At 36.0% G+C, this 72089-nt stretch overlaps 2 protein-coding genes across 6 annotated transcripts; one reads left to right on the top strand and one right to left on the bottom strand.

The window, feature by feature from the left end:
* The first annotated feature begins 4728 nt into the window (after positions 1 to 4728).
* On the top strand, positions 4729 to 12060 carry LOC115975748. Of its 2 annotated transcripts, none has more exons than XM_031096666.1 (7): positions 4729 to 4893; positions 5719 to 5907; positions 6368 to 6418; positions 9769 to 10016; positions 11239 to 11364; positions 11464 to 11520; positions 11608 to 12060. In XM_031096666.1, exons 2-7 carry the CDS (start codon positions 5742 to 5744, stop codon positions 11689 to 11691), a joined length of 732 nt encoding a protein of 243 aa, XP_030952526.1. In that variant the 5' UTR covers positions 4729 to 4893; positions 5719 to 5741; the 3' UTR covers positions 11692 to 12060. The 2 variants fall into 2 exon arrangements, with proteins under 2 accessions (XP_030952526.1, XP_030952525.1); XM_031096665.1 differs by having other exon boundaries at positions 11602 to 12060.
* A 15067-nt stretch (positions 12061 to 27127) lies between these two features.
* On the bottom strand, positions 27128 to 64236 carry LOC115975747 (DNA ligase 6). Of its 4 annotated transcripts, XM_031096661.1 has the most exons (19): positions 61687 to 64236; positions 61454 to 61571; positions 61239 to 61320; positions 52217 to 52319; positions 52016 to 52112; positions 49754 to 49856; positions 47253 to 47381; positions 41100 to 41147; positions 39220 to 39317; positions 39040 to 39105; positions 38242 to 38401; positions 36992 to 37099; positions 31435 to 31484; positions 30359 to 30393; positions 30180 to 30241; positions 29666 to 29827; positions 29481 to 29569; positions 28671 to 28770; positions 27128 to 27658 (listed from the first exon to the last, which is right to left on the bottom strand). In XM_031096661.1, the coding sequence occupies exons 1-19, from the start codon at positions 64067 to 64069 to the stop codon at positions 27350 to 27352; spliced, it is 4302 nt and encodes a 1433-aa protein (XP_030952521.1). In that variant the 5' UTR covers positions 64070 to 64236; the 3' UTR covers positions 27128 to 27349. The 4 variants fall into 4 exon arrangements, 3 of the variants coding, with proteins under 3 accessions (XP_030952521.1, XP_030952522.1, XP_030952523.1); XR_004088187.1 differs by lacking the exons at positions 27128 to 27658; positions 28671 to 28770; positions 29481 to 29569 and adding an exon at positions 31180 to 31247 and having other exon boundaries at positions 29797 to 29827; XM_031096662.1 differs by lacking the exons at positions 27128 to 27658; positions 28671 to 28770; positions 29481 to 29569; positions 29666 to 29827 and adding exons at positions 30977 to 31007; positions 31180 to 31247 and having other exon boundaries at positions 30189 to 30241.
* Between the last annotated feature and the right edge of the window lie 7853 nt (positions 64237 to 72089).

Genomic DNA, 72089 nt, shown 5'->3' with positions numbered 1-72089 from the left:
ATTTAAGGCATGAAAGCAAGAAAACAACCAAATTTGGAATTCGAGGATAAGCTTGCGTGCGCAACCCAATCCAGAACCTAGGCATAGAATATGCAACCTAACTACATCTAAACTAACCCCTAGCATGCTACTGAACTACTAAAAGCATTAGCATTGGTGGTACCAAATTGCTACTTTTAGCAACCAATATAACATAAATTTAACAAAAATAAGATTGCAATAATGGAACTATTGCTAAAAAATATACCACTTGAGTTACAGTGAACTGCCATCAATGGCAGTGCACTATAGCTCAAAGCTATAACCAAATATTATTATTATTTTATTTCATCATATAATTAAATAATATTTTCATTTAACCCCAAATATCTTTTCCTATATCCTCTTCACCTTTTCTATCTGTATGTTCATTTCAGGTCTTCTCTTCTTTCTCCCTTTCATTTTTTTTTTCTCTCTTCCTTCAGCTCTTAGCCGACTCATCTCCCCTTGCCCAGTCACTGCTGACCCAAGCCCCAAGCTACCACCGACCCAAGCCCTAAGTTGCCGCTAACACTATTCTCATCACACCTTTTGCTCCTTGTTGTTGCCCTTGAGTCCATCTTTCTTCTCTCTTTGCTACGAAGATCGGGATTTGAGTTCAAAAATTGGGTGTGTTGTTTGTGATTTGTTTTGTTTTTTGTTTTTTATTTATTTATTTATTTATTTATTTTTGTTCATATAGGTTTGGTGGTGGTGGTGGTGGTTGATTTTGGCTATGGTAGTGGTGGTGGATGATTTTGATAGTGGATTTCTTAGATTTTGGTTGTGGTGGTGGTGTATGATTTTGGCTTTGGCAATGGGTTTTGTGGATTTTGGCTATGAGTTTCGTGGTTTGTGGTTGTGATTGTGGGTTGTCATGTCTGGTAGTGACAGTAGGTTTTGTGGATTTTGGTTATGGCAATGGGTTGTGGTTGTGATGGTAGATTGTCATGGCTAGTGGTGATGGATTGTGGTTGTGGTTGTGGTTTTGTTTTGTTTTGTTTTTTTTTTTTTTTGTGGTGCTTTTTATTATTATTTTATTGTGTTGTTTATCTATACTACTGTTTAAGGGGCTTCCTCTATTTGGGACCCTCAATTTTAATGCCCAAAATACCCTCAATCTATTCTGTTACAAGTTTTTCAACTAACAAGATAAATACGTTTAAAAAAAATTAAAAAAGAAGGAGACTGCCAGTTGAATTACACTTTCTATGTTTTACTCCTAAAAAAGTGCTTCTAATATGCCAATAACCTTTTCCACTTTTTCAATTACCAAATTCTCTCTTTTTTTTCTTTTTTTCTTTTTTCCTTTTAGAACCAATTATTTTAATTTTTTTTTCCTTTTAAAACCGATTACATTTAATTATTAAAAAACTACATTTTAGGATTAAACAAAAATTTATAACTGCCATAAATAAAATTTAAAAAAAAAACACCAAAAAATAAAGAAACATGGATGTTGGAGCCTTTCCTTTAACAAAAATAAATAAATAAATAAACCTAACACAAAAAAATGTGAGCCTTTTACCGCAACAAAAATAAATAAAAACTATTAAAATTTTGTACTTTGTTTTGTTATGGATCTGTACTAAGTGGCTACATTTTAGGACTATCATAAACACATAACACAGCCATGTCCATTTTTCTTTTTAAAAAAAACCCACATCCATTTTTACTTCCATAAAAAATGTTCTTCCATCAAAAATGTTACGTAGAATGTCTTAGTTTTAAAGGTAATTGTTAAATCTTGACTTTAAGCTCTTTTTGACTATTGTAATGGATGTGTAGTAAGTGGCTAATTTTGAGAATTGAAGATAAGTAGATAACTCCCATCAATAAATCAGAATTTTTTGTTAAAAAAATATAAGAAACAATTGAGGAAAGATGTGTAAATAAAAGTTTGGATAAATGAATCATTTAAAAATGAAGTATTCTTTTTCTATACTTCACTAAAACCAAAAAAAAGTTTAGATATGCCCACAAATATGGGACTGAATTCAGTACTAATAATATATAATAAAAAAATATATATGGATTTTAACTCAATACTGATGAAAAATTATTTTTCCTGCAAACGCATAATACTCATTACACCCCTAGGATTTTTTATTTATTAGAAATGTAGTAATCTCAAATTATAATGAATGCAAATTATTTACCTTTACCAAACAAAGTGAGATGGTAAAAAATTCTCAAAAAAAAAAAAAAAAAAAAAGTGAAATGGTAAAATAAATAAAATAGTTTTTTGTGTTGCCTAAAGTTAAAATTTTTGGCACCACCAATGTTGATGCTCTAAAACAATAAACCTAAACTAAAAGGTAATATATTAAAGTAGTAAAACAAAATAAAAACTAAGGAAAAGAAAAGGAAAAAAGAAGAACAATATCTCAAATAAAGAAGCTCTTAGAGCTTGATTTTGACCGCTCTTGTCGATTAATCTATAAGACTAAAGTTAGGAGATTAGTAAGCTTTTACTAGATAGCTTAGACCAGAAATGGTCATAGCCAAGAAAACCATGAGTTGAAGGTATTTTAAAAGAAAAAATCTATCTTGAATCACTATTTTTCTAGTGATTTTGGTGTGTTTTGGGAAAAGTGTCTATGAGGACTTTTATAGTATCAAGATAAGGGTGCAGGGTTCTTCCCAGATGATGTGGGATTAGCTTTACACACATTTCTATCAAAAACTTTCCTTACATAATTTTTCAACCCCTACTCGCATACACACGACTAGGGTTCTGCAAGGTTTTTAAACCACCAAAATGTCCTTCAATTTAAAGGTTTTTAAACCACCAAAATGTCTCTACATCAAACTCAATACTCTAATATTAAAATATTATTCTTTTATTTTTTTTATAACTCAAAACTATATCATAGAGAAGAGAAGAGAAGAATAGAGGGCCACACCACCATCACACCAACAGCAACAACACACCACCACTATTGTCATTGCAGCAACACCACACCACACCACAAACCCACTCACACTGCCGCTGAAACCCTTCTCTCTCTCCATTTGCCACTGTGATTTCCCATTCTCTTTCACCGCAAATCCGTTCACACCATTGAACAAAATCTCCATAAAACACAATAAATCACTCCGCCAAAACCCCTCTTCCTCTACATTTTTTGATGCAATATGGTGTAGCGTGGTCCTGCTACTCAAAAATTAATTTTTTAATATTGGCGAGATTAGTCACATGCTACTTGTAGCGTGGGCCTGCTCCTCGTTAAATTGTTAGCTTGTGTTTGAGGAAGCTGATGCGTGCAGGTTTTGTGTGCTTTTCGCTATATGTTTAGTATTAGGCTAGTTTGACTAGCATAATGCGAATGCTCTAATGGTGCAAAATGAGGTGTTTATAATGGGACCAATGTTGCAAATTTGAATCATATTGTAAGGTTGAATTTATTCAACCATCTAATTGGCTTTATTCCATGCCAAATTTGCTTGTAATTCAGCATTTAGTAACCCTATATTTAAGTGGGTTTGATGTAAGGGTAATGAGTGAGATAGAGTGAAGATTGCTCAAAAGTGTGCAAGAAAACAGAGACTCGCGGCTGGGCCTCGCGGGTGACTCGCGGCTTCAAGCCGCCAGACGCAACACACGTGCCAAGCATGCTGGAAGGTGAACAGTCATGCAAGCTGGAGCACTACAAAACAAAACAGGACAACTGGCCATACGGTTATCTCGCGACTGGATCTCGCGACTTAGTCAAGCCGCGAGGTCAAGCCGCGAGCCACCCCTATTTTGTAAAACCTGACGTTTCACATTCCTCTCCTACTCCAGTATAAATACCCCTTTTACCCACGATTGTGAGAGAGTTTCCAGAGAGAATTTTGAGAGAGAAACCCTAAAGAAAAACAAGATTGATTCACCCACAATCTATACATTAGAGTCTCTTCAAATTTCTCAACTCTCTTCCTCTCCATTGTCAAATCCTTGAGAGGCATTATACCAAACCTGGTTCTCACCATCATCATCACTGTGAGACAGCTGTTTGAATTTCTAGGAAGCAGTTAGGAAGAAACCAATCTTCATTGGTTGATGCTACGGTCTAGTAGCGGAATCCGGGAAGTTAGAAAAGAAAAAGGTTCGGCGCAACCTCGTTGGAGCAAGAAGCTTGGAGGGCTTAGGTGCACTGGGTAAATTAGGCTTAGAGGGTCTATTGCTGTCCATGTATCCCAACTGTATTTTCTAGTGGATTGTTTACCGCTTGGAGGGCGGCGGAGAGGTTTTACGCTGAGGGCTTCGGTTTCCTCTTCGATAACACATCGCGTGTTGTCTTTGTGTTTGCATCTTCCTTCCTCTCTATCTGTGCCTTTTTATTATCTGCTGTGGATTGTGTTTTGTTTCGGCTTAGATAGTTTTTACCAATTTCATATTATAGCATATGTTAAGTTTCCGCACACTAGTTGTTTGACATATTGCTTGAATTGTTTAAGTTGGAATTTGGGGGTCTAAACGTTCAAAGGGGTTTATACACGTTTTTGAACTTCCACATATCTTTAAAAAAGAAAAAGAAAAAAGGTATCTTCTAAATATGGGCTTAAAAATAGTTGGACCATAGAACTAAGGTCATAAAGGTTGAAACTATTTCTGATAAAGTAAAATAATAATAAGAAAATAAATTAATATGTTATATCTTTTTCTAAAAAAAAAAAAATATGGGCTTCAAAATGGGCGGGTCTTGTTCCCTTACTGGACCGGCCCTCATTCCCAAAATTGCCCCCTCCCCCCTCTTCGGCTCTCTCTATCTCTCTCTCTGTCTCTCTGTGCGCAGCCGAACCCAAAACCTGTCTCTGTTCTGTAGCTGTCTCTCTCTCTCTCTCTCACTCTCTCCGTGCGCGGCCATCACCATCTTCGTTCAGTTCAGTGTAAGTGCCTCTCTCTCTCTCTCTCTATATATATATATATATATTCTGCATGTATTGTATGTACATGCATATTTTTATCATGTATGTATGTATGTATGTATGATAGCTAAAATGTCGATGTTGGGGCAACCAACTTGCAAATTTTCAAAGGAAAAAGATGAATATTGAGAAGTAAATTTTGTACCTGTGAAAGGTAAAGTAGCAACACTAGTCGGTGAATGAAATGACAGTAATTTTTTTAGTATCATTTGGAAAACCTGGTCATATTATAGCGTTTTACACTTGTTCATTTGATACTGGGATTCATTTAATTTTGAGTTTATGTAAGTTTCTAAAGTTAAATTACATTACATGGGGTCTCAATTATTTCACAAATAAAGTTGAGGTTTTTGTTGATTTGTATATTCAGTTTACACAAGTTTGAACTCACGATTATGCCTCACGTTTCTTATGGGGTGAGGCAGTGCGGTTTGAGCTAGAGCTCATTGGCCTGGAATATGATGTTTTAGTTAAATCAAAGCACAAAACCAATACAGTAGAAGAAGAAGATATAATGTCTGACTGTGTCAGAAGGGTGTAGTATTTTGACTTTCTCACTCTATCATTTGGCACTGTAAGATATTGTAAAAATAATCCCTCTAATTCAGTGCTAAGGCTGCTGCTGCTGCTGCAGTCTTCATTCTTGCACACAATGTATAATATGTAATCCCTATTCAAAAATTCTGGAGTCTTTTGTTCTTCACATGGTTTATGTTATGTAATCCCTAAAATTGCAGACTTATTCACTTTAATGTTCTGAATGTATTCTTGTGTTGGTTCTTGCAGTTGAATTCCAAGAGGAAAAAAAAATGATAAAGAGGCAGTTCTACCATATAGAACATGCCAATAAAGATGATGCCTCAGATTCATCTTCGTCTTCTGACTCCGAAGTAGAAGCAGAAGAAATAGAAGAATCAGAAGATGATGCAGTTCCAGAAGTGCAAGAGAATAATGAATGTTGCTCTACCTCATCTGGTTTGTTCATTCTTATTTCATTCTCTCTCTCTCTCTCTCTTGACATCAACTGGTTCTTGGTATCTGCTAGAGTGCTCACAAGTAAGCTTACAAGAACAGGATTGCATTCACAGTAAAATTTATGCACATACTTCTTCTTTAGTTGATTATATCATACATGAATATTTGTGATGATGGAAAATTTGTGGTAGGTTAGCAGCAATACCTACTGATGCTGCTGCTTTTGTTATTTCATATGATTTGATTTTTTCTTATGCTTATCAGAGGGGAGGGAGGGGGGGGGGGGGGGGGTGTGGGGGGGGGGTGGGGGAACCTTCTGTGTAAACTTCCTGTGATGTTTTTTGTGAACATCTTGTTGCTTCAACTACTAGTAGCAAAATGTTACTGAAAGAATCTTTTACCAACAACAACCTCATTGTTTCCAATTTACATTTATGCTTCTATTTTTTCCTGGTTTCAGGTTATGAGAGTGAGGATAGCTCGGCAAATGAGGTTGATCTTGAATCATCAGGTAGGATTTCTTCATATTGTCTGCAATAATTGAACTATGTGACCATGTTGTTGAGATAAAATGACATGCATTTATGATATAACCACTATGATAATATTGCCACTATGCCTCTTGCCTGGCCAAGCAACAGAAGCTATGTTTGATATCACCCCCTCAAAGTATTGGACTGTCGTCTTTGACATTTTTTGTATTATATTGGATTTTACAAGTTGTTTTAATGATGCATAATGGTAATTAGAACTTTGGAAACTCAGCTGACAAAAACGCAAATATGTTATACCTATTTAAGGACTTTCTCATTGTCAATATTTGATTTTGTTTCGACTTTCTCAAAGTATTTGAAAGTACAACTTGAAGTTAGGCAGTTTCACATCTCATGAACCAGGCTCTAAAATTTTAGTTAAAAAAATTTATAAGGCTTACATGGACTTCTTTTTTCCACCAAATATTAGTCCCAATGATGTTGGTGTGATTGTAAACGCAATGATATGTAGGATTCTTATGCACTGTGTAGTATATGGATGAGAAGTAACATGATGGGTGAATATTTTGGCCTTCTATGGAAATTAGTGTTTGTGCTTTGATTGGAGACTATTTGTTCTATCTAGTGATTGCCCAGAACCTTTAAAAAAGAATGCAAAAAGAAAAAAGAAAAAAATGTAGGATTGGGATCCTCTGAAGTTCTCATGGTAATTCTACCATAGAGCTTTTAAAATCATGTCCATTCATTGTGAAATGAGTGGATTGGATTTAGCCACTTCAACAGGATTTAAACATGGGCTAGCACTATTTGGTATTATTTAGAAGCATTAAACCGGTCAAAACGGGTTAAAGTGATTCCTAGTTTTGGCGGTTGGACAGTTGGACTGCTGGTTTACTTGGTTTTTTAATATTTGCAAGTATGGTTGTGAACTGGATTGGTATAGGTGTTAATTCTTTTTGTGTAAGTAAATATTTTATTAGAAAAGGAAAAGAGAGAGACACATATTAAGATGTGTACTGTCCCTTTTAAAGAATACAATCACAAAAAAGAGAGTCAATAAATTCAACCAAAGATATCAAGTGGAGGCTGCTTAGAGTGTGCGTCCAGTGACAGAGTTCGCAAGATATGATCTGTGATAAAAGGGGGGCCGTTCTAGTCCATTAAAGTCTTGCTTGTTTCTTTCTTTCTAACCACAAAATCCGCATGACACATAAAGGCAAAGCTCTCCATACCTTCAATGCTTTGTGACACTGAAACTGTCCCTGCAAACACTCTAACAACCCAACCACAGAATTGGGAATCATCCAACTCAGTCCCAACAAGGAGAAAATAAAGGACCAAATATCTAAAGCCAAGTGACAATGAAGTAGCAGGTGATCAATAGACTTCCCACTACTTTTGCGCGTGAAACATCAATCAACCATCAAAATGTGCCCTGCCTGAGAAGGTTATGTCAGGATTTTCCCAAGAGCAGCAGTCCACACAAAGAATTCCACTTTTGTGGGACCTTGGCAAACCAGATGCTCTTCCAAGGAAAAGACCTAGATAGAGAACCCCTAAGTGCATTATAGCATGAAGACACCTCAAACACACGTTTCTTAGAAGGCTTCCATAAGGCTTTGTCATGACCTTGGTATAAGTATTATTAGTTACAATTGAACCAATCAGACCAGTTGACCTGTTCCAGTTTTTAAAACTATGGTTTGAGGTCCGTATGGGGTTTGTATATGGAATTTTGTCTGATGGTTTTTTTTTTTTTTTTAAATTAGTAAGAAAAGAACATTATTGAAGTAAAGAAGAAAAAGATAGGCCAAGGCACTCAAGATACCATAGATACTCAAGATTAAAAAAAAAAAAAATCAAAATCAGTCAGCACAATGAGTCAAGCAAAAGACAAACTGTCCAAAAAGGCCAGAAAGTCTGAACCTGAAGTGACAGCAGAGCAATACACCTGCTGCCACTCAAACAGAGACCCAAAAATCTGAGATTTAAGTTGAATAGGTTAGCATTCTGTCCCTTCAAAAGCTCGAAGATTCTTTTCCCTCCAAATAGTCCATAGTAAACATGCAGGAACAGCCCCCAGATAGTTGAATATGTCTTCATACCACACAGACCAGACCAATTATTGAGCAGATCTGATACCCTCTTCGGCCTCTCCCAATTGAGACCTGAAAGAGACAAAATGAAAGCCCATAGCTCACTCACAACACCAAAAATGCACTGAATGCAGAAATTAATGATCAATGTCCTCCGTCAGATTTACACAACACACACCAATCTGTAATGACACTAATCTGTAATTTTGTCAGAACGTTATAATGCCCATAAGAGGTTTTAGACATTTAAGATAGGGGATGGAATTTTGGCATGATTTGTGGTGTGGGGTGGATTCAGGATTGTCCTTTGAAAGTTAATTTTCCTGTTTTACTTGCTACATTCATGAGTAGTATATATCAATTGTTTGGAAGCAGATATGCATTGTTGTTTCATATTTAATTAGTCATCAGGGTTGAGTTAGAGAGGGTGGTATTTTGTTTTCCATTCTTGTGTGATGCATGCTACTGCTGCAAGAGCCCAGGGTGGAGATGCATGATAGTATAGGGTTCATAACCTGTAGCTGCAAGAAAACCTTAGGCTTCACCATGTGAGGGTTTATCACCATCAAGCATAGAGAATTTTCTCCCAAGAAGAAAGCTTTTATTGAATAATAGTTTGATTAAAAACACAGTACCTAGAGCCTTTTTTTTTATAAAGTTTCTAGGATTACAAAACATTACATCCCATAAAATCCTCAACTAACAATAATTTGAAATCTTATCTCTATCTAAAAAACATGAATCCAATCCATCTCAATAAATAAAAAAATGAAAAATTTGAAATAATCCAATCCCACAAGAAAAGTAAAGTTGTTTTCTATTCCTACTAGGATAATAAGTTTGGAACTTATAATTTTGGCCTAAAGACCGATCCTTTATTTTTCTCTGATTAATAATGATATTTTATTAAGAGAATAGATTACTTCATGCTCACGTTGATGAGCACAATCTAACCTAAAATAATTAAAAAATTATGTGCAAAATTTAAGTGAATTTGGGAATTCTAAAAGATAGTGACAACTAGTAAGACCACACGCACTAGCTGTGTCCTTTTATTTTATTTTATGTTCTTTAATTTCTGTGATGCATTGTTTTGGTTTTGTCCTGCATCAGAAGGTTGTCCCCCTTTCGCGATTTTTTAATAGAATCAAAATTTATTCTTTTTGATGTGCTAGAGTACATTGTATATCATAACATTCTTCTTCAAAATGTGGGCTTCTCTTCATTCTGGAAGAATGTATTTATCATGGATGCATATTTTTGCGTGGTAGGTCTACCAATAAGTGATGATGATGCTGAAACTGGAAATGAAAAACAAATCCATACTGACAGTCAGTTGTCTGGTAAACATGATTATGAAGAACTGAAGATACAGTCTAATATCATGGCTCAAAAGGAATCAATACCGGAAGATATTCCAGACTGTATATTAAAATGCAAATCGGTTTTTAAGTGCAGGATATGCCCTAGAATTATCTGTTTGAATGAGGAGACACTGAGGGCTCATCTCGAGTCCAAGGTAAGATGTCTCTCCCTTTAATTGAATCAGCATTTGCAATTCTTAACCCAACAATGGCTTAACAACTTTACTCCTAGACATATGTGAAAATTAAATCTTCAATTGTGAATATCCTTCTTTTCCTTCCCTCAGATCTTTAAAAATATAGTTGTTTTTATATGCAGCTACATCATCCCTACAAACCATATATTAATCTATAGATTTTAGTTATAACTGCTGAATGTTTCCTATCGATTTAATGAGGGTATAGTAGATCATTCTCATCTGCTTTGGCAAGGGTGTCTGTTGATTTAAATGCTTAATGATGAGTTCAGACACTAACACTCCTTCCTTAAACCTTTTATTTATAGGAGAAAGTGCAATAGAATAACCTTTTTTATTCCAAGAGTTTGTCTTTATTCCCCTCTATTATATTGAGGGCAATAATTGATCTTTCTCATCGTGATCTGGCAACATGACGATTCGAATGCTTAATGATGAGCTTAGGCATTTACACTCTTCCTTTACACCTTTTATTTCTAAGAATAAGTGCATTTGATCAATTGTGTAGCCTTTGGTTTAGTAAATGGAGAATTCAAATTGGTGTGATGAAGCTAGAAAAAAATTTATGTTTTAGCATGAGCTCACCTCAGCCATCACCATGCTGGATTTGGCTTCACATGGATCTGCTTTGGATCACAATGATAATACCACATGGACTTGTCATCTCCAGTACTGGGTGTTGTAGCAATCTGACCTGGTTATATCCAGGTTGGCCCAATAGGACCTCCAAACAAGCAATTAAACCTTTATTAGATGGCCAAACCCAAATGAGTTGTAGGCCTGCCTATTTTTGTTCTTCCTCGAAACTGAGCATTGGACCAAACTGGCATGGTTATATCCAGGTTGGCCCAAATAGGACCTCCAAACAAGAAATTAAACTTTTATCAGATGGCCAAACCCAAATGAGTTGTAGGCTTGCCTATTTTTTGAGCTTCCTCAATACTGATTTTTTCCAATTCAACACAAAAGTAATATCGGTTGATTTTTTTCTGATAAAACTGGAAAGGCAGTTTTTAGCACAGATTGTGGACAACCTATATGTGTAAGAATATCACACTGGTTGTCTGTATGTTGTGCCATAAGCCCTCAAGTTAATTCACATTGGGAGACTTGTCACCATTTGCATTGGGTTATAAGCCTTCTTATTGTTGACCTAATTATAACGTTTTTGATTTTTTAGAGACATGCTCGATCTGAGAAATTATTAAATGAAGGTAGGCTGAAGGCCATGCTCAACAGTGATGGGGAGATTGAGAACCAAGAGACTGCTGCAGAGATGAATGCTCGAATTTTAGCTATTCCATTGGTTTGTTATTTTAATTTCAGAGTTCCGGAACAATGATTAACAGATCAAAGATTAGATGTTCAAACAAGTAACTAATACATCCATGCTAATCTGTCTCAGGGTAGTAAAAAAAGGAAAAACAGAAGAAGGCATGGTGAGAAAAAGAAAAAAACAAAGGTAATAAACATTGTACCTTGATGATTGCATGTAATCTTAGATTTGAGCTTATAAATGGCTTATCAAATTGCTTTCTGTAAGTTACAGAAAACCGGAGATGAAGAGAAAATCAGCAGAGCAAAGCAATCGGCAAAAAGCCCAGCCAAGAAAAGGCGTAAAAATGAGAACTGAAGAATGTTACGTTTTTTTTTTCCTTTGCTTTACTGCTAGTGAATATACGGCAGCAAGAATTGAATCAAAGGATTTGACCATTTCTGCAGAGCTACTAACATTTGGCATCCTGTGTAAGGCATTGCTTGGTTTGATAAATTCCAAAATGATCACTTAACACTAGTTGCTTCCTTTTCTTTTCTTTTTTCCTTTCCATTCACTCTCCTTCCAGGTTGGGGTGTGTTTCATCTGGAACTGTATGCTGCTCTCTACTTTGTAGAAGGCAATGCATTGGATTTTTGGTTTTTAGCACCCTGTGTAAGACATTGGTTGGTTTGATAAATTCCAAAATTCTGTTATTCCTGAAAATCAAGATCATAGGATGCTGTGCATCTGAGCATTTGCTTTTAGCACTCACCATATTCACTTGACATATATGTTCATCATGCGTATAAATTTGATACTGTTTGGGAAATCTGTGTTATTATACTGTTTGTACTCTATTTTTTTCTTAAGCAATTGATATGTATATTGCATATTTTCTAATCTGCCCAAGAAAGGTTGCTTCAGGCACCCCTTGTAATTACAAGAAGCTTGGCATTGATAAGGTTCTTTATAGCGTTTCTTACAAAAAATTAGTAAGATGTCCTCAAGCATGTCAAATATAACAGTGAAAATGGAGTACGGACCTTTCAAGTCTTTACCATGCCCACCAAGGCATAGGATCCTCTCTATTTGGAATGAAATGAAAGGGACTCATTTCACGGTTCAGATTTATTCCTGGATGCTAGATCTAACAATGTGCACCACGCTTCTATTCATGATGATCTCTTAGTAATTCAAGCCTACATATACTAATACATAGGCATGAGGACTTACCCTTTTATCCTACCCGGCAAAGTTCTATGCTCCATTAATTGAATTTTTCAAAAATAGAGCTAAAATGAAAAAAGTTCATAAGCTGGGTCCGAACTAATGTTACAGCATCATATTGAGACTAAATACGACAATATTGGTAATGTCAAAGGTCATTAGTACTCTTGCAAGGGTGAAAGGTCTTCGTCTTTATGTTGTTTTCCCATGAAATGGCCACTTCCAAGTCTCAAATTAGGCATTTGAGACTTTATTTATTTATTTATTTCCAAGATAGTTACAATATGCTGCTAACCCACAAGTCATACATTTTCCCCTACTAGACCTCCAAGCACTTTGTGTATAAGAATGTGCCAACTAAACTATAAGGCTCTTGGCAAATATCTGAGACAATTTAACACTTATCATTGCAACAAATATTAAGTCTTATGCCAGAATAATTGTATTCTAGGACGGAGCAATGAACCTATTTGAAGTGGCTCATTTCATACTAGAAAAGTTCATGTATGAACAAGGATTAATTTTACTTCCTCACTTAGCTACTCTAGGTCTTAGTGAAGAAGTTATTGATTCCTTTCCATCCTTGATCCAATTGATAGAAAGTGGGACCAAATAATTCAATGGGGGTAGTTATTTATTATTTTTATTTTAGAAGAATGGGGGTAGTAACAACATTCTATCCTTTCTAGTTTCAGAGCTTTTTCAAACTTGATGACTAAGGAACCATGACCTCTTAACATTACATCACTAAATCCCCTATCTCTTGCTTCTTGTATAATGAGCAAAAAATTTCTTTCATTGAAAAAGCCATATATAGTCAAGGAAACACCCTGTCTCCTCTTATTAAGACCATATGTGAGAATGTATAATGTTGATTGTCAACCAAATTTGGCTATCTTAGGTGGAGCTAAATTAGGGTTTTTCAATGTTCTCATCAAAACCCGAATGAATCCCTATTCAAGCCTATCATAGACTGTCTAAATCAAATTTTAAGACCATGCATTCTGACAGAAGACCCACACCCAATTTCCATAGCTTTAGGTCTAATATCCTAATCATGATCTTCCTACCCTAGGGTTAAAGGCAGTTGGTTGTGGGCAAGGATGATCATCTAAAATCACTCTTCAACAAGAATAGGCATCCCGAAGGAACGCTAGAATATAGTCTTCCAAATTTGTTGCATATCATGTAGAATACTTTTTACTTCTAATCTTTGCCGTGATGTGCCACTATTGCTGACATTCTAGTCACGCATTTAACAAATATCAAAATTCATGACGCAACCAGAATTTACTTCTTTAACCTATTTGAACTCTAACAGTGCTTGTTGGGATCATTAAAGCTTGCTTAGGCATTCAAAATATTTTTTTGGAATAGATAATATATCTACGACTCGAGTCCAAGGAACAATACCAATAAGCTTACCATTAAGTTGATTTGTAAATAAGGTGAATTGCAACAAATTACCATTGAGTTAAATTGTAAAAAAGGTGAATTGCAACAAATTAGGGATAGCAAAATGATGGAAGGTGTAAATAAGATGATAGCATATCCAATGAGTCTAGACTCAAGAATAGCAAGATATTGGATTGGAAGGATAAATTGTTGGTAGAAGATCCTTGCTGATACCCGATATAGTATGCACCCTGCTGTTGCCAAAATTAGCAACTAGGCTTTACTATTTAAGTCTCCCTAAGAGCACTCGCATTAGTGGGTGCATAATAGAAAAGGATGTAAAGTTTACACAATTTTACCAAAAAATGACCAACATCAAGTAGTGTATAATTGTGTAAATTTACAAGTTAACAGTGTGTGTGTGTATATATATATTTTTAATTCATTCCCCCCCCCCCCCCTCCCTCCCTCCCTCCCTCTTGAATCCCAACAATGCTGCCACTTGAGATCCGATCATCAGCAAAACTCAAATCTTAAACTTAGATCCCAAATTCATCAAACTCATAATAATCAACCCCAGCCTTGGTTCAAGATCAAGCCTTGCTCTACAAATCAAAATGTGATGTCCATTGTTCTTCTTGCATAGTCATGCTCGCTCTGCAAATCTAATCGTGTTTGATTTACCAATCGTCGTTCTCACGCTCATCTTGCTGTGGGTGATAATTTTTTATATGCTGCAAATCTTGTGATGACTAGAGATAGGAGCAAGTTAAGGTGCTGAGTTATAATTTTGATACGGTAATGGAGGTGATTGTTGAGATTACTGCATTGGAGGCATATTATGCTTATGTGTGGATTCTTGAATAAGTACATATGTTGAATAGTGGGAATCAGGCTGAAGAAGAGAGGGGATTGGGTTTTGCAATGGGGAAAAAAGGATTTGGGTGTTTGTTTGCTTAAAGAACAAAGGATGTGGATTTAGGTTGAGTTGACGTTTGTTTGCTTAGAAAACAAAGGATCATGAAAAAAAAAAAAAAAAAAAAAAAAAAAAAAAAAAAAAACAAATAATTATAAGAAACTAATGAAAAATTATTGTTTAAATAAAATAGAATGTATAATAAATAATCTGATGTAGGGTATTTTGAAAAGTGGTTAAGAAAAATAGAAAAAGTAAGTTCTTATGTTAAAATAGACAAAAAATTTTATACAAGCAAATGCAAATACTCTAAAGGCCCCAAGGTCGATTTACACAACATTGACAACAAAGTCAAGATTGCCTAATCGTTGGAGAAAGAGAAGGAAATGCTTTGAAAAATGTATGTATTCTGAAGCATCTAATCATAATTAGTAGAGGAAATGTGGATTCCAACTTGCTCCCGAATAAATTGGGTTCAACTTACACTGATCATTCTCTTAGTTGCAAACAATCATTCAAATTATGAGCACTACTAGAGATGCAAAATTATCACTATCATTTCACCTTTTTAAGGTAACCATTGTGGTTGGAATATTACTTTCACGTAACTCCACCACTATAATGCATTAGTTAAAATAAACCACATGAACAACTCTGAAAAATTTTGTATCATTAGATTTATGGTTCAATTATTGATCTTAGATGTTCATCTAATTGAATTTTTTAACCAGTAAAAAAGACCAAGCTCTCTCATTTGGATGTATTATAACTTCTGTCAAAGCAATAAAATTTTTTCATAATAGCAACATTACTATCAAACACATTACAAAACTGGTTTGGCCCCCAAATAGTTATTGTTAATCAATGCAGAGTAATTCAAAACTTGAGTATCAGCTAAATAGGGAAATCAATTTTATCTCAGCTGCACCCTTGACAAAACCCCTTTGATAAATAATCTCCTTTCACAAATTGTCCTTTAAACAATAGTAAGCAGGCATTAGTCACCAATATATCATCCAGCAAAAATTGGCAGCTAAACACCGAAACTAGTAACACCCAAATTGATGAAAGCTAATGAAAATAAGATTTGCCTCTTTGGTACCAACACATCCAAAAAATCAATTTGGAAGACAGTAATCAACTATATGAAATAGGATTTTTACAACTCAAAGCCAAACTAATCCCAGAAATTCAACCACCACTTACTCAACGATCTCCTTCACATTTTCATAAAATATAAATTCACTCAAAATTTTGACCACCAAAATGATTTCATGGTACATACCTAGAAGTAGAAATTCAAAAGGTCAAGGATTGGAAGTAGTTTATGATTGCAAATCTAAGGTCCCTTCTCATCTGAAGGATGATGATTAGATTAAGCAGGATGTTCTTCTCCATTTCCGTCAACCTCAGAAGGGTGATCAGGTGGAGGTGGTTGTTCACCCTTTTCACTGTCCTCTAGATGGAAATTGATGGGGAACTTTGTGACCCTTGGTTTGTCAGATAATATGTTCCTCTGAACCCTATCTATTAAGAAATTTGATGGAGTTTCTTCTCTCAGCTGCCCATCTTCATAATCGTTGTTCACATAGTAGCCCACTCGGACAAATTCTTGACCCAGATAAGAGCATGTCAACAGAGGCACTGTCACACTAATAATATCTTCTTCATGAATTTTTGATAGGTCTAGCGAGTCTGCCTGCAGGTCCAACAAAAGAATAGGTCAAGCTTGATTCCATACACAAATCCAAAAGAAACAGATGGTACGAGGAGCCACTGAAGATTGCCAGTAAAATGAAACGATAGTTCCCCACATTGATTGGCCCAACAAGCACACTCTCTAGTAGTTGGTCATAAGTCTCCTCCTTAGCAGATCCCACATAGATTAGTTTCCATTCCAAATCTGTACCAAAATAACAAAATGATGGTTGTTACCCACGGATAAGGCAGCATATAAGTCAGTCAACAAAGAATAATAAAATAACTCATATAATGGGAAAGAAAATTGAACAGATCACACTTCCCAAAAAGCACAATCTAGTGCCCACTTTGTTAATATCAAAGTGTGATATTATGCAAAAGTAAAACAGAAATCCTTTTTTTTGAGAAACAGAAATCCTATAACACATAGAATCCTTAGTAACATCTTATAGCTATCATCCATTATTGGCACTCAGTCCAAAAATTACAGTTGTAGGAATAGAGTTTCAACCATCCTACACAACTATGAGGTTACTAAATCCTCCATCTTCCAATTTTCCATGTCATAAAAACTCACCATCTTCGAGCTTGTGTTGTTTAATTAATAAGAAAGCTTGATGAACATTTTATCGAACCAAATTCCAGCTGTCATGGGCAGCCTGGTTCGCTTTATAGCCCGTCTCTATTAGTGATTTGCAATCTAATTGCCCCCATCCTATACTTTTACTTCCTCTATCCTACTTGCTAGATTTTTATCAGCATATGCTAAACCCTTAAGCAACCATCAAGTACACCGAAAATTCCTCTTGACATCAAAATATGCAATCCAAAACAATATAGATAATAGATTCATCGCTGAAGTGTTATTACCGAACACCATCTATTTACAATTAATAACAAATGCTAATCCACCAAGATACAAAATCTTCCTTTTTCACACGCTAGCTTGGGCTCAAAGTATTTAATGCAAAGCTTTTTAGTTTCACAATTTACTAGAAGGGGGTGTTTAGTTTGCCGTAATGTGCTCTTGATATGCTCTTGATGTGATACACATTACCTTAACGTGACATTAAGGTATTTGGTTCATTTGATTTTTTCTAATATTATCGTAATCTAAGATTACAAAATATATCACATCACCTTTTTAAATGGGTGTGATCTTACACTAGCCGCAAACCCACGCAATGCGTGGGAATATATAAATATTTTGTAATGGGGTGTAATATATAAAACGTAACAATTACTTTAAGTTTTTTTTTTTTTTTTTTTTAAGATTTCTACAAGTATTTTTTTATCTTTTCATCTATACAAAGTACAAATATATTTTGTATGTTTGATTAATAATTTTTTTTAAGGTGAACTATATTTTTCTCACTTCTGTTGTAGTGTGTTATATTTGATATACAACTAAATTTTATAAGTTTCAAGTTTATTGTTCAAATTTCTCATCTCTTAAGGAATAATGAGATTATCATAATAATAAAAACTTATCACAAAATTACAATGTTATTTTAACCAAAATTAAAATAAAACAAAAGGAATAAAATATAGACTTTATGATAATTTATTACTCAAAAAATTGGTAGGCATATTCAAATTCATAGCCATGTAGATTGTGTTTTGATATAAATTCAAATTCATATTTCCAAAAAAACAAGTATTAACTCATATCAAAATTCTACCAAAGCTATAAAAGGGAGAGAGAAAACACATTACCAAAGCACATATTTTAAAAAAAAAAAAAAAAAAAATCATCAACCTTAATCAAAATTATAAGAAAGAACAAAAATCCACAGGAGAGAGAGAGAGAGAGAGAGAGTACTCATAGTTTTTTGTGGGGAAAATATGGAGGAAGTGTAATAGTAAAGAGTAGTGGGGAAATAAATATATAAAGGGAGTGTAACAGTAAATGTAGACAAATAAGGAAAAGAATAGTTTTTATTATTATTATTATTATTATTATTATTTTATTTTTTTTATTTTTTATTTTTAGAATAGGGAGAATAAAAGTTTAGAAAGAGAAAATAAGATATAGAAAATAAGTAGATGATGTAGCCGTTGATGTGGTTCGACAGGAGCTTAGCAATAATAAATACTACGCTTCAACTTTTAGATATATATAGATATAGATTACTTATTTGTTGGAGGGGTTTTTTTTTTTTTTTCAAAATAACACTAGTTTTCAAACAATTTCGTTAGTTAGCACATTTTTAAAACTATTTAGGAAACTAACATCTCAAATGTAATTAACTCAATTTTGGTATGCTAAATCGAGTACAAAGAGCTCGATTTCAACGCATCAAACTCGAGTCCAACAGACTCGTTTTCTGTAATATTGAAATTCAAATTCCCAACTCTCTTTCTCTCACTCAATGCTCCATCACAGAGCCTCTTCACTCACTCTACGTCTCTCAATCGAAACATCAACAAACCCAAAGACCTAGAGAAGAAAATGAAGAAACAAACCCGCTGCCTGGAGGAAAACCTTCACTTGGAGCCTTCGCCGCTACCTCTTGGAGCCTTTTGCCATCACCGCTGGGTTTTTGTCTTCGATTTCTTCGTGATTTGGGTTTATTATCTTTGTGGGTTTCTATCTTCGTGGGTTACACTCGAGTTGTTAGTTTTCTAAATAGTTTTGAAAACATGCTAACTAACAAAATTGTTTGAAAATTATGTTATCCGGCAATTTTGGCCTTTGTTGGAGTGTTTTAATGTATCAAATTTACAAAATTACCCATGCTAATAAATTTTAATTACAAAATTTTCCCATATATATTATTTTCACAAACTAAAATTAAACCTAGTCATTTCTTTCTCTTCTCTGTCTCTCTAGAGTGTTTCAATGTATCAAATTGACAAAATTACCCATGCTAATAAATTTTAATTACAAAATTTTCCCATATATATTATTTTCACAAACTGAAATTAAACCTAGCAGTCTCTTTCTCTTCTCTGTCTCTCTCCCCTAAATCAAACCCTAGCCTAGCTCAAATCTCAAGGCACCAATGGTATCCTCAAACCCTATGGTTTTCATTGTCCTCTTCTTGTGGCCATCTCACCTAGTTCTTTAGACACAAAACAAATGGTACCGGCAGCAGAGAACTCAAAATCTCTACTCTAATGACATTCTCAAACCCTAGGGTTTTCACCAGCAAGCCTCGAAGCCACTAGTCGTGGTAGTTTTGCGTGACGTTGTCCGGTTCAAAGGTATTGGTGGTAGAAAAGTTGGGCAAGGTTGGGCTCAAGCTTGGCCACAACATTGGAAGCTATGGAACTCGAGACTTCATTTTTGTGTTCTTTATTTGTAGGTTTTGGAATTGATTTGGTTTGTGTAGAGTTTGGGGTTGTATGGGTCTTTGGCTCACTTTTTATCTTTCTCATGAGTCTGTTTGTTTCCTAGGAAAATAGAAATTCCTTCTTATTTGAATATTCAGTTCTCCAATTTTTTATCTTTCAATTCGAAAGATAGATTTTTTTTTTTTAAATAACTATAAAATCCAAACTATTTTATTAATTAGCCAAGGTTTAAAACTATTTTGGTATCTAACAAATCGAGTCTAAAGGACTCGATTTTGGTGTATAAATCGAGTATATTGCACTCGATTTCCCATTGCACCAACAGCTGAGCTAGACAAACTGTCCACGTAGGCCTCGAAATCAAGCCCAAAGGACTCGGTTTAGTTTAAATGGAAACTGAGCCCTCTAAACTCGATTTCAATTTAGCCCAGAGCACTTAAAACATCACTCAAACTTACACGGATTTTTTTCTTGTTCCTCCTTTCCTTTTTTCTCCAAATGCTGTCCCACTCTCCACTTCCAAGCCCCAAAAACCAATGAATAAATCAAATCCAAAACAAATCAAACCCACTCTCCAACGTGTTCTTCTCCTCCACTAGAGTGGCAACGAGAAACCACACGTCCGATCCGATTTCCATCGCCTGAAGCTTTCGTCGCCTGGGTTTGGTTAGAATCAGTGCCTGGGTTGCTGGGTTTTTGCATCGTTGCTTCTTTCTTCCACTGGAGCGGTGACTAGAAACCACACGTCCGATCCGATTTCCATCGCCTGAAGCTTTCGCTGCCTGGGTTTGGTCAGAATCGGCGCCTAGGTTGCTGGGTTTTGCATCCTTGCTTCTTTCTTCTTTGTTGTTCATCTCTGCATTTTGATCTCTGGCATCTCTCTGTCTCTGCGTTACTAAATCGAGTCCATAGGGCTCGATTTCCATGAACGAAAACCAAGTCCAGCAAACTCGATTTCCAAGCCTACGTGGATGGATCCTCCAGCTCAGTTGCTGGCACAACTAGGAAATCGAGTATGATGTACTCGATTTATAACCCAAAATCGATGGTAACACACTCGATTTGTTAGATTCCAAAATAGTTTCAAACCTTGGCCATCTAACAAAATAGTTTGCCTTATATAGTTATTTTTGAAAAAATGCCCAAAAGATACATGGTTGCTTGTGATGTACAAAATTTGAAATTGGATTGGAAATTTTGTTGGATCGGTTTGGTTGGTGAGAAAGTGCAAGATTGTTTAGTTATTTTGTGAATTTTTTATTAAAATTATAATTTTTCTGGGTTATTTCAAAAGGACATTTGTGGAAATTCATTCTAAAATTTTTAATGCATTTTTGGAATATCATGGGAATGTAACTAGTGAACCAAACAAAGTAATGTTAGATTAATGTGATTTGACATCAAGCGAACCAAGAGTGATGATGGTAAACATTATAAACAAGAAGATGTGAAAAATACCATTGTCTTATGCAACCAAAGAATAGAACGTGGATGAATGGATCCCAATACAAATTGGCGTCTTAGGGAGCAATCAGTGATAAATACCATATTCTTATGAAACCAATGGTTAGTGTATTTATATAATAGTATTCGAATAAATAGATATGTGAGCCCTACCCTCCAAAAAAAATATATATATATATATATATATATATATCTCAACTAAAGAATTCTTTGCCTTGGTATTGAACCCAACTTATGTTAAATTACCAATTTAAATGCATCCTAAGGATAGAAAAGAAACCCTGCTTCTAGTAGCAACATTCATTGCATCAATCTTAAAGTAACTTTGGGTTTCAACTTTCAACACGCCAATGAGTTCAAACTCATATCGCATCTCTCCCTCTTACAATAGAGCTGGGTGGGGGGTAAGGGTGTGGGTTCGACACCCATTTGGTGCATTTGTAATTTAACAACAACAAAAAAAAAAAAGAGTTTCAAAATAAATGTTCTCTACCTTAAGAATCTCATAAAGTGGTTTACTTAGGGCCCAAAAAAAGACTCAAGTTCCCCCAAGATACACAAAACTCCTTCCTTCTTTTCTGGTTTCTCTTGGATGTATAATCAACTTAGCCATATGAATATACAATTCACATTATGTAAATATGGAGTATGTCCTAAGTTGCTTGGCTAAGTTTGGAATTCACATTTGGAATTCACATCACCATGCATTCTTGTAGTCTTTTAACGATGCTTATTGCCACAACAAATTTGAACATCTCATCAAGAACCATGAGTTGGGATTCACTTTCACCCAAATATCAAATACAACATTACAAACCCTAGTTAAAAATCCCAACCATAATGCAAATGGTGACAATTTTTTAAATAAATACAGAAAGAAACGTAAATGGTAAATGAAATTGCAAACCCTAACCTCTTGTTTGGTTCTGATAAATCACATTAAACCACACAATCACCCAAATAGCTAGAATCAAACAAAGCTCTCATTTTTCTCATATAAAATACAGTTAAGTTAATTCAAAAAGAAATTCCATTATAGTTTCACTTATTTTCTCACAAACCAATCACACACAACACAAACCCTAAAGAAACAATAATAATAATAATAATTGAGAGAGAGAGAGAGAGAGAGTACCATCTTAGGGAGGGGTTAAGCACTCCTAAGAAATCTCAAACTAAAAGGGGGCCTAAAACGCCGCCAGATTTTCAAGTACGGTAATGTTGGTGAGATTCACAACACTCATTACTCTTGTTTCAGTTTTAGTTACAGTTGCGATTTGATGGGAACCCTATAAGAATCTTCCAGAACCTTCATCCAAACTCACTCAACCCACACAACCCAACACAAAACCTAAACACCTCAAAGTGAAAAGTTAAAAAAAGTGGTTTAATTTTGTAGGGGCCTTTTTTGTGTATTGCGTTGGGCTGGGCTGCCTCCTGCGGTAATGGGCCCGAATGTTTCTGAGTAAGGGAGTTGAGACCGGTCCAACTGTAACTCAACTTGGGCCGGTTTGTGCACAAACTATGCCTTGTCTGCCAGGAGTATGCTTACGGCAAGCAGAACTGTTTCAAATGAGTTACGGCAGGCAGATATAATAATAATAACAAAACAAAGTACTCTGACTATTTAATGAAAAATGGCCAAGTAATCCTTACTTATAAAACATAATTACAGTCGTAACAATGTCATTTACAAAGAAAGTAAAGGAGAAAGAAAGTAATATGAACTAATCAAGAATAGGCATAAAGTCAAGTTTAAGTTTGGTCCGCAGAAACAAAACCAAAGAGGGGAGAACGCCTCCTCTCAATGCAAATAATCTCCCAGAAAAAGATCCTGCCGTAGGGATTAATGGCTTTGAGGGAGTCGGACCTGAATGGTTAATGCCCAAAAGGAATCCTTGTTATGTTTTTGGAAGAGAGCAGGATTTGAAGGGGGAGAGAGGGAAATTGACCTACTGGTGCATGCCCATTGTATTATCTTTCTTTTTTCCTCTGTTTTCTCTCTTATCTTTTCTTTCTCTTGTTTTCTTTTACTCCGTGAATACCCTCTATTTTTTCCTCTCTTTCAGGGCACGGCAAGGGTCCTTTTATAGTGCCTGCCGTGACCAGATTTTACCACTTTGCCCCTTAACCGCCTTTGTCTGGTCTGGGCATACTTGTCGACCACCAAAGGGTTCGTCTGTGTGCCACTCACCCTTGCCAGACAAAGGCAGGTTTGTTTCATTTGTCAGTCCACCGTAGCACTCTTACCTGCCACGGCGTAAATGCTTTCTCTCTCTTTCCCTCAAGACATGCACCTAACGGTTCCCCCCTCAACCTTGCCTCTTTTGAGTGGTCTGTCATCCCAGCAGGACGTACCTCCCAAAAGGGCTTGGGCAGGAGCCACAAAATAGGTCTTTTCCCCTCTCCTCACCACTAAACCATACCCCCTTTACCTCTTACCTCTGGCCCATGACCCCACCACGTCCCATATTGGCTGGGTACTGGTGGTGCCTGGGCCTTGTGCGTGCTTTCCTTTCAGATATGTCCAAAAATCTGCTCGCTGCTTATGCGTTTGTCGTGATCTAGAGACTCGCCGTCCGTGTTTTTTGACCTCTTATGTGGGCTTTTCTTTGTTTTCCCACTCCATTCAAGAACTGGACTTTGTGTGATGATGGGTCTTACATTTCTTTGGCCCACTCCTTGGTTTTCTTTATTTCTTACAATGTTGTACTGTTATTCTTGCCGTAATAACTTAATCCTACTGGGTCTCTATTGGGCCAGCCGTTTATTCCTTATCTCAGTACCTTGACATGGCCACTGTTTTGCTTTTACTTATGGGTTCCTATGTCCCTTTAGGCTTTCCTTTGGGCATCCACAGCCCGTTTGCTTTCTTTGAGCTTCCTCGGCCCATTTGCTAATTCCACACTCCTATGGGCTTTTTACTAACTTCATTGGGCTTCCCTGGCCCAATAACCTTATTCTCATCCTTAGGGTTTATGGGTCTGCCATAAACCCCTTACTTTTTTAATTTACATTACATTGGACCTACGGTGGCCCTTTCTCGCTTTTCTACCTCATACACTGCCCATGGGATGCTATTTCTTTCTTTCCAGGCTTCTTTGAGCCCACTTGCCTCTTCAAGACCCACTTGTTTATTTCTTGAACTTGTGATCCATTATTCCTGCCGCTTAGGCCTAATGGTTTTGCTGCCTACTTTGTCAATTCTTCATTGCCCTTGTTATTGGGCTTTCTTTCTCACAAATGGCCCTCAACAAATTTTTTTATTGTTTTGGGTGATTAGTGAATAAAAAGGAGGGAGAAGTTATTGTATTCCTAAATAGTACTATAGTAGGTTTAAACTTTCAAAATGTTTATAGTATTTGGATTAGGATTGTACTGGAGATAGCTGGTTGTGAGATTTGGCGGGAGTGTGAACACTAAGAAAGAAGACTTATCTCTTTGTCGGCCTTTTGTTTATTTTCTTGCAGACTAGACTAGACTAGGGCTCCGTTTGAGAGTTCATAAGGGAAGAGAATGGAATGGAATGGAATGATCATTTGGGAAAGGAAATGAATGGAATGTATTTAAGTAAGGGAAAAGAATGGAAAAAAATAGAATGGAATGGAATGGAATTAAGTAACCTTGATTGGATGTTTTAAAATAAAGAAATGGAAATGAATGAAAATGAATAGAATGTAAGTAATCTTATTTGGGAGCAACATGGAAGGAATGAAATTGAATCATTTTATGACAATATTACTATTAGACCCCTATTTTAAAATAAATAGTTGAATATATAGGGGTATTTTGGGAGTTTTAGTAAAAAAATCATTAAATCTAATTTCATTCCCTCTCATTCCTCCCAATTTCAGGAAGAATGAAAATTTGAGGTTTTAAGAGAATAGAGAGGAATGAGTATTCCCTCCTACTCATTTCATTCCCTCCTACTTAAATTCTCAAACAAGGGAATGAGTTTTCCATTCCTTCCATTAAAACTCTCAAACAAGAGAATATTCTAAGATGATTTTTTTCATTCCTTGCCATTCCATTTCATTCCCTCCTCCCAAACAAACCCTAGTAGTATCTATTTATCTAATAGAGCTTGATTTGAAAGTGGAAAAAATTCAAGGTCCAATATACATGGAGAACACATGTCATGTATGTGCCAAGAGCCAGATCTTTTTTTTTTTTTTTTTTTTTTTTTTGCCCTTTCTCTTGAAAAGATAATATGAAGAAAAATATTTAAAGGTTTTTAATTTTTTTTTTTTAAACACCAGGGAGAGATTAGGTCTACTATCCGTTTAAGAATAACTTATTTAGTTGAAATTGAAAACTTTTTGCTGAAAGTACTGTAAAAGCTAAAAGCTAGCTAAATAGCACAGCAAGACCCGTGAATAATAGTAAAAAGTGAAATGAGACCCATAAATAGTAGCAAAATAAAGCTAAAAACTCTAATGAGTTTGAGTTTCATCACTTTCCAAACACACTCTACTTGGTAATTCATGAACATATGACTATGCACAAGACACTAGGCCCAATCAAACCCCTCATAAAGTATATACCATCTTCTAAAATATATTTTTAAGTGATTCTTATCTTATAAATATTGAGAAAAATTGACCCAAAAGAAAACTCTCCGAGTTTATACCCCATTTCAAGCAAAATTTGCCAAACAGTACAATTTCAGAAATTTTTTAGCTAGGTAGCACGCGTTCAAACTTATTTGGTAAGTTAGACTCTTTTTGGAAGTCGATTTTAATAAACTCGACTTCTAGGCAAATTCGGAGCTCAGTATTGGTGACTTTCAAGGGAAGTCGAGTTCAGTAAACTCGACTTCCACTTCAAACTTATTTACTTGCTGGAATTTGCCTGGAAGTCGAGTTTCTTAAAATCGACTTCCAAAAAAGAGTCTAACTTACAATATAAGTTTGAACGTGTGCTACCCAGCTAAAAAATTTCTGAAATTATAGTGTTTGGCAAATTTTGCCCCCATTTCACATTAAATTTTATATTTTTAATTTTATCAATTAAAAAACTAAATTCATGAAACCATTGCAATTTAAAACTCATGTTCATCTAGTTATTGTTTAATTTATTTTAAGAAGTAATGGAGTACCGAAAAAAGAGTAGTACTTTTATTCACTTAATTTTATTTTTTTTTAAATACTCATCAAATAACAAGATATATACTTATCAACCAAAACAACAAGATCTAGAGTAACGAGCAAAGCTTCAATGTGTTGATGTTACTGGTGGAGGAGATCGTTATCAATGAACGAGAAGCCGTGAGTATGGAAATGGAAATATTAGCTTGAGTTTCTAAAACTGATTGAGAACGATGTACTACACTACTGCTCCTAGTTGTTGGGCAACGTACTTTTACCGCTGATTAAAGGCTTCCAGGGGATTGTTTTGTCTCTTGGTCCGACGATGGTTTATAATATTTTAGAGTTTGCTCAACGAGCGGTATGAGTAACTTAACTTGAGACTGCAATTGAGTTAACTCCTATTCTTCATCTTTTTCCCAAATAAACAGTGTAATGGTTTAACAGTGAGAAAAACTTCCCTCCACTATTTCTTCCCAAGTTAGCATATATTGCAATCCCCATTCCCCTGAGGTAGGTCAACATGATTAACATGACGGACTTGGAGTGTCTCTCGCGTGGTAGAATGGGAATTGTAAATGTTATTTTGGCTTGTAGACTCTTTAAAGTGTTAGCCGGTTAAAGAATAATATGCAATTTCACAGAGTAACATAAAACAGGGAAGAAGTTTTTTGTTTTGTTTTGTTTGTGAATGTGTGTTGGGGGATGGGAAGTTGGAACAAAGTTATTTGAAACGAGATGAAACCCTTAATCTACAAGTTTACAAGGCTACAACATTACTACCAAATTTTCTCAGACTGTACATACAAAATTTGGAACTGCATCATCTTTTGTACACTTTTCTCAGGCTGTACATACAAAATTTGGAACTGCATCATCCTCTGTACACTGTACATTCAATTGTTTGAACTAGAAAAGCAGCTAATGTACCTGAAAACCAAAATAATCAAGCTTCAGATGTCACATCCATCTTTCGAGTCTGAGATTGAAACATTTCGGCTATATCTGCAGCTGTGCTGGATTCTTCTGGATTTCTATCAGACACAGGATTGATGAATCTGGGGAATCGTATTGAAATACCACGAGATGGATGAACTAAACCAATGGCAGCCTGATGAACTGGTGAAAGTGTGAAGTCTGCACCTCTTATTTGCCAAACAAGTTCTGGCAAAAACCACTTATCAGGCACCTCAGCTGTTCGATAATAAGGAGGCTTTTTGGACAGAATCTTGTCCCCAGAAAAGAAATCTTTCATCTGCATTTCAATGTAGAGATCCCAGTTATTATGTTGAAGGGATGTCCCAGCATCATTTATGAACTAAAACCAGGAAATAAAAGCCCACAAAAGGCTAGAAATTATGTGTAATAGTCAGAAATCAGAATCCTTGGCCAAGACACCGATTAGTTGTGGGCATAAGATCCCAAAACAGTTCTAGTAAAGGAGGGTGTAGCCCAGTCAAACAAGACTTGGTCATCTGTATGATAATGTCAGCATTATTTGCACTGAATATGGTGCTGATGGAAGAGGAATTTAATATTGCCTCCAAAGAATTGGAAAGTGCCTTACATGCTTAGAGAAGAAATATGATGAAAAAAACCCATCCCAGATTTATTTTTTTCATGACCTAAAAATAAATACATCACATCTGCATCAGAACACACATTGCAGGTTCTGACCCTTTAAATACTATCACATTGCAGGTTATGGAACTCCAAACCGGGCACTTGGTTTCAACTGGAAATTGAACTTTGCAGCAGATGGATGATTGGTAAATGTGCTCATACTCTTTATTCAATGGTTGGTTAAAATCCTGCAATTATCATGTTGTGGTGGAGCACATACCTAGCCCTATCACATCAGTGAGTGTGTACCATTCTTAGTGTTGTCTTTCTAGGGCTACAGCTAGGGGTGCCACCATCCTATCTATTAACATCCCCCACCACCCCACCAAAAAAAAAAAAAAAAAAAAAACCTAGAAGTTGGAAATTTTAGCTTCATCAAAGTGAGCACCAATTGACTTTATTTAACATTAGAATATTAAAAAATAGTGTCCCTACCAAGAGTCTTGTAGCTCAACTAGCACCTCTTGGTATTTCTAATGGAGACATTCAGGGTTCAAATGCCTCACCCCTAACTATTGAATTAAAAACTAGCGTCCCTATATTTAACATTAAAGTATATCGTCAAAGAATATAAATTATTTTAAACAGCAACATATTTTTACTAGCATGCACATACAATGCAAATAAGCAACGTCCAACTTTACCTCTATGTAAAAAGAATCAGAGAACCCGGACATGACGCGGCATACACTTTGGAATTCTTCCGTGTCAGGGTTGTAACATGCCATAAGAAATGGACTGTACCTGAAACATAAAAAAGTCAAACCAAAATCTTGTTATAAGCTAGAGCTCATAGCCAATTCAGATAGGAATCATTGCTGTGCATGGAATTAAATCACTAAAAATTATTCTAGTAATTAATACATACTCTTCCACCACTTCTGCATGTGTTTATACACTTACATGTCTCTATTGTTTATTTATATATTTATTTCCACACTACAAAGAAACACACTATACATCCTAAATCTTCATTGGTTAACTTTTCAAACCTTTCAACAATACAAAGTGAAACACACTACAACCATACCTTCACCATTCAACTTTTTGAACCTGATAAGTCCAGGAAGACACCAACAAGCAAACTACCACCCATTGTTAATTATTTTTATGATATCAAAATAGAATGTAGAATTCTTTTTATTTGATAATTTGATAGTTGGGGGAGGAGAGATTTAAACCTTGGATGTCTAAAAACTTTAGGAGGTGCCAACCAATTGAGCTACAAGGTTCTTGGCAAATAGAATTTAGAATTCTCTCCCTTGAACAATAAATAATTAGAATTTAGAATTCTTGTTACTGACAACACCTTTACTTTGGTAAATAAATGACACTTATCTTTGTTTGTATTATTTTGCAAGATGGAACTATTTTTGATTTCATGCAAATTCCAAATCAGTGTTAAAGCAGCTAACCACAGGCAGCATAAAGAGTATATAAAAGAGAGGTCTCACCATCCAGCTTTTCTCCCATTTCCATGCCAGGCACCAATTGGGACTAAATCAAGAGAATCACACAATCCTTCAACATAGTCTCGCTTGACCTTCAAAGAAACCAACAGTTTTAATCACAGGTCAATACTCTACTTCCTCATTGTCGATTAGATACTGAAGTAACAATACAGTCTCATTTGACAAACCTTTAACCATGTGTCAGTCCGCTTAGATGGAGAATATTCAGCATCAAAATCTAATAATTTAACCACAAGCCCTTCACATGAGGAGCGGAATGCATCTTCAAGAAAAGAGCTTATCTTATTTAATGTGACTTCATTGGTCAAACAAGCATCATCTGCTTCAACCTACAAACAGATAAATTGAATAAACTATTATTTATTCAATACAAAATGATTTTTTTTTTTTTTTTTTGGGGGGGGGGGGGGGGGGGGGGGGTGGGGGGGAGAGAACAAGGGTGTCTAGACTACTTCAAACACTTGACTATTTTCTCAGGTGTGTGTAGTCCTCCAATCCCACACACGCGAAGTTATTATAGGGAGGAGTCTCTTGAAAGTGGCCCCAAGATTCTGACTAGAGGTTTCAAACCCAAGAACTCATGGACATCATAAGGTCTTAGGAACCACTAAGCCAACCCCTTAGATTGATAATAAAATGATTATTAGAAATTTAAAAATAACATAAAATTCAAGAACTTACTGTCATTTCCTTTGCATATTCGAAATATCCCAACTTCTCATCATGAAACAAATCCTTCAAATCTGAGAGTTTTTGGCAAAAGGGGATAAAGGTTTAGATTAGATTGTACTTTCAGGAAAAGAGGTTTCTTAAATCCAGAAAAATAGAATAACACTGTCATAGAATGCAGAGATGCATACATTTTCGTCTTTTGCGGAGAGAGAAACCCAACAGCCTGTAATAGAGTAATTGATAAGCTAAACTTGTACTTTATTCTAAAGAAAAGCAACAAATTGGACAATAAGAATAAAACCACAGGCCCTTGTTGCCACATGATACCTTTACCCTAGGAAGCACGGACTTGGGTATGGGTATGGATACAACACACAACACAAGCAATTTTTGAAAAACTATAACACAAAGAGTCCAGTATGACAGAAGTACGGCACCGATACGACATAGGTACAGCCCCCTAAATGAAGCGTCCGTGCTTCCTAGCCTCTATCCCTCTAATGGTGAGAAGATCTTGGGTTTAAGGAGGGATTTGGGAGAAAAAGGCTACCCCTATGTTCTATAACCTACTTTTATTCTTTGGCCAAGGCATCTGGGACACTTAGTGCAATGCACCAATTCACCAGCACATGTAGACCCGTCCACATGTACCAAGCATCTGTTTGGATAATCCCTTGGGGTGGCTCACCAAATGGGAAGCGGTCAAACCCAGACCAACACTTTCTGAGAATACATCGAATGGACTCCAGTTGATCAAGAAATGTATACTTAAAAACTTTTCTGATATTGTAAAATTTAACTTCTACCCTCAATTGCAGTTCTTGGTTTCATACACACCTGAGAGATAAATTAAAAGTAAATTAATTATATTGGTCAGTAAAAGGGTTAATTTTGACGGATATAAACTGCTAAAAATACTATGATTCTTCCCAAAGTTACAGTAAACTTCATGCGGACTGGATCTATTAAATAAATGAGAGTAAAATGGAGGTAGTATGGGATTGGTTACAGTATTTGCTCCTCAGGGCCTGGCTCAGGTATCCATGGGTGGGTTGAGGCATGAATCTTGTCCAACCGCTGAAAAGAGAAAAATACATCTACAATTTTGAATCTCAATTCTACCTTTTTGAGATTATATGGGAATCCAAAACATCCATGTGGCAATTTTGAATCTCAATTCCACATATTTGTCTTAAATTTTTAATGAACATATATGTGGCAAGAACATCCAAAACAATTCCAAGAGAAAGTTCTAGATAATTACTGCTGTCCATTAGCAAACATGATATCGAAGACAAACACGCAAATGTCAACCTGCATGTAAAGAAAACATCAGAAGTATATCGAGAAATTTAAACAAGTTAATGAAACTAAAATAAAATAAAAGGCAAATTTTAAATTTCACAGAAAATAAACAATATACATCATATTATAAAAATCCAAAAAATACAGCAATAAGATCCATCACCACAGTTTGGGACCTTAACAGAGACAGGCTATAGAACCATTGTGCATTTCTTGGTCAGGTTGACAAATAATAAATTTGCAAACTTCCCATGTTTAATGCTCCACCCACCAATCAAGATAAAGAAGGAATTAAATAGTTCATATTTGACTAATTTGAAGTAGTTTTGAAGTGCAGAATTGCACGAAAAGGAATTAATTATTCATCTTTCACCGTCATAAGCTAACATTCTACCTCATTCCTTTTTACAAAGTTTAACCCATGAACCACACATCATGATACAAATTATCTTCCCATACTAAATTTATCTCCACAAATCAAATTCCTTTATCTGATTCATTCAAATATTATTTTAAAGGTTCTGTTTAAGCTACACATCTATCATAGTGCTGCTTGGCCCCCCACTCACCCTATGAATCAGACCAATCCTTTTTTTTTTTTTTTGATAGGTAATAGAAGTTTTATTGAATATAAAAGTATGTCACGATCATAATGATGAACACACTGTATTTGAAACAATTACAAACAAATCAATAAGTACTAACAGATTGTAGGTAATCATAAATGGAAATACATCGCGTAAAACCCCAAATTTGAGACCACTCAAACAAAGTCCCAACTAGCAAAGACTTTAAAAGATCTGAAGGTCTCTCAATATCTTCAAAAGGAAGGGTATTGTGTTCCCACCAAATCAACCACATTAGATGAGTTGGTACCATATTCCAAATATTTGAAAACTATTTCCCCAACCAATTCCTCCATGCAAATAGTAGAGAAGTGACTGTCTTCGGCATCATCCACATGAATCGGACCAATCTACCCTTATTGAATTCATTTATCTTGATCCCGGTTATGTTAGGGCTTAGAAGTAGTAAAAATCAACCAACTTAGTTTGGATTTCGACTGGCAGACATGTCGAGAGAATCATTCAAGTGATTTTCTTTTACCCTTGTGTCAGCTCCCAACCAAATAGATATAGCGCATAAAAAATCACGTTTCAAACTAAATATAACTAAATATACCAAGGATGTCTAGATATTAGGAAAGAAAATCAAATTTCATTGTTTGAAAGAAAAGAAGAAAGAAACTTTTGAATCAGTAGTAAATAAATATGCTGGCCTCAAATCAGAACTGAATCTATGACATCATATTTGGGATTGGTTTGTACATTTTCCAATCCATTAATAATAACACTAATCTCTAATAGCTTTCCCAGTTAAATGGCTAGGAGTACATTTTATATGAATTTTCCTTTTGTATTGATAATTTCTTTTCATCTGATTCAAGGCTTTTTCTTTTCTTCTTCTGATAATTATTTCCAAGCTCCATCCCCTGTCACTTTAATGATCCTTGATTGCTTCTTTGGCCATTTTAACATATAAACATAACCACCAACATGCTCTACTCAAGTGGCACCTTGTATGGATTTTAAGTCCTACCAAATGCATGTGTAACTTACCAATTAAAAAAATCTGAACATAACTGTATGCTTTTTGGGGGGGAAAATGATTTGTTTAAAAATTGAAGTCTAAGCTACATTGTCTTAATTTTTCTTTAAGTTGCATCACAAGCATAGCAAACTAAAACTACAACTTCACTATCAGTGCATAGGAACTACGAGTCCAACCATAATCTTGTTTTCCCTCTGTGATATGTTGAATAAATTTGTACCGAATTCTCATGAAAAAGGTTCCCAGAAGCTCCAATGGCCAGACTCTTAAGTCTGAATTGAATTCAATTTTAATTCTTGCTAACTAGTCCTTGATGCAGTCAAAAATTTGAGCATCAAGGAATATATATCCTAATTGCTAGCTGTAGCTTAGCAACGTTGTTTAAGGTAATATATAATAGTTACTGACAATCACAGGATTTTTTTTTTTTCCTCCTATGTATTTCTTTGGTTTCTTTATCTTTCATGTTGAGGTTTGTTTAAACAGCCACAGCTCACATTGACATGTACATGAAACTGTATCTTTTATATTCTCTTGAGGTGTTTGATGAGATGCCTGAAAAACTTGGCTTCTTGAATGCAAAATTTCTTGAGTGTTCACGAAATGGGTATTGTAGAGGACCATTTATGGATGGATGTTCAAACAGATGGGTGAAGGTTCAGACCAAATTCAGGGACACTAACTTGTTTGTTGTTGGTCTTGGATCATTCCACTTTATGGTTATCCATTCATTTCTTCTTCCTTTTGTTTTACCCACAATATTCTTTTTTCTGTTTACAAATGGTTGTCACATTCACTGTTACTGATTTGGATTACAGTTAGTAGAAAGTTACTTTAGTTATTACTAGAATAAGGGCAATTTGGATTATTTTAATTATTATTCAGTCTTAGTTTTAAGCTTTCTGATTTTCCAACAAACTATCAGAAAACACATTCACAGAACATGGACTACTTTTTTTTTTTCCGGATAGGCAGAACATGGACTACTTGATAGATGATAACTAAGATTTTATGCTGGTCAAACCTCCAATCATTTTTCTAAAACCAACCATCAGAAGTGGTTTGAACATTTGCAGTGGGAAAGTGAGTGCGTAACATGTTCGAATGAATATTTGGCTCCAACCCAAAATTTTCTCCACAAGCATGTTGAGCCCAATTTTATAGGCAGCAGTCTCTTGATCATGATTGATAAGAACATAAAATAAACTAATTTTTATGAACATAGAGACAAAAGAGCACATAGAACAAACACAAAATAAGGTTCAATGAATCAAGGTTTTTATTATGTTCCATTCCCACCATTTCAGCCAGAAATTTTCATACTGGTATGAATCACCCCTCTATTCCACCTTGGTCCAAACAAATAGAACGCCATTGTCCACAGCTCATAAGCTATAGGGAAATGAAGAAGAAAATGACCCACACACTGCCCACATTTTTTGCACACACAACACCAATCCAAAACAATAACACGTCTCTTCTGAAGATTGTTAATAGATAACTTCTTCCCTAGAGCGGCAGTCCAAGAAAAGACAGCAACCCTAGAGGGAACCTTCAAACGCCACACCAATTTCCAAGGAAACGACATGGCATTAGACAGGGATAGGGAATGATAAACCATGTACCTCAAAGCACATTGAAGATTGAAGAGAGGAAACCCGGAGCATTCAATTACTTCCCATTCCAAAAAAAAAATCCTTCCTCTCATTTTCCATTATAACCGTTCCTCTCAAATTCTCATCTTTCTCACTCCTCACAAACTCTCAAGCAAAGCAAAGCCCCTTTGGTTTTTCAAAAGTAGGATAGACAATTCCCAAGCCTCAGATTTTCCAAAAGGCGCAACAATCCCACAAATGGGTAGCATTGCTAAGGAGCGAGAAAGAGAATTCGATGTGGAAGAGAATCGTTCCTATCATCAACAACAACATAGACACATATCAAGTGACAGCTTGTCTGATTGGCAACAAACAACCATGAAATCTCCAACAAGGGACGCTGATCTTTAACCTTCTCTCTTTCTCTCTCTCTCTCTCTCAGTAACAGCGTAGCTTAAGATCTCGGTATTTTGAATGGTTTTTGAAGCAAGGGTTATGGTGGCTTGGGATTTGAGGGGGGTTTTGTGGTGGCTTAGGAGGTGGAGTTGCAGTAGCTTGGGATTTGAAGGAGGGTTTTGGCGATAGCTTGGGAATCAGAGTCACAGTGGCTTGGGGTTTGAAGGGTGTTTGTGGTGGCTCGCAGCCACTAGTGGATCTACGCTGTGTCTTTCACCATGGTGGATTGTTTGGTGGGCTATATTATCCTTTTTGGAAGTGGAGGAAGCGATATGACCTAGAGAGAGCATGAAGGGGAGGGAGAGACATGTGAAAATGTTGTAGAATCAAGGGTAAGGGTGTTTCATGGTGATTGTTTATTACTGTTAGATGTGTCAAAAGATAATCTTTTTCTCAAAACTGAAAATATCATCTAAACATCTTTCTTTTCTTTTTTTTTAAATCTTGAAAACTTGTTTTCAAAATAGGAGCCAAACACAAAATATGTCTATATTGTGGATTGAAAACTAGCTTTGAAGACACCAAAAAAAAACTGCTTTTGGAGAATAGGAAAAAAAAGGGTTACCATACAGGCTCTTAACTTTCTTTTTTGTTCTTTCTGTTAGTAACATTCTTTATTTCAGCCAATACCCAATACAAACTTGACTTTCCTTTTTTTCTTTCCATTAGTCACAATTTTTTTCCCGTTTATTAACATCTCTCAATCTCTCATACACATTTCTAAGCTCCCTTCTCTCTCTCTCTCTCTCTCTCTCTCTCTCTCTCAGATTGCAAGTCAAAAGCCAAGATAGATGATTGGGGATTTAAGACCTTGTCGTTGCTTTGGAGGTTGAGATTGATTGGACAGTGGAGAAATGAAGGTGCCACACTGGTGACACTGCAGAGCTGTGGATGAAGCTGATGAAGCAAAAAGTTGAAGCACCTCCCTGTGTAGATCTCCGACAAAGAAAAAGTCTCATGTTTCCAACTTTCTGTTTTCAAGATTAGCTTTAAGATTAAGTTATTTCTTCTACTCTCTCTCTCTCTCTCTTTACTTTTAGCTTTCACAAAAGTCAAATTTGCTAATTTGTCTTATCTTTTTTATTTTTGGGCATTTGGGTAATTTGCTGTTTGTCAATCAGTGGTGGAGAACTAATGGGTGATGACTGATGACTGATGTGCTGTTTGTCAATTTGTGGAGGAACTAATGAGTGATGATGCAAGCTAGGGAGTAGGGAGGAGACACAAGAATCAATATCAAATACTAGAAATTATAAAAAAGTGGTAGTATTGGACTAGAAGAATACAGTTAGGATTTTATTACTTGAATTTGAATTGAAATGTTATAGAACTACATGTGATGAACAGTCATATATTTATTTGTGTTAAATATATAAAGTAATAACTCCTAAACAGTATACTAGTATAAACCAGTATCAAAATACTCCAATCCAATAAACAAACCAAAACAGCCATCAGAATGGAATTGACAACTTTGAATTCAATTGAACCAGTTCTAAAAATGCCAATGTTACAGTCATAACAGTATTCTATCTACCAAATTACCAATTACTTGAGCATCGTGGAAGGAAGAAAAAGTACTTGCAAACATCTTCTAACTTTCGAATCCAAGCTTACGACAACACCAACAAACTACAAGTCTACATTATGTAAAAATAAGGAAACTACTAGGATTTTCTTCAGGAAAGATTGCAAACAATTATTATAACCCCCAACATAACAAAATCGCATAGCAAGAAATAATGTTCAATAAATTGAAACCAAGGAATAGCAAAATTGTCTTTAGTTTTATTTAGGCATTGAAACATGAACCACATCATGATGGAAAATAGGTAATGTAATAATGTATCAAACCTTTATGCTATCCACAGTAATCAAGTTATCTTTGCTTCCTCTCCCTCGAGAAGATAATTCTTGGAAAGACATAAGTTTGAAGCCATTCTTCCTATCAACTGCAACAACCTAAAACCAGAACCACATTTGGAATGATTCAGATAACATTGCTTTACCTGTGATCAATCATGTACTACCTTCTTTTTTTCTTTTTTCTTTTTTTCTTTTTTCTGCTGATGTGGCTGTCTAGGGCTCTCAAAGTACCTGGGTAATACCAAAGTGAGTATAGTTCCCCCGCCTCACACACACTAGGTAATTACAGGAAAGAATTCCTTGGGAGTGGTCCCAAGGTGTTGGTTAGGAAACCCATGGATCACATGAGGTCTGGGAACCACTAGACTAACCCCTTGAGGTTAATCATGTACCACCTTGAACATAAATAGGAATGGGAGGTTTGCGTTCGATCTTAATATGAGGAGTTGAGAGGTGATGCCTACTCTGATTTCCCTTGGAAGGCTGTTTGGAGGGTAAAAGCAGCCTCAAAGGCTGCCATTTCATGTGGACTGCGGTTTCCAATTGTCCAATAGATATGGAAATTTTTGTTCATATCTTTTGGGTGAAGTGGATGATGCCAAAGGCAGTGAATGATTTGTTTAAATATTGGTGCTGAAGTCCCATTACTTTCCATAATAGAGTTTGGAATGTTGCTCCCTCTTGTTTAATGTGGCAACTTTTGAGAGGGAGCAATAAGAGGACTTTTGAGGAACATAAACTATTTATAGAGAGATTCAAATCTCAGTTCCCGTGGGAATTATTCTACTGGCTGTCTTTGGATGCAAGCAGACCTTCATTATTGCATGATTTTATTGTCGCATTGTATTTATACCTGTTTGTAAGGAAACATGGGTATACAATCTGTATACTCCATTAGTTTCCCAGTACATTTCTTTAGCATATTAATTTATATATATATATTATTAATAAATTACCGATTGTCCTAAAAGCTTAAATTGTTAGGAAATTATGAATTTAATCATTTAAGTTAATACTCCCCTTCACATGTGGGCCTAAACTGCCCTTATTAGGGGGGCCCAACACATGGGACTTCTTTAAATGCTAAAGTGGAGACTGGGATTCAACCCATGACCTAACTCTGATACCAAGATTAATTACCAACTGACCCAAAAGCTTAAACTATTAGGAAATTGTGAATTTAATCATTTAATCTAACAATTACTTATCAAAAAAAAAAAAAAAAAAGATGTTCCTACCTCCGCATCCAGAATGAAAGTCATTGCAGCAGGCCTGCATGATTCCTTCATTATATTAATCACATCCGGAAATCTTGAGGTCGATTCATCTCCATTTCGTGAAAATATGCGAATAGTTCCCTCAACTAATTTGTGAACTTGGGCACGCTGACCATCATATCTAAAATTGCAACCACAAAAACCAGTTCAGAAGGTAATGCAGCCAACTTACCAAAAGTAAAAGCAAAGTGAAATTAATAGAAAAAACTAAGATATATTGACAAATCAGTGACTAACACTAAACTAATTCTTTCGATGAAGAAACTGTAATATACTAACTGCACACAAGTGAAGAGCAAACTAATTGATCGTTTTTCTTCTTGTAAGTTAATGTGCGGAGAAAAATTATATAAAAGCATATTGGGGGTGGGAAGAGCCCTCAGCCTCTCTTCTCTTAAACAGCAAGTCTCTAGTACAAACCAAGAGACTTTACAAATCTGAATTATCATGATAATAAACAAAGCTACAGGAACATAAGATGTACAACCATTTGAAGTCGAGGGCTTATCTACTACACTGCCATCACTACTGCATATTATTAATCTGCCAAAAATGTAAAATGAGATTGCAAATGCAATACTTATTATTGACTCCAACCAAGAATTTCAACATCACCACTCTGACCTGTTCATACATATTAAGCCTAATTTGTAATTAGAATCATCAAAACTCTATAAAGAACTACACATGGGAAATCAAAAGAGCAAAAGAAAGGAGACTGTACATTTGAGAGAGAAAAAAGAAAAAAAAAAAGCATACTTATATTCACATGAAAAAGCTTTATTCTGGAAGAGCTTCAGTGCTTGAGGAACACCATTGGTGATTCTACCACAAAGCAAAAAAACCAATACAAATAAAAAGTCCTTCAGTATGCATCCTGTATAAATTAAAAAGACTTAAAGAAGAAACAAAGGCATAAGCATATCCAAGAATATATACTTTGCAAGCATAGGCTTGATGGGTATTCCTGGAACCATTGACAAAGTCGAAGAAGAAAACTTGACACCTTTGTTCATGAGAGAAGGAACAACCAGATCCTGCTTATTATTTAATTGCACAGCAGACAAGTGTTACATTCTGAGACAGTGATTGCAGCATAAAGTCCCAGATTATCTTAAACTCCACTATCTGAGATATGCTGAGTTGTCAGAGGTATTAACAATTCATTTAAGAATAATTATTACACAAAGAGCAAATTTAATTCTACTTTAATTACTTTTATTTAAAAAAGATATTATCTTTAAATTGTTCTTTTAATCTTATCTACCAAAAGTATCTAGCCATGATTTATAAAATATAGTCTCTTAATTCTGATGACTTTGAATCAAATATATAATATTATTATACAAACTGCATGGACAAAATCTTGTGTCAAACAGCATATTTATACCTTTATGGCTCATTTCAGCAGCAACATAATCATGGCTCTTATGGACAAATGATGGCATCAATTGAAATAGCAACACACTAGATAGGTAGAAGGGAATAAGCTGAATACTAGGATAAATTAACTTTTTTTTTAAGCCAAGATAAATTAACTTTTTAATCAGCCAATAAATAAAAGACTTCTTATAAAAATTTACTTCTCAACAATTTTTCTTTGAAAAAGAGGTCCAAGTGCTACCACAACTCCCTTATAAAGGTTGTTGGATGAGTTTTAACTCAAGAAAAACCAAACCACAAAAAGATTACAAAAAATATAAATAAATAAAAATATTTATTTACTTCTCAACCATTGGGAAAAAAATATATGATAAAAAGAATGTACCCACACACAGTGCGGCTTACAGGCTAGTTGTCACAACAAAGAAGCTTCTATGCCGGACTATGTGAGATAGAATAATGGCACTATGTGTTGGGATGTCACGTCTACTAGGCCTGTACAGGATTAGGAGTTTCGTGGGCCCTGTTTATTCCTCAAAGGTTAACAGAGATAGGGAAGACCAGCTGTGATGGATTCCTACTAAGAGCAGTGTTCTTTAGGTAAAATTCTGTTATAAGGTTCTTTCTAAAAGATACCATGGAAAAGTATTTGGAGGGGTAAAGACTCCTACAAGAGTAACTTTCTTCATGTCGACAACTGCTAGAGGGAAGATTCACAAGATGGATAATTTTCAAAAGAGAAATAATTATATTGTAGAGTAGTAAAGTGTACGAGAAATGAGGAGTCCATTGATCACCTGCTGCATTCTGATTTTGCTTATAATCTATGGTCTTTGGTGTATTATTTGTTTGGATTCCATTGGGTTAAAAATAATTGAGTTATGGATTTGCTAGCTTGTTGGAAAGGGAGTTTTGGTAGGCATCTCAATGATGAAACATAGAGATGACCTCTATTGATGAAAAGATGAGGAATAGTCATTTGAGGTGGTTTGGTCATGTGTAGAGGAAAGCAATTAATGCACCAACGAGAAAGAGTAAGTTGATTCAAGTCAAGGAAATGAAAAAAGGTAAAGGGAAACCTAAAATAACATTCATGGAAATAGTTAAAAGGGCATGTCAATTAAGGAAGTGACAAAGTATAATAGGAATGAGAAAAAAGAATACATATGGATGACCTTATTAATCTATTGAAAAGCCATAACTGACCCCAAAGTTTGGGACAGAGGCTTAGTTGTTATTTTCTCAAATTTTAACCAGGACATATTCTCAAATAAAACACATTATTTAACGACATATGCAAATAAATATCTTCTTTTAATAACACAATAAACTAAAGACATGGAGCATATAGCTAAAAAAAATTCAACATAAATAGTTGCTAAAGAAGAAAAATGAAAATAGCTAAGCATTGTAATGCCAAAAACATTAATACTAACCAAATTGGGGAGTATATTATAGGCTTCAACTACGGCTGCAGAAAGGAACTGAAAAGAAACCAAAAGATCAAATAATCAACTGAATTTCTATATCAAATAACCCATTCTACAAAATAGGAAGTCATTTAGCTAAAAGATGTATTTTAATAATAATAAAATATTGAAAAATACCATGTTCGTGAAACTTATCAGAAAATTGTGGCACTCATAAAAATATATAAATAAATAAAAAATTGAGGTATAAATAAATAGTTGAGGGGTATTAGTGAGGATAAGATGTGTTGGACACTTGCGCTTTGAGGTAAGTAGTTATTATCAAGCTTTGTTGGGTGTATGTACTCAATCCTTCCCTTGGAGAAGTATTTGGAAGGAAAAGGTTCCTTCCAGAGTCGCGTTTTTTGTTTGGACTGCAACTTTAGGAACTATCTTGACTGTTGATAATTTATGTAAGAAGAAGGTGTTGGTTCTAGATTGGTGTTATACATGCAAAAGTAATGTAGAATAAGTAGACCATCTTTTACTACATTGTCCTATTGTTTCTGAGTTGTGGTCTATGGTATTCACCTTGTTTGGTATCTACTAGGTGATGCCAAAGACTGTGGTTGAGCTTTTTGTTCACCATCGTAATGGTGTTATTTGGATGGCTGTCCCTAATTGTTTGATGTGGTGCATTTGGCTGGAGAGAAACAACCGGTGTCTTGAAGATTTTAAAAGGACTATAACCGATTTAAAACTTGTCTTCTTTAAACTCTATCAAATTGGATGTCTATCATAAGAAATCATTCTATTTTTAGGTCTATGATTTGATGGATGCTTGTAATTTATGTATACTTCTCATATACTTGGGTGACTCATTTTTATGTCTTTGAATAAAATTTTCTTTACTTATCAAAAGATAAATAAATAAATAATTGAAAAGTTGAAATCGTGCTTTCAACTCAAACATCTAAGACATCCAACAGAAAAGCTGCAACCAAAAAAATTATCCTCGTCTCTCTTACATGAAAAGTTCTTTTCAAAAACCTAATTACTTTAATTGCAAGAATTTGCAATGCCAAACAGTTCCCTTCATAAACTACCCTCAACAACTAATCCAATACCACATTCCAACTGACAAATTAGTCTTAAAAATGGGTGGTGCTTACTTAAGACTGGGATTGGACTCTAACACGACCGCTCTCTCCATCACAGTTATCAAATAATTGTCCCCATCATCCCACACAAAACCTACTTATTGGAGACACTCAAAACTCAAACCCCATAACCAATCTTGACCCACTCATAACCAAAGGCCCCCAAAATTGCCACCATCAACCCCCCAAACATAAGCCATGCTGCCACCTAGATGCCAGTCAAGGTAACCCTTAAAAACACCCCAAGCAGCCATCCTATCTCAAGTGACCCAGTAAAAAGGTTGAGGAAGAGGGCTAGCAATTATGATGCAGGGAGCACCAAATTCATTCAAAATTTTGTTTCTAAATTTGAAATTATTTTTGAATTTGAATTTTGAATTTAGCTTATAATGTTGAGGGTTTTAAGGGATTTGATTAGGCATTTCCCATATTAGTGTAATACCTAAACCCTATTAAACTAGTGTTCTTGTAATTGTGAAAGACAGATAATTTTGAATAAGAATTTTATGATAAGTTGAGAATATGTCTCCTCTTTTGTTTTCTTTGCTTGGTAGTGATGCCAAACGCCCTTAGGTGGAGAAGCCTAGGATTTGTTCTGTTGTTCCTGTTGTCACTCTTTATTTCCTATTTTCCTACATTGTTCTGCATCAACTTGGTATTAACGCATCTAATCCCTCCACCCAATCCAAATCATTCAAAAAAAAACCAGCCGCCGACATCATACAACCACCATTGAGAACCCACTCGTTGCAAGCCACTTCATTTACAGGCTGGAAATTACAGCCCAAACACTTTAAACCACATCTGCCACCTGAAGAAAGAAAGAAACACACAGAAACAAAACAAAAGAACCCATGGCCAAGAATTACAACTCTATACAAAACCCATCCACACCCAGATCCGCAAAGTCCTAATCCACCAAAAGGTCAGACCGCACATCTCCGTCAACCTCACCACCAGAAAACACATCCCACAGCCAATCTTTTGAAGCAAGACACCATCGTCAACCTTTGGCTCCGAGACGCTTTGCTGATAGCCACCCCAAGACTCCAAATAACAACTTGCCGCCGCCATCGCTCTCCCTTTCCCATGTGCTGCTCCACTGCCACCCCACCTTTAGGCCCCTATCTTGCATGACATCACGCAGCCACACCAACCCAGCATAAAAAATGGAAAGCTTATTTTTAGTAGCTAAGTTTCAGTCTTTGTGTTTTGTGGCTCTAAATTTGAGTTGAAAATGACTTCAATTGATAGAGACCTTGAGGAGCAGCTTATGGAGGCTGGGAATAACCTCATTAACCCTCCTTCCTCCAATGATGACTTGCTCACTCTTCTTGAGAAAGTTGAAAATTTGTTAGCAAATGTGGAGCAAGCACCATCCAAATCAATGCAAGATGCATTTTTTCCCTCAATGAAGATGAGACATGATGAAATGGATGTGAAGGTTTCAGTTGCATTTTGCATTACTGAGTTGCATTTTGCATTACTGAGATTACAAAGATAACAGAACTAGATGCCCCATGTGATTATGAGCAGATAAAGGAAATATTTCAGCTGACTGTAGCAGCATTTGAAAACTTGTCTCATGTGTCCAGTAACTGTTATACAAGGTTTCAATTCTTGATACTGTTGCAAAGGTCAAGTCATGCTTGGTGATGCTGGAACTATTTTTTGATAAGTAATAAGTTTGATTGATATCAAAAAAGGAACTCCCTAATACTCAGGGAGTGTACAAGGAATCAACAATTCAAGTACAAAAATTACAAGAATCAAGGAAATCAAGAAAAGAAGAGAATGATTGATTTCGCATAGCAACCAACCAATCCAATAAAGTTCTAACGAAAAATAACTTGAGGTGTAGTATGGATCTCTCATTATCTTCAAAACACCTACTATTTCTCTCCCTCCAAAGATGCCACATTAAGAAATGGGGAACAATTAACCATATATGACCATTTCAATGACGACCAAACCTACCTTGCCAACAAGCTAGTAGCCCCACAACGGATTGCGGCATTACCCAACTTAATCCAAATAAACCCAAAACCATAGATCACAAATCCATAGCAACCAAACAATGAGGAAAGAGATGGTCAACCAATTCACCATTACATTTGCACATGTAGCACCAATCCAATATCCAAACCTTCCTTTTTTGTAAATTGTCAATCGTCAAGTATTTCCCTAAAGCAGCAATGCAAACAAAGAAAGCTACTCAAGAAGGAATCTTCTATTTCCAAATACTTTTCCAAGGAAAATGGTAGTCATTAGAGCCCACTAAAATACTATAATAATCATTAACCATTAACCCCTTATCTCTATTAGGTTTCCAACACATCTTATCCTCACCAAACCTCGTTACTGAAGAACCATATATGGTATCCATGAAACCTGACATAGCCTATAATTTCTGAGCATGCACAACCTTAAAGAAACTTACATCACAAAAGAGGACTCCATTAGTGGACTTCATAAGCTCAGCCACACTAACTAGCCTCCTTATCTTGACAAAATCTAAACAATTCAGGATAGCTGACTTCAAGAGATGTCTCCCCACACCAACAGTCTTGCCAAAACTTCACCCTAAACTCATCACCAATATCATACAGAATATAGCATGTAAAAGAAGGCCATTCCCAACTAATATTTTTCCACAAACCAACACCATATGGACCATATACAGATCTGATACACCAGCCACCCCATACGCATCCATATTTTAACTCTATCACTTGCCTCCAAAGGGCATCCTTCCCAATCACAAATCTCCATAGCCACTTCCCAAGCAAAGCTTCATTAAAAAGTCTTACCTTCCTTATCCTCAAGCCACCCAAAGAAATGGGAGAACAAACAGTAGCCCATTTAATCAAATGAAATTTGGGTTCATCACCAATGCCACCCATAAGAAATTCCACTAAAGTTTCTCAATTCTGTTAGCCACAATAGCAAGTATAAGAAATAAAGATAGAAAATAAGTGGGTAAATTAGATAGTGATTTTGATTAAAGTGACTCTATCTCCCTTGGATAAGTACAAACGTTTCCATCCCACTAATCTCCTTTCCATCTTCTCCAAAATCGGGTTCCATATTGTCTTATTCTTGAATTTAGCACCCAAAGGAAGACCCAAATATTTCATTGGAAGAGTACCTTGCTTGCAGCCAAGGACATTCAACAATAAGTCAATATTATGTACCACTCCAACAGGAACCAATTCTGACTTGCCCAAATTTATCTTTAGACCAAAAACTGCCTCAAACCAAATAAGGACCATACGAAGAATCAAAATCTGATCTAGATCAGCATCACAGAAAATTAGCTTGGTGATGCTGGAACTTGATTGTGATGCATTGGTTGTTGAGATGTTTCAAAATTTCTTAAAAATAATTAGGTCCAACCATCCACATGTTGTATTTTCAACCATGGAAACAAATATGACTCTAGTCATAGATGAAAGTGAAGAAATTTCCTTGGATCTTCTCAATTCGCTTTTAGCTAGTGTAAGAAAGGAAAACTAGAATGTATCACCTACTTCATGGAAATCAAGGGAGCAATAATCACTAGGAAATTGGGGAAGCAAATAATCACTAGGATTAATGCCTGGCTAGACAAAATAATGGCACTCATTAAAAAACTAACCAAACAAAATAATGGCACTCACTAAAAAAACTACCCAGCTAACTTGAGGGTAAAAGCTTCACACATGAGATAGTAATGTTGTGGTACCAAAATTTTGTTATGAAAAGGAGATACAAGTGCCAACAAATGTCCCGTCAGTGCACCCTCAACCATGTGTAGTAGAGTCAATTGAACCTGTTGGTGAGCCATTACTTGATGAGGCAGAAGTTCAACAGCATAGTGAAAATTATGGGGGTGCACATGATGTTATAATGGAAGTTGATGAATCTGCTTATCATCAGCCTTGCATGGTGCATGGAGACAAACAGTTTGCCAAAGTGGATACCATGGTACTTCGTATGGTTCAAGATAAGATTGTGATTCCACACATTGACTTTGTCATTCCAAATGAGTTTACTGAGGTCAGGGAATGCAAGATTTTGCTAGTCTCTGTGCTCCTAGAGGTGATTCCTAAATTGAGGCAAGCACTACGTGCTAGAGTTCTAATCCTTCTCCACTTAAAAACTCGAGGTCGAGTTTTCTCAGCATTCATTTAAGATTTTGTGTCTAAATTTGAAATTATTTTTTATTTTGAATTTTGAATTTTGAATTTAGTTTTTAATGTTGAGGATTTTAAGGGATTTGATTAGGCATTTTCCATATTAGTGTAATCCCTAAACCCTATTAAACTAGTGTTCTTGTAATTGTGAAAGGCAATTGATTTTGAATAAGAATTTTATGGTGAGTTGAGAATATGTCTACTCTTTTGTTTTCTTTGTTTGGTGGTGATGCCAAACGCCATTAGGTGGTGAAGCCTAGGGTTTGCAAGCAGATCCTAGGTGGTGAAGCCTAGGAATGGTTCTGTTGTTCCTGTTGTCACTCTTTATTTCCTATTTTCCTACATTTTTTTGCATCAAATTATGTATCTGAAGAAGTCTCTCAAGAAGTCTTGAATTAATGCCACGGTTTCATGTGTTACCAACAAACCAAGAAAGCCAACTTAGCTTGCCAAGTCAGCTGAAATTGTGAGCTGAAGTCATGATTACAGGCCTTAAAATTGTGACTTGAACTCATGATTTTAAAACCACCATAGTTTTCAGATAAGTTTCAGACACTTTTTTTTATAGGTAAGTTTCAGACAGAATTTTAATATATTTTTAATAAAAAATAATTTTCACCCAAATGACTCACAAAATAAGTATGCCCACAATAATATATTAAATAAGTTCACATTAAATTTTTCAAAAAAAAAAAATTTTATTAAGACACTCTATAAAATGTTCAAATACTTTGCCAAAACCTCATTCATTGAATCGTGATAGCAAAGGGTGAGAACCAACTTTTATGAAACAGTAAAAAGATGACAGAATGAATAAATGACAGTTTGTCAAAAATAGTGTTAACCTGAAGATTCTCCTTCAAATTATCTACTTTTCCTTCATGGTAAAAGTTAGGGGAGGAATTAAAAACAACGGCTTGAGCTAGAGCGGGTAAAACAGTTCTCATCATTGCTCCAATCCGTAAATTTCTGACCTGCATAGAAATGATGTTAAAAATGGTCACAAAAAATAGCTCAATACCATAAGTTAAACCACGTATTTAAGTTCCACATTCATCATACTCATTCAAAAATATAAACTTTTTTGGCAATCAGATATCGCAGCCATATTCAAATGATGCACATTTTCAGTGCAGCACAGGTGAAGACCTCGTCTATTAATTCTTTAAAAAAAATCCTAAAAATAACAAAATAGAAGACCATGAGAAAGGGAAGGAATGAAACAAAATGAAAGGAAAAACACACTTTGCTCTGGAAATCGATAGCAAATGACAGGTAAAGCAACATCATCTCCACCCTAACTGCAACAGCTATCTCTATCTATTGTAAAACAAGAATCTTGTTGCGTCTTAAGAAAACATGTTTTCAGATCTTAAACAACACCCGATTTTTCAATTTAAATGGATAATACAGCCCCCTAATGATAAAGGATTAAGATGTTGGTGAACTAGAAGTATGCATGATAAGTAAACACTAGAGCACATAAGGAGAAATAAATAGAAAGGCTTGGTGACATGGTGGTGCTACAATCTGGAATGAGAAATTTGAAGCTCAACTGCTAGACCAAAAACACAGTACTTCCTCAGCAAATAGTGCAAAAGCAGATCAAACATGATCGTTTTCACAACCATACTCTCAAGAAACTTAAACCTCAAGCCATTGATGCATGCAAAACGTCAATACTTTTAGGGACCTGAACATCCAAGAGCATAAAGAACAAAATGAGGAAGCAAAACTCAATACAAGAGTGATTAATCAAAGCTTGAAAAACACAAGATGCAGAGCAGTGATTTTTTTTTTTTTTTTGGGGGGGGGGGGGTGTGGGAGTGGGAGGCAACTAAAATCATCTCGGTTTTAAGGATAAAAATCTCTGTTGTGCTCTTCCTATTTATCAATATCCTGCTAAGCTGTAAAAAAACAGAAAATTAAATAATTTAACCATTATTCTTACAATAACATTTACTATTTAATAAGCATCTATTTGCTTTGGTGTAAAAATTTTTTTTTCTAATGTTTTGTGCAACTATAAATTGAAAGTCAAACACTTTTATGATGAATGGATAATTACAACAAAATGGTCGAAAAAAAATTTAGGCTTTTCAAAAGTGTAAACAACAAAAGATTCATATGATCCTCCCAACACAAACACTATGTTTGGAAGTTCGGAGGGAGAGGGCAATAAAGGGTAAGGAGTGTAAGGAGAAGATAGTAAATGAGAGTAGAGGGGAATGGCTACCTCTTCACCTTGTTTGGATGTTTTAAAAATTAAGTAGGGAGAATATAGGGGATGAGAATTTCGTATAAAATGACAATTATAACCTTATTTATTAATTTTAAAAAAATAAATATAAATTGACATCTTAAGGGCAAATTGACATTTCAATTTTTTTTTTTAATCCCCTCCACTCCACTGAATTAGAAATGCAGGCTTAGGAGGGTTCGTTAAACCATACCCCTCCCATTTACTCTACTCTCCTCTCCTCCCTCTCCCATCCAAGCAAAGCAAAATTGCTGAAAGTCTAAACTGATAAACTATTATGTTTCAAAATTAAATTCTCAACAGCAAACAATGACTTAACCACATGTGCCCCATTTTATGCTCTATAAGCATGCAGGGCAGGTAATAACGAAAACAGTAACTAAAAAGAGAAGGATTAAAGAAGAGAATTGTATTAAGATTGATACGCCAATGCACACAATTCTTCAAGTCAACAAGTGCAAGATAAAGATAATTACTTTAAAAAATGGCATAATATTATTTAATGCCGTTATTCAACAAAACACATAAATATACCATCACACATCTATAATCTATAATATATAGAACCCTTTGACTTTTTGTTAACTTCCTCTAGTGTTGCCACATAAGCTTTTGATGCCTCACAATTTTACACATAATTTTTTTTTTTTTTTTTTTTTTTGAGGAACTACATATCAATTTTTTTTTTTGATAAGTAACTACATATCATTATTTTAAATATATATTTTATAATTGAATTTAAATTCTATTTATTCTATATTTAAACCCTTATTAGAATCTTGCCCAATCATATTTTTGTTAAATGGTAGAATAGATATTTCCATATACAACCTCAATCATAATAAAAGCTTATTATTAACTACCATAATTATCAAATTTCATATTTAACCAAAAAATAGAAAACGGAAAAATATCATATTTTATTAATTTAACAAAACAGACAAGTTGAGAGGAATAAATGAGATATAATTTAACAAAACAGACAAGTATTTATAAGCAAGGAATGGTCCTAGATAAATGTAGTGCAAAGATCACCATTTAGATAAATGTAGACATGTTCAAAGCAAACTAGATTAAGAGTCGTACCAAAGTTCTAACAAGAAACTTCATCTCCTTCTCTCTACAAGAACACATGAGATTCACAATAACATTTTTCTTTCGAACGGTACTTCCACTGCCTGTTTGTACACTGATGATACCATATAAGAACGAGAATTAAAATAATTTCATGTAACAGAGTGCTTGCAATTGGTATCGGAATTTAAAAATATTCAAATCAATAAAATAAATTATATAATACACATTTTGAATCATGAAAATTACCACATAATATGAAAGAAAATTAGAACAAATTTGCTACAAATTCTACATGAGCTAATAAACTAAAAGGCCTACAAGTATAATCAAATCCCATATGGTGTTCTAATGGTTCACTCTGTAAATGATTCCATAGCCATCTCATAATATACAAACTTTGAGGACAAATTCCTATGCCCATCACCGTGTGCCTAATAAGGTTGATTCTGTTAATATTACTTCTTTTAAAGACTCAGAATCACACCCCATAGGTTGCCTAAGCCTATAAAAAGTAAAAGTTAGAAGCTGTTTGGCAACCCAAAGATTCTTCTGCTTTTGAGGACTTTGAAAGGCAGCTTGGGCCTTTTAGGAGGCTTTTGAAACAACTAAACCTTTAATTTAGAGAAAATTACACTTTACCACCCTAAACTATACCCTAGATTACACTTTGCATCATAAACTTTTCAAATGAACGTTTTGCACTCTAAACTATGACCCTTGTTACACTTTGCACTCTGACGTCAAGTTTATTGTTAACTTGGATGGAAACACAAAATTTAGGGTACAAAGTGTTATCAGAAGTATAATTTAAGCTGGTAAAGTATAATTTCTACTTTGTTTTTAAGGGATTGAGAAGATGGGCAATTGGTTTTTTTCAAGAGATGCCATTCTTTTCTATCCAAGTTAACGGTAAACTTGACGTCGGGTGCAAAGTGTAACAAGGGTCATAGTTTAGGGTGCAAAACGCATTTGAAAAGTTTAGGGTGCAAAGTATAATCAGAGATATAGTTTAAGAATATGGTTTAGGGTGTTAAAGTGAAATTTCCCCTTTTTTTAATTATAAAAATAAAACAACTGCAGCTTTTGAAAACTCATGCCTCCTAAACTTGCCCTAAATGACATGACGTACCATCTGGATAAAATAGTGGGAAAAATACCCTAGATTACACTTTGCATCTTAAACTTTCAAATGCATGTTTTGCACCCTAAACTATGACCCTTGTTACACTTTGCACCCCATCGTCAAGTTTATTGTTGACTTGGATGGAAACACAAAATTTAGGGTACAAAGTGTTATCAAGAGTATAGTTTAGGCTGGCAAAGTATAATTTCTACTTTGTTTTTAAGGGATTGGGAAGATGGGTAATTGGTTCTTTTCAAGAGATGTCATTCTTTTCCGTCCAAGTTAACGGTAAACTTGACGTCGGGTGCAAAGTGTAACAAGGGTCATAGTTTTGGGTGCAAAACGCATTTGAAAAGTTTAAGGTGAAAAGTGTAATCATGAGTATAGTTTAGGGCGTTAAAGTGTAATTTCCCCTTTTTTTAATTATAAAAATAAAACGACTGCAGCTTTTGAAAACTCAAGCCTCCTAAACTTGCCCTAAATGCCGTGACCTACCATCTGGATAAAATAGTGGGAAAAATACCACTTTAACTAGATATATATTTACAAACTTAACATTCCTACACTTGATTCATGCTAACCTTAAGAAACTTTTCGTTACGGCTCCATTTCCTACTGTGAACACTGAAAACAGTGGGATATTGATGTTTTAATATTTTGATAATAGCATTAGTTTTTTTTTTTTTTTTTTCAAAGTTTCCAGCTAAGGACCAAATATATATATATATATATATATATATATAAGGGAAAAATGAAAAAGAAAAACCTAATTGACAAAAATAGTTTGAAGGGAAATATTTTATAACATAAACTGCTTTGCACCACAATAAGAAGAAAAAGATAAAACCAATCTCAGGTGATGATGATCTTCTTCTTTCATAGGCAAGTAAACTCATGCATCATATCAGATTGAGCATTTGACCTTCCCCTCCACCCATTGTTTTATGGGGGAAGAACATACCACTTTCCCAAAATCTATGATACCAACTCCTAGACATTACATATATTACTAATACTATTATCTAAGTGGTACTATACTACTATCATTATACAAATTATTCCCTATCATTTCAAAAAACCACCAAGAGATAGTCAACAATATGTCCATTAAGCTCTAAAGAACAAAAACCAAGATGGATAAGTCAAACCTTATCTTTCGGAGTGCAGAAAATACATCTCTAATTAGAAGCGGTGAAGGAGGGGCAAGTAATGTTTGTGTTTGTCGGCATTCTTGAGCAACATCACCTTTAACCAAAATAGACTATTTCTTAGGTTGTACAAAAACCTCACAGAAAGAAATAGTTCAGCAGACCAGATATAATATATGAGAAAAAAACATTTGTCGCTACCAAGATCACCAATCTTGTTATACATCTCCTTTAATTTGGTCCGGTTTGTACCACATGCCTCTTCCAGTGCTGAGGAGACCAAACTTCCACCAATGTTTAGTTCCTGCACCATAGTTAAGACATGAGGACATTTTAATTTCTTGCACAAAAGAGAAGATGCTTAATGCCTAAAATCTCTCACACCTGACATTGGCATGTGAAAAACAAAATCATATTTCCAGATTTCTGTTAAGAGAAATAGATCATTTTTTTTTTTTTTTGGATAAATAACAAAAGTTCATTAATCAAAATACCCAAGTACACCGGAAGTGTAAATGGATAGCATTACATTCAAGAGATAGATCATTAAAAACATTACAGAGCAGAAAGAAAATTCAAAGCGCCAAGATTATGAGATGGATAAAATCATTTTGTGTAATAATATCTGATAAAAGTACATCTAGTCAAAACTCAAAGTAATTTAATTACTATAGTAGAAGTAATAAAAACGGACTTGTCAATTAAGGAAGTAACAAAAGAGTATGACTTCCAATAGAATATAATGGGGAAAATGAATACATGTGGTGGAACTTAACTAATCAATTGAGGATCCATAGCCAACCACAAAATTTGGGATTAAGGCTTGTTGTTGTTGTTGTTGCTGTTGTTGTATCAATGCATACTGATTTCCATTTTCTGAATATATCCATGAGAGTATGCATAGCAATAATAAAAACTTAGGGTACTTTTTTTTTTTTTTTGAAAGTTAAAAAAAAAAACTTTGGGTACTTAATTGAGAAAAATAACAAGAATAAGACAGGGATGGAGTAGTATACAAGAAACACCAAAAACTTATAAGAATTTTCAAAATAATAAATCAGGAAATTTTAAAAAATAACAACTAGAAAAGCAAGAGTAAAAAAATTTTCTAGGAAACCAGCAAGACAACCAAATTGCATTGGTATGCCAGTATGCCTTATAAAGACATTGTGCCCTTCATTTTCCTTCAATTTTCAATTATTCTTCTTTTTCCAAGGAGAGGGGGACAGTAAAGGAACCTGAGTTATAATCACACAAATCATAGACCATACCAACAATCAAAAAAAATGCAAATGATCTCTTATGCTGCAGCAGAATCAACCTACTAAGTTGTTTATATAAAGTAGACAGAAGAACTTTACAGAGCACAAAACATGATAACAAATTTTGTGGTCAGCTACATAGTCTTACCATTCTGCTCTAACTTGGTCACCAAGGATTCTAGCACACAGCAATACATATTTATTTCAAAATCTAGTGGAACTTTTTTTTTAGGAATAATTATTTATTAAAGTAAAAAGGAGCCCCTCAGTACACAAGCAATATTCTAAGAGAACTACAAAGTCATGAGAGAGAACAACTATCAATGAAATCTAGCAAAGTAAAGGGTAATTAGTTGGAACCAGCCATCCATTTTATGCAAAATATGCAGGAGGAATAGTTTCAAATCTGCTGAAGACCTCTCAAATCCTTCGAAAGCTCTACGGGTGCACTCCTTCCAAACCATCCACAAAAGGCACAAAGACTGCACCCCACACAACACCAATCCCTTCCCCCCACCCATCTAGGAAATCTCCCCTTCCAACATGCCAACATTGCAAGAATTGATTGAGACAGAACCCACTGAACCCCAAATAAACAGAAGATCATTGACCACAATCAAGGGCATACTTGCAACAGAACAAATGGTAAACTGTTTCCCCCACCTTCATGCACAGGTAACACCGCTCGATCACACAAACCTTATGGTGATGCTGATTATTGTGAGAATGTTACCCAAAGCAGCAGTCCATGTAAAAAAGGCAACCTTAAGCAGAGCTTTACCTTCCAAATATCCTTCCAAGGAAAAGAATTAACTCCTCCCAAAACATAATCATAGCTTCCACTTCTCAATCATGTAATAGACGCATTAAAGTAACATCCCAAAGCACAGAGCTATCTATCCAAACCAAATAATCCGCCACAGGAGCCTCTTATCCTGAGCAATTTCGTACAAAACTGGAAAAACATCCTTCAAAGGCCCATCACCGCACCACCAATCAACTCAAAAACACACACAGGTTCCTTTCCCAGCCAAGAATGAAAGAAACCTGGAAAAAGGAACCCAACCCAATCTAATAAACTTCCATAAACCAACTCCATGCCCTCCTTTAACCACCTTCAAGCACCATCCTCCCAAACCACACCCATACTTACACTCCACTACTTTCCTCCAAAGAGCAAAACAATGGCAAATCATCATAACCACTTACCTAATAAATTTTTTTTGAATGGCACCATCTATCTCACTCCTAACCCTCCTTATCTAATTGGTGTACACACATCATCCAATTCACAAGGTGAAACTTAAGCTCATCTCCCATCCCTCCCAAAAGAAAATCCCTTCGCATCGTTTCAATAGGCCTAGCAATGCTATCTGGGAGAGGGAAAAGAGAGAAAATATGTCGGTAGACTCGAGAGAGTACTCTTAATAAGAGTGAGTCTACCCCACTTGGATAAATAAATTCTCTTCCAAAGTTCCACCCCACAAGGCTTTTCTCCATTCTTTCCACAACAGGACTCCGCCTCTCTTTCGACTTAAATCAAGCACCAAGTGGTAACCCCAAATAATTCATAGGGAGGGAAGAAATACCAAGGATTAGAGACGAATCCTCCACTTCTTAAACTGATAATGCTAGGTAAATTAAATTACACTTAAATTTGGAAATAGATTTTTTCATGAAATTTACTAGTTCTACCAATCAGAAAAGATTATAAATAAAAAATTAAAAATTAAAAAAAAAAAAAAAAATCAATTACTAGTTCCATAGAATATATCTCTGTTGCCATGATTGACCAAGAAAGGTAACGTCAGCTCCAACTCTAGAGTCAGAACAAAACCATGAGATTAATTCTATAGTTGGAAGAGGGAAGTGCTCTCATGCTCTCTCGCATGTAGAAGCAGGTGAAGTCTTGCGTTCCTGCAAGAGTGTGGTGGTTTTCCAGTGTGTAAGGCCAGTCTTTGTACCCCCTCGTTAAGTCGAACGAGAGTGGGCTGTTTAACTATGGCTGAAGAACTTGAGGAACTATGGAAGAAACTGACGGTGACTGAGGAGGAGAATGAAGACATAGTGTTGGGAAGCAACAGTACAAGGGTAGCGAAGGAGGCAGGGAAAAACTGTATAGTTATGAAAGTTTTAACACAACGTAGCGTTAGTGTGGACGTTTTAAAGAAAAATCTGAGAATGCTGTGGAAACCAAATAAAGGGTTACAAGTTGCGGAGATTGAGGATAATCTATACCTTGCTCAGTTCGGAGACAGCCGGGATAAGAAAAAGGTGATGGAGATGCGACCATGGAGTTTTGAAAAACAGCTAGTGCTCATGAGGGAGTTCGAAGGGGAGCTGATCCCAAAAGAGATTATACTAAAGTGGTCTCCATTTTGGATACAAATCTATAACCTCCCTCTCAAATGCATGACCAATGGGACGGGCAATGCAATTGGAGCCAAGATTGGTGAGGTACTAGAAGTAGACGTCCCTGAGAACTGGGTGCAGTGGGGAAAGTATCTCAGAGTACGAGTAAATGTGGACACGACGAAAAAGCTTGTTAGAGGGAAGAAGGTTTGTATTGAGGAAGGCAGTAGCAGATGGGTATACTTTAAGTACGAACGGCTCCCCAACTTCTGTTATAGATGTGGGATGCTAGACCATGGTGAAAAAGAATGCTTAGAGCAGGCGCCGGTGGAGGAAAGTGGTGAGAAGGGAAATGCACAATATGGGCCATGGCTGAGAGGTGAACCGGGTAAGCGAGCTTACAAAGAAATGGATAGCACGGCGGAAGGAGGTAGGCTAAATAACAAACACAGGGACGAAGGGATTGAAAGGGGAATGAGAAACCAACCGGGAAAGAGTACAACATCAGACCAGCAAACAAAGAATGGTGGTGTAACGGCGGAAAGGACATTCCGGCCAGCTGGGCTTAGTCAAAGACCCAACACCGAGGTGTCAGGAGCTTTGGGGGAGAGCTCAGAAGGGAAACATGAAAATGGCAATGGAAAAATTCAAGGGGAAAAGAATGCTGGCGTGTTGCATGAAATTAGCATGGGGAATCTGAATGAGACAAAGGAGCATGAAGACACAGACATGGGGATTCCGTGGGAGACAGCGACGTGTGAGGACTGCAACGTATCAACAGGGCTCGTAAACTCCACCACGAAAGAGGCATCCGAAGTTGAGGCTCAAGTGAGCTGGGCCGAGACTAACACAGGCCCATTGGCAATGTGTTTTGAGCCAAATAAGGGCTGGATTTCGGAGGAGCTGGGCCCAACAAATAGACATTGGAAGAGATTAGCTAGGACAATTAAAAACATAAGTCCAAGCAAGAATTTAGTCTCAGCTGGTGTTAAAAGGGAAGGACCCGTGCCTCTCCTGGAACTAGACCCAAACACGTTGTGCGCAAAGAAAGGAAAAGGAAAGAGAGTGGAATGCAAACCTTCGAATGAAGAAAATAAGGTGGATGGCGGTGTGGCGGTGGCTGCGAGGCAGCACCGCCGAGCCCAATGAGCGTGATATCCTAGAACTGTCGGGGATTGGGGTCGACTCCAGCAGTTCGCTTGCTCACTGAGGAAGTGAGTTCAAAGAACCCCACCTTGGTGTTCTTAGCTGAAACCAAGGCACAGATTAGCCGTATCAAGGGTCTTCAACAGAAATTAAATTTTACTCAAGGTATTGTAGTGCCCAGTGACGGTCGGAGTGGCGGCCTAGCGTTGTTATGGAAGGAAGGTACAGTAGTCCACTTTAAAAGTTGTTCCCATTCTCATATTGATGTGGTGGTTGTGGAGGAAGATGGTGGAGGAACGTGGCGGGCAACGGGCTTCTATGGGCATCCCGATACAGGTATGCGATTTAGCTCTTGGGAATTATTAAAAAAACTCCATACTCAAGCTGCTTTACCATGGGTCATCTTTGGAGATTTCAATGAAATTCTCCACTTAGATGAGAAATTAGGAGGGAAAGAGAGGGATTCTAACCAAATGGAAGCTTTTAGGGAGACTTTGAATGCTTGTGGGTTGTATGATTTGGGCTTTGTTGGGCAGAGATATACTTGGTGTAACGGTAGGTTTGGTGACCAACGCACCCTCATTAGACTTGATAGAATAGTGGCAAACGATGCTTGGAGAACTAAATTCCCGGAAGCATTGGTCTACCATGTGTCTATGGTAGCGTCAGACCATTGTTTACTTGCTCTCAGTTTAAAGAGGAGCAGAATCCAGAGGAAGAGACATAAGCGTTTCTTCTTTGAAGCTATGTGGGCTAGGGAAGCGGGATGTAAGGAAGTGATTGAACAATCCTGGGATCCTTACAGAGAAGCATCAGACCCTATTCAGGAAAGACTAACAAGGTGTCAGTATCAGCTCCGGAGTTGGAATCAAAATACATTTGGCAATGTGAACAAAAAGTTGAGGCAGAAAAATTCCCGGCTGCAACAGCTGGAAATGCTTAACTCTCTCAATGACAATGAAGCTGAAATCAGGGATTTGAAGAAAGAGATCAATGAGATACTCACTAGAGAAGAGATTATGTGGAAACAACGGTCAAGGGTGGAGTGGCTTAGAAATGGGGATCGCAACACAAAATTCTTTCACGCATCTGCCAGTCAACGTCGGAGAAAGAATAGAATTGATGGTGTAATGGACTCCGAGGGAGTGTGGCATGCTGAAGAAGGTGAGACCGAAGCCATTATTCTAGACTATTTCAAGAATATCTTCAAATCAGATTGTCCTGCCAATTTTGATGCTAGTCTTGATGCCATTGAAGAAAGTATTAGTCACGATATGAACCGAGAGCTACTTAAGGAGTTCAAATCAGATGAAATCAAAAGGGCACTCAATCAAATGCACCCGACCAAGGCGCTAGGTCCTGACAGTATGCCCCCTTTATTTTTTCAGAAATATTGGGATATTGTTGGTCCTTGTGTATTAGATTGTGTGTTGCAGGCTCTCAATTCAGGTACCATGCCTCCTCGTGCTAATGAGACTTACATCTGCCTTGTTCCTAAAACAAAGAATCCCCAAAAAATAACTGAGTACCGCCCGATCAGCCTCTGTAATGTGATATACAAGATTATGTGGAAAGTGCTTGCAAACCGGCTGAAGAAAATTCTGCCTGTGGTCATAAGTGAAGCGCAAAGCGCTTTTGTTCCAGGAAGGCTCATATCGGATAATGTTCTTGTCGCTTTTGAAACAATGCACACCATTGACCAACGTAGGAAGGATAAGGAAGGACTTATGGCCATCAAGCTCGATATGAGCAAGGCCTATGACAGAGTGAAATGGTCCTATTTGGAGGCCATAATGCGAAGAATGGGATTCCAGGATAGATGGATGTCATTGATTATGATGTGTGTGTCGACGGTGACCTACTCTGTTTTGATAAATGGTGAACCAAGAGGCACTATCATTCCCACAAGGGGGCTGCGACAAGGAGACCCTATCTCCCCATATCTATTCCTACTTTGTGCTGAAGGCTTATCTGCAATGATAAAAAGGAAAGAAAGGCTTGGTGGGCTGAGGGGTATCTCGGTAAGGAGGGGAGCACCTAGTATATCCCACCTTTTCTTTGCGGACGATAGTATTATCTTCTGTAGAGCTACAAGTGGGGATTGTGCACAAGTTGCAGAGGTGCTTGATATTTATGAGAAAGAATCGGGGCAAAAGTTGAACAAAGAGAAGACTTCACTTTTCTTCAGTAAAAATACGTGTCCGGAATTTCAGGAAATGGTGAAGGAGACCTTTGGAGCACAGATTATCCATCAACATGAGAAGTATCTTGGGTTGCCCCCGTTAATAGGCCGAAGCAAAAAGAATGCCTTTAACCGGATAAAGGACCAAGTGAGCCGGAAAGTTGCTGTTTGGAAAGGTAAACTGTTGTCCAATGCCGGAAGAGAAATCCTGATAAAGGCAGTAGCACAAGCGACTCCCACGTACACAATGAGTTGTTTCAAGCTCCCAGACTCGCTTTGCTCAGATTTGAACTCCTTGATGAGCAGATTTTGGTGGGGGCAAAAGGCAAACGAAAGAAAATTAGCTTGGCTGTCTTGGGAAAAGCTGTGTAATCCGAAGCTTGAAGGTGGGCTGGGATTTAGGGACTTAAAGGCGTTTAATTTGGCGTTGTTGGCAAAACAGGGCTGGCGAATTCAGAAAAATCCTGACTCTCTAGTCCATAAAGTTTTCAAAGCAAAGTATTTCGCGGGGTCAACCTTTATGGAGGCCCAAATGGGGAAAAGGCCTTCCTACATTTGGAGAAGCATCCTATCGGCAAGGGAGATTATCACAAGGGGGTCTAGATGGGTGATTGGCAATGGAAGGAGGGTTCACATATGGAATGATAGATGGCTACCAGTGGCTGACACGTACAAGGTAATAAGCCCAAAAGTCCAGATCAGAGGAGAAGTAGAAATGGTGTCGGATCTGATGGATGATGAAGGCAGAGGATGGAATGCAAAGCTTATTAGAACCATCTTCTTACCTCATGAAGCAGAGGTTATCCTTGGCATCCCAATAAGCCCCATGGCTCCGGAAGATTCTCAGGTATGGACAAAAACTCCTAATGGAACTTTTTCAGTAAATAGTGCCTACAAAGTTGCCTATAAGATGCTTAAGGAAGCTAAGTCAAAGAACCCCAGTTCTGAATGCTCAGACAATTCCAAAATGCAAGCCCTTTGGAAAGCAATATGGAATTTAAAGTGCCAAAGTAAAATTAAGCACTTTATGTGGAGAGCATGTAGGAACATTCTACCCACCAAGCACGGCTTAAAGCAGCGAAAGGTGACCACAGATGATAAATGTGACATTTGCGGTGAAAGAGAAACCACAGGACACATTCTGTGGAGCTGCAATACAGCAAAGGATACCTGGGCAGAACTGAAAGTAAGGCAGACTGATCGGATACCTCCCCTAGAGGAATTTATCGATGTTCTTTGGTGGCTGCGTGAGCACTCTGTGGTTAATGATTGGGAGGTTTTTGCTACTGCTGGGTGGAGTCTTTGGAACAACAGGAATGTTATTAGACATGGAGGACAGGGCAGACAGGGGAGAGAAATAGCATTGGAAGCACAGAGGTATGTAGATGAATTCCGGAATCACATGCCTAGTGACCTCCCAAAGCTTCAGCCCCCCCCTACGAAATGGTCTCTGCCACCACCCAATTGGTATAAGATCAATGTGGACGGCGCGGTCTTCAAAGAGCAAGGTAGTATAGGTGTAGGGGTGGTTATTAGAAATGCTAAAGGTGAGGTTATGGGAGCAATGAGTAAGAAAATGTCTGCCATTGGGAGCAATTGAGGTTGAAGTAAAGGCTGTTGAAGAAGGTGTTTTGTTGGCATGGGATCTGGGTCTAAAGAATGTTGTTGTAGAAGGAGATTCGCTGGCTGTGACTCAAGCTCTTAATGGCGTGGTCACCCCTGCTATTTCTATCCAAAAGGTGTCTGAAGGTATCTTATGGTGGCTCAAGAAGTTTGATAACTGGAAGATCTTGCACACGAGAAGAAGCAGCAATACAGCTGCACATGTAATGGCTAAAGAAGCCAAACCAATTCTAGATAGTGTAATATGGGTGGAGGACTCTCCCCCAGCTATTGCTCACCAACTTTTGTATGATGTACTGTCTATGGACTTTTGTCCTAATTGTTGAATGAAGTTTAAAGAGTTTTTCATCAAAAAAAAAAAAAGAACAAAACCATGAATTTGATGAAGAATGTGGAGGGGAAAAGGAGGAAATCAAGATCACAATTCTATTGGTCAAAATTAAGTCTTGTCATATCAAGTGCAGCCAAGTGATACAAAATACTAACTTGGATTTAAAAATAATAATAACAATAATAATAAAAATAAAAATAAAAACATCTCTCATAACTAAAAGAAAATTGAGGCTTCAAAGGATAGGAAATAAAACTTGAATACAGTATCACCAGTCAAGCATTGATTAGAAAAAGAGTACAAAGACCATGGGTGGATAAGACTCACTATATTTTCATGGTCTGCAGCAATCTTATTTGTGCACAAATACACAGTGGGCAGCACATCCTCAGGAGACAAGGCCAGTAAACTGTCATAAAAGCCAGTGCAAGAAAAGAATATGTCCCAATCAGCAAAAACTAATAAAAAAGCAAACTGTGATACCATAAAAGGAAGAAGAAAATACAAAAATGATATCAAAGATGCCATCTGTAGCAACAGACCTTCTGAACATATTACACAACATAGAAGTAGCTTTTATCTTCCCTTTTTCATCCTCTAGTTGATCAAAAGTTCTTGCAAGATGTATATATGGAGCAGGTTGTCCACTCCTCCAGCATGCTGCACATGTATCTCAGCAATGTGAAGGATTGCCATCAAGAAAATGTTTAAAATTTAAATATATTAACAAGAAAACTCAATACTTTGAACAATTTCAAAATGTAAAATAAACAACCATGCTCTGTAGGATTGTATTTTTCTGGAGGTAGTGATACAGGAGTTGCATCCACATCCTTTGTTAACGTTGACTGCAAAGAGATATCAGGAACATGTTCTTTCTCTAGCACATTCTTCTTTTGGCCAGGAGAGCAGTTGTTGACACTACTCTGCACCAGAACTGATTTGTTGGAGTCACCAAGGTCACCCTCATGATTACAGAAGTAAATATCCAGCGCCTTATTAATATCTCCTTTTGTCTTCTCTAGAATGGTGGCAGCACAGCTTCTGGATGATTCATTGCCATTTATTATTTGAATAAACTGGTCTATTTCATCCCTGTAAAATTTGGCAGAATCATCAGGCAACAGATTTTCATCTATAGGGCTCTGCTCAAACAAAGTTCCTACCTTACCACCTTCAGAAACATCGGGCAAAACTTTACTGAAGAAACTTGTTATTGTAGATTGTTTTGAACCACCAGATTCCAACTTTGAATTAACCTTCTTGTTTGTCTTATTCTCAACATTCATCTTCCTTTTTCCAGGAGAAGTGCCACTCTTAATTGAATTGACTTTAACTTTCTTGTTTGGCTTATTGTCAATAGTCCCCTTACCTTTGCCAAGGGAAATATTACTCTTACAAGAATGCTTCAGGTTGGCTGACTTATAGACTTTACTTAAAGCATTGTCAATGCCTCCAATAGGACTACTCATAACAAAACCTGCTTGTGAAAGTGAAGCGGAGACATTAAGTGAGCTACTTTGAGAAGTGGACACAGATTTTGTAGCTGTACTAGCAAGGACTTGCTCATGAAATTCAGTTTCACGTTCATAAAAATTAGACACCACTTCAACAATATTCCTTCCTGAGCTGCTAATCAGATCTAATATCTGGTTGTGAGTGACCCATGTGGGCAAACAATCACGAAGTTCCTGAACGAGTTTCTCCGTGTCCTCATCAGTCAGCATAACTGGATCTTGTGAACTGGATTGTTGAAGAGAAGATATATCCTCATCATTCAACACAACTGGATCTTGTGTACCAGGTTCTTTAATATCACTGCCCTTTGCCTTAGTTTCCTTGATCTCATTCTCCTTGTCCAGCTCCTCATTAGTGCTGGCATCTCTTTCAACCTTGTCAACCACTTCACAGGACCCTCGAAAAAAACCCCTTAAGAACTCTTGCTTATTGGCCATTTCATCAACTAACCCTGCAAAATGCTTTTGCATTTTATCAGCATGCTTGCTATCAAGGTTTTCAACATCCAAACCCACGGTAGGAATGACACGCTTTGGTTTTAATAACTTCACATATTCCCTAAGTTCGTCATAGTTTGAATGTTCACTATACGGAACAAGATGAATCTCAAAGGAATCCTTAGTTCTGACAGCAAACTTATTGCGCTTCACTTCATAAGTCCAGCCTGTCGGAACAAAACCCACAACCTTAGAGTAGCCTCTTTCATCCATGATCTCCTTCATTCTCACGAAATTAGGCCTAAAATACGGCCATGTCTCACCCAAAACATTCCACCCAACAACATGAACATCACTTTCACACACGTCCTCTGTAAACAACCCGCTCTCGCCATACCCCAAAACACGCAAAACCTCCATCTTCCTAGCGTCGACGTGTATCTTCCGATTACACCTCCGTGCAATCTCGAGCAAAATCCTCTCTTTCCCAACAACATAAGTAGCGACAAGAAACAAAACATCCCTCAATGAATCACCCTCACCTCCTACTCCTACTCCTACTCTTACTCTATCGATCACACTAACAACATAATCAATAGACTCATCTTGGGAAGGAAACACAAATTTGGGATTACAATAAGTAGTATCCAAGAAAACAGCATCAGAACCAATAAATTGAGTTAGAAAAGAGTCAAATCTCATGGAATGAGAAAACCGAAAATCGCCGGTGTGAACATACCTGCCACCGTTGGGGCCAGGAATGTTGAAGAGGAACTGGACGGCACCAGGGCAGTGATTGGCGTCAATGAGGGTGACCTGACAGCCGTCAATGACAACAGTTTGGCGGAGCGGTAAAGGGGAGACAAAGGGGGAGGGGAGTTTGAGAACGCGGGTGAGGAGAAGGGCGGTGGTGGGGGAAGAGAAGATGATGCCTTTGGACCAGGTGGGGGAGAGGCCAGCGTAGTGATCAGAGTGGAAGTGGGAGAGGAAGTAGGAGACGGAGAAACTGGAATCGCCGCGGAAGGCGTCTACGAGGAAACGGGTGTTGGGGATGAGTTTGGAAGGGGGATAGGAGGAGGAGGAGGGAATGGGAGTAGAAAGAGAGAGGGGTGATGGTGGTGGTAATGATTGGGATTGGGATTGGAGAGCGGCCAGGAAGAGGTGGGAGGAGTCTAGCGTTAGGGTTTTCGAGGAAGAGGCCATTTGGATTTGGAAGATGATCACTGAGAAATGAGAATGGGCAGTCAGTAGTTGCTGGTGTTGGTTTGGCTTTCCAGAAGTTGGTGGGGTTGGGGAGTTTTTGCTTTTCAAAGGCGCCAAAAGTATGTTTTATACGAATTATTGAAGCATAATTTGTTGCTCCGACCTCCGAAATCCGACGGTTTCTTAATCGTACGTTCTTCGTACAAATGCAATATTTTTACGCACTTATTAATCAAATATGGTTTTCTTTTTCTTTTTCCTTTAAACATGAGATTTTTTTTTTTGGGAGATACCTATCGGATTTTTTTTCAAAATAACACTCATTTTCAAACAATTTCATTAGTTGGTAAGGTTTCTAAACTATTTATAACAAATTAGGTCTTTTAAATTCGATTTTGGTGTGCTAAATCGAGTATTCGACTTTAATAAAACGTAGCACTTGATGTGAAACTCGAGTGTATAAGACTCGAGTTCCTTAGAAAAAATCACCACACGAGTTCCTTAGATGAAATCACCACACGCACCCAGAAGCAAACACAACCCACCCAAACCCATAAGCAAACACAGCCCATCTAGAGAGAAACACGCAACCTAGAGAGAAACAAAGGCAAACGCAACCTCTAGAGCCTTAACCTTCGTTGCCGCCACCATTGGGTTTAGTCCGAGCCAAAGGGTTTGGGTTAGAGAGACTAGGTTCGTGGGGATTTGGGTTAGGAAAGTCGGAGCCAAGGGTTTTTGGTTATGGAAATCTTGGTTTCTTCTTCGTCATTCTTCAAGCTCTCTTTGCCTTTTTCTTCTTTTGAGGATAATTATCTCAACTCCATTTCAAATTCAATCTCTCTGCGTCTTTCTTTAGGTGTTGCTCTGCCTTTCAAAGAAGATGAGAGCATTTCTCTAGGTTTTGTTTAGGGGCAGAACTCGAGTCCAAGACTCGAGTTTTATGCCTACGTGAACAAAATTTCCACATCAACTGCTGTATAATATTGAAATCAATTTCATTGCACTCAATTTAACACACCAAAATCAAGTCTATAGCACTCGAAATATTAGTTTCTTAAATAGTTTTGAAAACATGCTAACTAATGAAATTGTTTAAAAATAGGTATTATTTTTGAAAAAAAATCCGATACCTATCCGCTTATAAATTAGAGATTTTTTTTTTTTTTTATAGAAAAAATCTGAGATTTTGACCCTTAATTATATGAAACTGTTCTATCCATTAAACAAAAAATATTATGACAATATTCTCATCCAGTGTTTAAATATTGAATAAAATTTAAAATCAACTTAAAAAAATATATATTAAAATAAAAATGTGTAATATTGCAAGGTCTCTAAAACTTATGTGACATAATATTAAGGGGTCATTCTATGGTACCCCATTTTTTTGGGGGTACATTACCCATTAAATTTTAGCCATAGATTTTGCTAGTTTTAATCCAGTCTATTTGTTTAATTTTAATAAGATACCTGCTATCAATCATTTAGCTTTTGTATATAACCTAGAAAACAAAACATACAAGTTCTTCTTTTGTCAAAGAGTTTGAGAGAGATCACTAATTAACGGGTTCTTCTGTCTAGCCGCTTCTCTTAAACCTTCATGGCTCTAGTGTATTCTATGTTTGGTATTCAAATCAGGATTTTGATTTTTAACCATTTTCCTCTCTATTAGTTGAAGTCACCCTATAACATGTTACTTTTATTACTAAGATTTGTAAATATCAAATTTCATTTGTGGTTTCATAAGTAATTTCTACTATTGTTTTATAATGTTAATTTTTATGCATAGATTTGGTTAATGCAATTCCTAATGAGCAGAAGTAGTTTTTTACTAATTTGGTTTTGGTGCACAAAGAGGTCAGTATCACTTTGGTTGTTGTTCTTTCTTATTTTTACAAACCCCTAGTGAGTTTGTAAACTATGAGAATAAAATCTTAAATTTAGTAGGCTTCTTTATTTTTTGGAGTCAAATATCCTCCATTGAATTTGTGTTTCTTTTTAGTCCAACTTGTATGTATTATTGTGTTATTTATTCGTACACACTATAAAGTTTATAACTTTGTGTTATTTAAGTTGCAATGTTTTAGTAGGCATGCGTGCTAGCCTGCTAGGTGTTTGAGGGAATGACTAAACATGTATACTTGCAATTAGCATACTCCGTTTCTTTTTTGTTAAAGCTTAAAAACTCTGTGGTCATTGTGTGGTATAGAACATTTTAACTTTCATTCAAGTAATATAGACCTTGAAAGAGATAGTGAACCCCATCTTTGTTTTCATTTTAAACAGTTTCCTCTATAATCTACGTTGGATATTTTTACAAAAATATTATATTCTATTTAGTGCTCATTTAAGTGATTTGAGAAAATAATTCCCTTTATGACAAATCGATTTATTTGCTAAATTTGAAATTCAAATATAAATTAGAATTTAAATAGTTGTTGTCAATGGTTTTAGTTAAGAAATTTTCTGGACATTACTGTGATGTTTAATACTATCGTTGCCAACATATTTTGTTTTTTTACATTATATATATTTAATTTCCTTTATAAACTTTTGCTTTAAAATGTTTTCTTTCAATATATTAACGCTATAACGTTATAGATGGAAAGTGATGGAAAGTATCAAAAACTTATTTCTATACAACTATTTCTGAATTATTATATGTCATAATATGTTACCATATATACTAGCATTTACTATTTGGTTAAATGGAAAGTCAAATCTTTTGGAAATATTTTAAATTCTAAAATTTTCTAAATTGCTTGGTATTCAAATTTCAGCCACTTTATGGGCTATTAATTTCAATAGCATTATGACTCCATTTAATTGTTTTTTATGTATAGATTTTGGCAAAAGACAAGTTCATGTCTGACTATTATATTATATATATAGAAAGAAATAAAAAGTTTCAAATGTCACCTTATTTGGATTACCAAGCTATATACTTTCAAAAATCAATCTTGTTATCTATATATATATATATATATATATATACACATATATATATAAAACCAAAGCCTCTGCTGGCACCACAATTTTCCACGTCAGCACAATATTTAAAAAATAAACACCTCAAAACCCTAGCAACCTTATCTCTCTCTCAAGTTAAGAAATATAAAGCCACAGTTTCTGCAAACTCTCTCTCTCCAAATGTAAATATCAAATTCAACCCCTTTAATTTCTCTTTATATTTTTGAGGCTTCTATAGAGTTATAGTGAGTTATGCTGATTTTGTTTTTTGTGTGTGTGTGTGTATAGATGGTCATAATACTCCTGTATTCCAAGAGAAGTTTGTGTTTTCGTTAATTGAAGGCCTTAGAGAGATAAGTGTTGCAGTTTGGAACAGCAATACAAAAGACGGCCGCACTTGGTGTCTGTATACTAATAGTGGGGGGTAAGTGCTATAAATTACTAACCCTTTTAAGTGTATAATCTGTTTCTAAAATTATCTATAATATTTTGTCCTCCGAAAATTTTATCTCTTAGATTTTAGTATATTGTGTTTCTTAAACTATAGACAGATTTTCTTTGTTTCTTATTTTCAATAATAAATCATTTTATTACAATACCGGTAATTGTTTGAGAAATCCAATATGTTCATATCTCTATAGAATAGAGAATAGTAGAAGCCAATTTTATTACAACTACTTAAATTGAGTTGACTTAATTCCGTACAATTACAAAGTATAGCATGAAAGATAATGGAATTAATTGTTGTAATTTATATTTTCTTTCCATGTTTTGAATTTCTATGTTTTTATTGTTGATGAGAAATTAAGGCTCAGTTGCACAATATGTGTAAATTTTTCAGAAGGCTACTTTAAATAGTAAGTCAATGTGTCTCTTACATTTGGGTATTAGTTAAAATTATTTTCAAATGATTGTACCAATAAAAGTGAATGTGTATAAATTTTGTTTAACTATTCCGTGCATCGCACGGGTTAGCGACTAGTTGTTCTAAACACTCACCATCTACTGCTTCTTACTCTTAACAAAATACTTTATCATTAACTCTATTTTCTAGGAAAAGAAAGTGTTATAGAGAGCTTATATCCTATGAACAGTGTAGGCTCGCAAGGATAATCAACAAAGGTGGATAATCTGTTGTATCCTGGGGACAACATGCAGAAATTATTTGTCTAGCTACATTGGATAAACCACAGACGGCACGATTTGTCTCAAGATAATAACTTGGTCCACATCTCATTTCCGCCACCTCTTTTGGTAAAATCATATTGTGTAATTTTTAAGGAAAAGTCAAGTAATATCTCTCATTTATTTCAATCAATTTGAGACAAATCATATGGAGGACACAAAATCATCATTGGAAAATGGTAATGTTATATCTAATTCCTCTGGAGCGGGTGATCTTAATAAGTCATTCCTCTTCTGTAGTGCTAACTTTAAGAGGTGGAGACAAAAGACTTTATTTTATCTTCGTCTTCTAAATGTGGCTTATGTGTTAACTGAGAAAAAACAAAAGAAAAAGAAATCTGAATAGTTGACTTATGAAGAAATTTCTCAACATGAAAAAAATGTTAAGAAATGGGAGAAGGATCAACTTTACTGTAGAAATTATCTACTTAATTGTCTTTCTGATGATTTGTATAATTATTATGATCAAGCTTACAAATCAGCCAAAAAGATATGGAAGGCATTCATCTTGCACTCCTCATGCATTATTACCCTTGTTCATATCTTTTTTTCTTTATCGCCTTCCTCTTGATTCATTTGTCTATTCGTGACAAAAAGGGGAAGAGTATACTAGAGAGTATACCAGAGTGTATTGTCATTTCTATATGACTCTTGTGCACATTCTTAGGGAAGAAAGTCTTAGGGGAGATGCATATACTAAAGGGGAGAAGAAATCTTTTATGAGAAAACCTTGTTTTGTCTACTTTACTTTATGCTTGTTTTCTTGTTGCTATATGGTGCTTTGAGTTAAGTTTAGTATCTATACTTTGTTGTTCTCATTGCAACGTATTTATATGTTGGACATGCATACATCCTTATGCTATTATGCTTTTTTGGTTGCATGTACGGATGATCATTTGCTTTGCTATGTGATCATTGTGGTTATTTCCAAATGACTGTTTTGTGTTTGATCAAGTTGCTCATATGTTTCACATCATGTTTACTTAATTGCATTTTTACTTGTTACATTACACAATGGTAGCTCCAGGAATTTTTTCCAGGGTGTTCCTAATTTTTTTTTTTTTTTTTGTTAGTTGAAAGATCCAAAGCCATCATCAAGAAGATGAAGATGAATCTTGCACAGGAGATGAATTTTGGGTACGTGGTTTTTTTTATCAAATATTTGTCCATAATTCTAGCAAAAAAAAAATAAACAATAAACTATAAGTTCATTTAAAATATTAAGAAAATTATTAATTATTGTTATTTAGTTGTTTTATTAATTTTTTTGTCTTTTATAAACTATAATTTGTTATATTGTTGTTTCATTAATTATAAAATTATTAATTGTTATTTAGCCTAACATAATTTAATTTGTTTATCTTTTATAATATATTGGTTAATTAAATTATTAATTATTGTTTATTAGTTGCTTCCCTTAATTAATTATTAGTTAATTAAATTATTATTTATTAGTTGCACTAACATATATTCCATGTGCATTTACTTTCCCCAATTCAAATTCCTCATCCGACCCTATGTGCCATGTGCCCATCCACCCCCCCACCCCACTCAACACTCAATAGACAATGAGACAAGCCCCCCAATTAGGGGTGTGCATGGGTCGGGTTGAGGGGATTTTTTGACCCGACCCACCATGGTGGGTCAAAAAAAACCCAACCCAACCCAACCCATCACATAAGTCCAACCCAACCCACATGGGTCGGGTTGAACCCATGGGTTTGAAATTTTTTATTATTATTATTAAATTGAGTAAAAAAAAAAATTAAAATATTAAAAAAACCTAAAGATTAGTATCAATGTAACTCCTTAAAGGCAAACAACACTAATGACTAAATAACAATAGTAATTTATTAGGATTTGTGTGAACTAATTAGCTTTTATATAGGATAGGAAGAACTGACTATTTAAAAAAATTTATTAATTATATAATATTATATATATATATATATTAAATTAGTATTAGTAGGAGGAACTGAGGAAATACTGTTCTACAACTGTTTTTTTTTAATTATTAAATATATAATATATATTTATATATATATATATATATATATAAGTTCCCTACAATTGATTTAAAAAAAATTATTAAATATAAAAATATATTTTAAATATATATTAATATATGGGTGGGTCGGGTTGGGTTTGGCGGGTTTGTAATTTTATGACCCAGACCCAACCCAACCCGCCATAAAATTTTTTTTTGTAACCCAACCCAACCCACCAAGCCATAAAAACCGACCCAACCCAGCGGGTCGGGTCGGGTTGGGTCGGGTTTGGTGGGTCAGTGGGTTTTCTGCACGCCCCTACCCCCAATCACAAGAGCCAGCTGCCAATTAGAAAATTTCACAATCATAAATCACAATAAGACAATTAATTGTATCTCACCAAGTCTCACCAACACACACCAACACCAACAAATAAAGCCAAAAAGAAAAAGTCAAAAACAGGGCCAAAATATTAATAAAGTTAAAGCTAAGCTGAGCCAATCACAGTTGTTCAAAAGAATCAGATAAATTATTAAAGTTAAACTATTAAAGTCTTAAAAGATTAAAGAGAGAGAGAGAGACTCATTCATTTCATTTCAATCCAATTTTAGATTTCACTTTTATTTTCATTTTTCAGATAAAGAGAGAGAGAGACTAAGAGAGTCAGAGAGAAAAAGAGAGAGAAGTTATGAAACACCTTGAGGTTGAGGTTGAGGGAGCACTAGAGCAAACCGAGCGAAAAGTAACGAGCGACAGAGCGAGCTGAGCGACGAGCGACGGAGTGAGTGACATGACCAAGCCGAGCGACGTGATTGATCGGCGATCTCCGATGCCCGAATCCCGATGCAATGTGCACTGGACTAGATCTCGAGTTGTGTTGGCTGAATGATCTCCGATGCGGCGATGCCCAATCCATCTGTTGGCTTGTGTTGCAACGTTGGCTGTGTTGCTCTGTTGACGTTTTTGTCTTTAGGTTTGCTTTAGTGATATCTGATTTAGTGATTTGAGGTTTATGATTTAGTGATTTGCAGCGTATATTAGGTTTTGGTCTTTTTTTTTTTTTTTTTTTTGAGAATCTGTGGGTTTGCTTTACCTATTTACCATCTGTTGGGTTGTTTTTTTTGTTTAGATTGGGTTTGCTTTACGTTTAGGATTGACGTTGGGCGAGTGTTTCTAATTTTGCTTGAGGGTGTTCCTCATTTTTTTTTAAAGGGTAAACAAATAAATAAATAAAATTAATATTATATATAATTTTTTTTTTTCAAGTTAGGGTGTTCCTGGGAACACCCTGAGTCCAACGTGGTGCCGCCACTGATTATACTTGTTCTTTTATTACTTGCTTTCCTTGAGGGTATAAAGTGTTTTGTGCAAGTGTTTCAAGATACAAGTATTGTGTTCCAAGTTCATCATAGGTTTTAGATTTAGGTGTGAGTGAGTCTTATCATTGTTCTCAAACTCACGTTTAAGTCTAGAATTTGTTATAGGGTGTTTTGTCACGGAATAGTCAAAGGGAGAGATTGTAAAATTGTGATTTACAACTATGTTTTATGTTGGCTTTATTCCATGACAAAAAATCTTGTAATTGCATTAATTTATTTTCTTGTACTTTGTAGGATTTTATTGTACTGGGTTTAGTATTAAGTTGGTGAAGAATCAAGCTTGCAATGAAGATTAGTGCAATTTCGCAACTAGCTCACAAGAAGTTCGCAAGTAAAGGTTCTCGTGAAAAAGCCATATGAGAAGCACATACTGGAAGCTGAAGAGTCAAGTGTCAGGCTGCATTTCGCGAGTACTTCGTGAGACAAGCCATCTCGTGAGGTACCAATGAAACTCTCTACCTAGAGGATTTTAAGTGTGACTTTCTTACCCTTCATCCA

This window comes from Quercus lobata, chromosome 2 (assembly GCF_001633185.2).
Source record: "Quercus lobata isolate SW786 chromosome 2, ValleyOak3.0 Primary Assembly, whole genome shotgun sequence".
In the NCBI taxonomy this organism is placed as follows: Eukaryota; Viridiplantae; Streptophyta; class Magnoliopsida; order Fagales; family Fagaceae; genus Quercus; species Quercus lobata.
This window is presented reverse-complemented; position numbering and strand designations above follow the sequence as displayed.

Coding starts and splice junctions, on each gene's coding strand:
- LOC115975747 (XM_031096661.1), bottom strand. CDS start 64,069: ATGGCCTCTTCCTCGAAAACCCTAACGCTAGACTCCTCCCACCTCTTC. Junction 61,572..61,686: donor ATACAATCCTACAGAGCATG/GTTGTTTATTTT, acceptor ATACATGTGCAG/CATGCTGGAGGAGTGGACAA. Junction 29,570..29,665: donor GGACTGACACATGGTTAAAG/GTTTGTCAAATG, acceptor GTTTCTTTGAAG/GTCAAGCGAGACTATGTTGA.
- LOC115975748 (XM_031096665.1), top strand. CDS start 5,742: ATGATAAAGAGGCAGTTCTACCATATAGAACATGCCAATAAAGATGAT. Junction 10,017..11,238: donor GGGCTCATCTCGAGTCCAAG/GTAAGATGTCTC, acceptor TTGATTTTTTAG/AGACATGCTCGATCTGAGAA. Junction 11,365..11,463: donor GAATTTTAGCTATTCCATTG/GTTTGTTATTTT, acceptor AATCTGTCTCAG/GGTAGTAAAAAAAGGAAAAA.